Here is a 72,089-nt window from a genome sequence, read left to right as displayed (position 1 = left end):
GGAGATTTGTTAGGCTCAGTTCATGGAGTAACGGAAGACTGAGTCGATTTTGGTGGGCCGTAATGTTTACCAAGGTCATGGCTGAGACAGCGGGTTTCTTTCTTGAGCTTCCCAGTTGGTTAGTGTACTAAGTTCCATTTATTGATAGGCTGAGTAGGTTACAAGGTACGAACCGGATATTTCTTGTTTAAGCCCAAGGTCGTCGACTATAGTCACTTTGGCATCGTTGATGATAAGGGTACCATGATCTATTGTGGTAACCGGATCTAAATGCCCAGGTAGGGTGGAGCACTGTGGAGTGACCCCAGAAACCATTTGCTGTGCGCAGGTGTCGCCTTGCAGTTCCTTGCAGAAAGTAGCGCCTACTGTGGCCATACAGCTTCCGATGTTGACGATTCGTGTTGCGCATTCGGCGACCAAGTCCCCATTTTCGAAGTTCAGAATTTTGTTGTTGTGCTGAACTGGGTAGACTGTAATTTTTCTACATACTAACATAGACTTAGGAAATTTAATAAGGAAATGGATTATTTCAGAATTTTGAAAAACGCTTATGCTAGATACTTCTAAAATTTCTACTAAACTGATGTTAGTGGGCTGTTTGTTCTTGAATTCGCTAATGTCGCTGTTATCTAGGATGGCTGGGCTTACAATGTTAAGCTTTGCTAGGGTTAGGCCCATCAAAACATTTTCTAGGTCTGTGATAACTATTCTGTTTTTTGCCAAGATGATTTCTAAAAGATGTGCTTCTTTGTCTCTGTCTACGTTTTGAATTTGATTCAGGAATTTATGAGTGCATTTAATCTTTCTTGAAATTTAATATTTAATTCAGTTTGCCCTTCCTCGGCGTTAAATAATTGCTCCTGATTGAATTTAATTTTTTCCCAGTCATCAAAGTCGGGGGTTCCCGCAATAACCTTGAGTGCTGTTCCGACAAGGTTAATGCTTCTAGTATCCCTGTGATGGATTTTCAGGGTAGCGACCAGTTTGCGAATATGTCTTAGGTCCGTAATTATTACCTACGTCCTATGGTCGTCTTTAAGAGTTTCTGTCATTGTTTCTGTTTGGTCCGCATAGTCTTCGTAGGATGTCAAGTTTGTAGCGTGTTGTAGGTATCCGTAACTGTCCCAGATTACAATGTCACCGTCTACTATTGGAATGTAGTCCGCGTTCGTGTAGTTGTTGAGTTTAACCGTCGCGTTTGTCGTTACAGTCGTAAGTGTAAGTAGTAAGAAATATTTCGTAAACCTAAAAGAAAATTTGAAAGTGATAAATTTAATTTAGATTGTTTTATATATATATCTCTTTATTTTTCATACTCAGATTGAATATGTCCTTTAGCAAGTCAGAAGAAGTGGACGGAAGCCATAACATGAGTTACAGATCGTTGGTAAAGAATGGATTTTTTAATTATTTGCGCGACTTCTGACAACGCAATAGTGCCCTGAGCTGGCCGGAAATCGCAAGGGAGGGGGCCCGGTCCTGGAAACATCTGAGCGAGGAGGAAAAGAGTCGCTACCAAATCATGTCCAGCACTGACACGGACATCGTTGCCTTGCAAATGAACAATGAGATGTGCAACCATCCAATGGGCAGAATGGGCGGCGGCATGAAGGGGAAATCTTGCGCCAAGCCCAGAAAAGCCTCTGCTCGGCAAAAGAAGTCCTGTGCCATGCAACGAAGAAAGATGGCCTGTGCCAAGCCCAAAATAAGGGCGGTCTGTGTCAAGCCCTGAAAGGCGGCCTGTGCTAAGCCCAGGAGGTCGGTTTGTGCCAGGCCAAGGAAGCCGAAATGCGAGAGCAACTGCACCAAGCCGGGTCCAGTCATCAACAACGGGTATCTGAACTTTGTGCGTGAGTTCCGCAAGAGGAACTGTGACCTCAGTCCACAGAAACTGATCGCGAAGGCCGCCCGAGCTTGGCAGTGTTTGCCCGAGGAGGAAAAGGATCGCTTTCGCCGCATGGTAAGTCGTTTTCGTAAGCTTGGACTTGAATATAGGTTTTATTTCGCTCCCTTACAGGCCTGCAGGGTGGCCACCAGTCCGCGTCATAAGCGTCGCCGTGTTTGCAATATGCACTGAAATTCCCTCGATCGATCGAGTGCCATAAGATCCATTGAAGTCCACGTATCCTGTTTGATGAGTTGATCATGCGACTTCTGCCTGCAGGTCGAGATAATTTTTAAAAATATATTATTTCGATAATAAATGCCTTAAATCCATCTTATAACTACAAGATACACTGGTTTCTAAGATTTATACTATTCTGACTATTCTGTTTTGTTTAACTTAAATAATCGTTTTATTAAACAATTTGATTATTTTTTGTGGTATTGAACAGAAAGCAGTTAGGGTTGAGGCATTTGAAGTATGCTTTAATAAAATATACTTTTGATGGCTTCAGAATATGTAGAATGGTTCAAAGGCATGTAATAGAAAATAAATCAGTGAAAACTAACAATCCAACGATCAAAGTTAATTGAGGAATGTAAGATGAAATTTAATAGAATTAAATGTACGGGAGGCTGAGAACATCTTGGTTGGCAGTGATGTTGGAGTTCTCTTCTGGGCGTTAGCGTGATTGATGAACAGGGTTTCATTTATCATGGCCTGTTTATCGAAGGTGATAAGGTGAGTACCATGTATCCAGACTTCTGTCCCATTGTCCACTCGAACATTGGCAGACCTGTCGTTGATAATTACGATCCCTTCGTCCACGTATGTGATTGGGTGCAGGTCGCTCTGTTGTGTTCGACAATGCGTCATCCCCCCAGCATACAGTTCTTTGGCGCATGAACTCTCTGCCAAACGGCAGAATGTGGCTCCCGGTGACACGGAGCAGTTTTTAATGGCGTGAATTTCTCCGCCGCATTCCGCTATAATGTTGTCTGTTATCTGCAGCATTGTCTCACTATGAGCGACTGGAAAAATAGTTATCTTCTTGCATGCTAGTTTTAATTTAGGAAATTTTATGATAAAATGTAAAACGTTAACGGACTGCAGAACCTTCACGGACGAAACGGACAAAAGATCCCCTATGGGAGTGTCGGTGGGTTCCTCAAGCCAAATTGATTTTAAGTCTTCGTGGTCTAAAATGTTCGGACTAACAATATTAATTTTGGCAAGGGTTATTCCGGCCTCCGGTTCCTCGCTGATTAAGTGACTTTTCGACAGGACACAACTCTGCAGTCTCTGGGGCAGGCACTCACTTTGCAGGACAAACTAATTTTATTGCACTTAATAGTGGGCATAATGGACAAAAACGGGCAGTTGAGAGGGGAGCGCCAATAACGATCTACTTTTATATATATAACTCTTTATTTTTTATACTCAGATTGAATATGTCCTTTAGCAAGTCAGAAGAAGTGGACGGAAGCCATAACATGAGTGACAGATCGTTGGTAAAGAATGGATTTTTTAATTATTTGCGCGACTTCTGTCAACGCAATAGTGCCCTGAGCTGGCCGGAAATCGCAAGGGAGGGGGCCCGGTCCTGGAAACATCTGAGCGAGGAGGAAAAGAGTCGCTACCAAATCATGTCCAGCACTGACACGGACATCGTTGCCTTGCAAATGAACAATGAGATGTGCAACCATCCAATGGGCAGAATGGGCGGCGGCATGAAGGGGAAATCTTGGCAACCCCCAATAAAATTCAAAAGCTCATTTTCTCCTTGGATGGTAAGTAAACAAAATAAAATCTAACTAATTCAATTTTTATATTAATACAATTTGTATTTCTTAGAATAGAAAATTTTTGATTTTGAAAGTTGTACTGCTACTTTCATGGACATGGCGGAAAAGTCGTCATCCGCAGCAGCCGAACGCGAAGGTCTGGAGCGGAAGGGCCGGCAGAACGACGACGCTGCCGCTGAGAAATATACGGACGGGGTCGCCTCGATGACAGGCGGTCGACCGATATTTGCAATCGATGGGTACTAGAAAATACTGGATTTCTTAATGAACGGTCACACCGATGCAGTCCTGGCAACTTATGACAACGATATCGATAACGGCAACGATAATGACAATTCTGAACCACACTATCGATAAACGCGAACGCGCATTTACCCTGAAAAAATACGATACGTCAATAGCTTTTACACTGTGCGAAATATCTTCAGTTCCTGCAAATTATATATGATTTTTTCTATGGGAGAAATGAATGCTAGTACCATTTTTTATTACATTCTCAATTGAGAAATGCTACCAAAATAAAATATCGTCAGATTTTTCAAAAGTAATGCCAATATTTAAATATTTTATATCACAAGTTTTGGGAAATCTAATGAAATATCCTTTTAGTAGGCTTAGCGTATGCTAACCTGCTGCCGAAATTGTTCTTCCCACTATGCCCACTGACGCTAATTCGATGGTGAAGCATTGCCTTGATGCTGCTTCGAGGGTCGCGAGCGAGCTTTCCTAAATAAGGGAATTGCTGATTCAAGGGCTACCCGTCGGAGCATCATATGCTGTCGCCGGGTTGCCCTGTGTAAATTAATGGATTGTGTTCTTTATATTTTTATATTTCCTTTATTTCCATACACCCGTTAGGGCATAGGTTAATTATTCGGATTTATAACGAAGGTTAAGCCCCGGAGTACAATTTTAGACTGATTGATAAATTACCGCGGCTGCAACTCCAGGCCTCCCTTGGGCGACGGCGCAATCGCGTTAGTGCAGGGTCAGCACTTTGTGTCTGCCCAGCAACGATCACTCGTCGCAGGCGTGCTGGAGTTGGGCAGGCAGCGTTAGCCCCGGAATGCGCTGTCAGCTAATTTGGCCTTGCGCATTTGTGGGCTATTGTATCCGGTGCGCAATTCGGCAGATTTTCTGCATTTCGGTTGCGCGTGTTAAGTCCTCCCGCCTTTAAGTGGTCGCCGTCCCGGTGACCTGTCGCCTCCACGTCGCAGTTGTTTCTAGTTTTGAGGCTGTGCTTGGCTGTCCGATGATGATGTTAGTGGGCTGTTTGTTCTTGAATTCGCTAATGTCGCTGTTATCTAGGATGGCTGGGCTTACAATGTTAAGCTTTGCTAGGGTTAGGCCCATCAAAACATTTTCTAGGTCTGTGATAACTATTCTGTTTTTTGCCAAGATGATTTCTAAAAGATGTGCTTCTTCGTCTCTGTCTACGTTTTGAATTTGATTCATGGAATTTATGAGTGCATTTAATCTTTCTTGAAATTTAATATTTAATTCAGTTTGCCCTTCCTCGGCGTTAAATAATTGCTCCTGATTGAATTTAATTTTTTCCCAGTCATCAAAGTCGGGGGTTCCCGCAATAACCTTGAGAGCTGTTCCGACAAGGTTAATGCTTCTAGTATCCCTGTGATGGACCAGTTTGCGAATATGTCTTAGGTCCGTAATTATTACCTGCGTCCTATGTCAGTCTTTAAGTGTTTCTGCCATTGTTTCTGTTTGGTCCGCATAGTCTTGGTAGGATGTCAAGTTTGTAGCGTGTTGTAGGTATCCGTAACTGTCCCAGATTACAATGTCACCGTCTACTATTGGAATGTAGTCCGCGTTCGTGTAGTTGTTGAGTTTAACCGTCGCGTTTGTCGGTTCAGCCGTTAGTGTAAGTAGTAAGAAATATTTCGTAAACCTAAAAGAAAATTTGAAAGTGATATACTTAATTTAGATTGTTAGCGCAAATTGCCCTTATGGACCACCCTCCCTTAAATAAGGACCGTGGTCCCCAGGTCCGCTTCGATAGTCTCTTCGGAGCATAATGGTGACAATTTATTTCCCAAGCGTTTGTTTGCTTTTAGGAACACCTTGTCCCCGACTTGGTATTTTTTATGGGTTCTATTCTTGTTAACGTACTCGAGGGACCTTTCCTGTGCCTCCTGGATTTTTTCGTGAATTTTTTTCTCGACTTCCGTGGGTGTCGAATGTACTATTTCTATTGGTTTTTTTGTCTGTTACTGAGTGAATTGTTCTATTGTATTAACTAGTTGCTAGTAAAATTGTTTCTGTCGTGTCGTTAAGTTTATTTTCAAGTTTCAGGCATCTCGCTATTTCTGCAAGAGTGCTGTGAAACCTTTCTACCTGGCCGTTTGAAGTGTTGTGTAAGGGGGGTGCGTTTTGGATGGAAATGTCAAAATTGTTAAGCGGTATTGATTTAATTGTTTTAGGAATTAATTGACTTCTCGTTGTCACAATAAATAGTTTTTGTTTTAGGGAAAAAATTTATTATATTAAGTATTGGGGCTTTGATATCTACGTTGGCCCTAGAAGTAATTTTTTGAACTGCGGCGAATTTAGAAAACTTATCAATGCAGGTGAGAAACAAGTTTCCGTCTGTTGAAAAAATGTCAATGTGAAGTACTTCCCCTACGTAAGAGGGAACTAGTGTTTGTCCGACCGTCTGCTTGGTGGGGTGGCGATTGTATTTTGCCATAGAGCAATTTAGAGCAATTTTACAATTTGAAGTTACTTCTGTTGATAACCTGAGCATTTTCGGGAAGAAATAGTCTCGTAGGATTTGCTTTACATTTTCTTGAGCAGCGCGATGTGCTCTATTGTGCTCAGCAATTATGATTTATTTCTGTTCTGTTTTGTCAGTTATGTCCTGTACGAAAGTTTTTGAATATTTGAAAGTAGTGCTCGGGAATCGTTCGATCAACGGATGTTGAATAAAAGCTAAGATTGGGAGGGAACAATGTATTGCATTAACTACCTCAGAATTTACTGCATCCCCTGCTGTGTTTATTAAATCACTGCGGTCAGAGAATTTTATTACGTGTCTAGTTTTACTTTTGAATAGGATGAAATGGTCAATCGACGAACTGTTTCCTTCTTCGATAATTATCTGGTTTCTGAAACAGTTGACCGGGTTGTCTGTCGTGTCGATGGTATATGTTAATGACTGCTTGCTATGTATGGTTGCGGCGTCAGATTCTGGGATATCTTCTAAAGCATTTATATTTTGCCGTGACAACGCGTCCGCTACAAAATTTTCCTTTTCTGGTTTATAAATGACCTGTGCTCCATGGTCATCAATAATTCCTTTCCAACGTTTAAGTTTCGCGTTAGGATTTTTATCCGAAACGGCGAACGTTAATGGTTGGTGGTCTGTATAAATGCGTAAACCTTTTACTCCATATAAATAATTACGGAGGTTTTTAAGGGACCAGACAATGGCAAGTAGTTCTCCCTCGTTTGTCCCTCCGCCTTGCGACAGTACCGCCCCTAGACCTAAACCTGAGGCGTCTGTTGTCAAATCGAATGGCTTTGTAAAGTCAGGATATGACAATAAAACATCTTCCGATGCTAGGATCTCCTTTAATTTTTGGAAAGCCTCTTTTTGTTCTTTATTTAGATCAATATCAATTTTTCTTGATTGATATTTGCTCACTTTTCCATTTTCCCCTTTTAGGATTCCAGTAAGGGGCCCTGCGATAGATGCAAAACCTTTAATAAAGCATCTATAGTAAATCGCTAACCCAAGAAAAGATCTGAGGTCGAAGAGGGTTTTTGGTTGTGGGAATTCTTTGATAGCCCTGACCTTTTCGGGTGAGGTTCGTAGACCCCCTTCTGACACTATGAATCCCAAGTATTCAACGCTTTTTTTAAAAAACTTTGACTCTTCTTGGGATACCCTCATGCCTGCTTCTAGAAGTTCCTCGAGAACCCAGTGAATGTCTCTTACGTGGTCCTCTTTTGTTTTTGAAAAAATAATGACGTCATCGACATAAACGTAGCATGTCTTTGAAATTTGTTCCCTTAGGACGTCGTCGATGGCCCTCTGAAAAATGCTTGGAGCGTTTTTCAGGCCGAACGGCAGTCTACAAAACTCGTATTTACCGTTATTTGGAAGCCTGATTCTGGTGGAAGCCTGATTTCAGATCAAGAGTTGTGAAAAATTTTGACTTGCCCATATTTGACAGTATGGTTGATATTGTCGGAATGGGGTATCTGTCATCCACCGTTTTCTGATTTAATTTTCTAAAATCGATAACTAATCGTTTCTTTTTTAAACCATTTTGGTCGGTTCCTTTTTTGTCTACGACCCAGATTGGATTATTATAGGGTGATCTAGATGGCCTTATAATGCCGTCCTCTAGAAGTTGTTTAACCTCTGAGTTTACGAATTCTGTCACACCCATGGGATGTGGGTACGTTTTTGAGTACACCGGCTCCCCATCTGTTTTTATTGTTGCAATAGTATTTATGTTGTAGGGTAAAGCCTCGTCTGGATCAGCGAAAGCTTTACAGTTTTTTTAATCATATTTTTATTGCTTGATTTTGTTTGAAATATTGAAATCAAACATTTTTTTGTAATTTGTGTGTGGCCATGAATTGACCTTACATTGAACGGGTTGTCCACTTCCAAGATGCCTTTAAGCGTCGGGAGATGCGCAATATAATTTTTTGATGTTCCTGTATCGAGTAATAGTTTTATTTTTTGCCCTGCTAACCTACGAGTAATATAAGGGAGCAGGGAATTTATTCTAAAAAATTGCAGATATCATCTGCGTCTAAATCATCTTCAGTCTCTGTTCAGACGGTTTTTCTTCTGGCATGAAGTTTATTTTTTGTTGGCTTCGTGCCGACTGGTCCTTTCGCCAGTTTGTATTCTGTCTAAATTTAGAGGAAGTATCTACCTCCATGGGCTCCGGTTTTGGCCGGGCCTGAGTGTTTTCTACGTAAGGATGAGTGTTTTGTTTGGACGAGGGCGTTTGATTATTTCCCCAGTTTTTACCTCTGGTAAAGTAAGGGTTTTTTTTAATTGCCCCTGTGTTTTGGTTCGGCTCATAGATAGGTGAGCTTGACTGTTGTGGTGGGTTTTTCCACGAGGTTGGTCGGTAATTACTGGCCTTATTTATTTTTTTCTTCGCTATGCCGAGCGAAGCTGGCCGCGAATATGCTCCTATCATTGCTTGATTCTGCCTCTTGTGCAAGAGCTAGTGCCGTTGGCAGGTCCCGTGGTTGCGCCGGGAAAACGGCAATTTTTAATGACTTCTTTAAGCCAGAAACGAACGCATGAAGTGCGTCTTCTCTAAATTTGTTATTAAGTACGGCTACAGCGGCAGCGTCGTGCGTCATTACTATCTTATTTGTCAGAAGTGTTAACCTTTTTTCGACTTCATCATAATATTTAAGTAGCGGTAAATCTCCTTGCCTTGAAAGGCTTAACTCCTGTTGAATTACATGAGCTGGAGTTTTGTCCGCATATGTAAAATCGAGGCGGGCTAATATAGCGTGAAAGTTAAGTACTGTATTAAATGAAGCTAACACGGCCGCTGTCGGGCCTCTAACTTTATTTCTAAGGATGGCCACGGCTTGATAATGCCGACTGCTGCCCAAGTAAGGCTCAAAGACCTTATAAGCTGCGATGGCGGCCTGTCTCCAGGATACGTAATTTTCCTGTTTCCCATCAAATTCGGGGACTGATTTTATAATGTCTAGGGGCTCGTTGCACTCGGCTCCTGGTATAATACTTATTTCTTTAAAGATTTCTATTTTTGGGGTCTCTTTTTTTAAAATGTTTAGTTCCCCCATGATTACACTTAATTTTTCGTCAAACAGCCTTTGCTGTCCTTCTAGGGCCTCACTTATGGCCGCTTCCATGCTTGCGATTTGTTCGGGCTGCATGGTTTGTGGTTCTTGTGAGGGGGTATTTAATGGAATAAAATTATCCAAAGTACTTTTCCTTAAGGATATATTGGCCCTACTGGATGAGGACTCACAGTCCTCACTTTCGCTATTTTCTGCTTGTATTCCCCCACTTTTTTGTGCTAAAAGTTGCTTATATTCCTCTATGAGTTCATCGCCCGATGAGTCTGTGTCGTTGTTTCTGAACATTAGCTTTTTTATGAGCGAGCGAGAATTTTTTTCATAAAGATGGAATATATTTATTCTATTCCATTTATTTATTTTAAACTTTCATTTATAATTTTTATTAATATGCTTAAGTTGAATTCTTAAATGCACTTACAAAAGATTTTTGGGGAACTTGTAATTTTTAATTTTTAATTATTATATAGAAAAAGAATACAGTGTAGGCAGGCACGAAGTGCGAACTGAATTTTTCTTTGTATAAAAATATATTTGTTGCAATATGCAGAATTGTGCTACAGCCACTTTATTGAAATTTAATTTATTTTTCGTTGCGAACAAGAACAAGAACAACAAGAAAGAAAGCAAACTTCGGCAAGCCGAAGTTCATATACCCTTGCAGCAATTTCAACTTAATACTCTTAAAAACGTTAAAATTGTGATTTACTTGCGAGTATGTTTAAAAACATTGAAGCTATAATGATTTGCAGCTTAATTATTCGATAGTTCCTATGGCAGCTATACGATTGTTCCTATGGGAGCTTTATGCTATAGTCGTCCGATTTTGATGAAATTTAAACCGTATTTCTGAAATATTTAACCATTACTGTATCTCGAAGATCTAACAAAAAAATTAAAAAACAACAAAGTTATAATTTTTTTTTATTTTTTTTTATGATTGTTCCTATGGGAGCTATATGCTATAGTCGTCCGATTTTGATGAAATTTAAACCGTATTTCTGAAATATTTAACCATTACTGTATCTCGAAGATCTAACAAAAAAATTAAAAAACAACAAAGTTATAATTTTTTTTCATTTATTTTTCCTGCTGTTCCTATGGGAGCTATATGCTATAGTCGTCCGATCCGGCTCGTTCCGACTTATATACTACCTGCAATAGAAAGACAACTTTTGGGAAAGTTTCATGCAGATAGCTTTAAAACTGAGAGACTAGTTTGCATATAAACGGACGGTCAGACGGACATGGCTAGATCGACTCTACTAGTGATGATGATCAAGAATATATATACTTTATAGGGTCGGAAACGTCTCCTTCACTGCGTTGCAAACTTCTGACTGAAATTATAATACCCTCTGCAAGGGTATAACAAGAAGCCCACTTACATGTTTATTTTATTGGCTGCTTCTTCGGTGAGTTTCTGTTCTTCGTGCGGGCCGCGGGGCCGGTCGGTGGCAACGGCTTCCGTTGACGGTTGTCGTACCCTCGAGCGGGACGAGGGGTTTGGTTGATGAAGGCGGCTACTGCTGGCGGTTGTCGTATCCTCGAGCGGGGCGAGGGGTTTGGCTTCGTTGACTTCTGTCGTACCCTCGAGCGGGGCGAGGGGTTTGGTTGGCAGCGGCGCCTAGTCGGTTGTTTTTAAACAAAAAAAAAAATTTTTCCAGTAGCAGCAGTATGACTTGTAACTACTTTTTACTTCTCACGGTTGCTCCGTTTTCTAAGTGTGTGTTTTTTATTTCATTCGTTTTGTTCACTTTATGATTTTTGAACTATGATAATTTTTTTTTTTTTTTAAAAAAACCTTTTTATTTTTTTACACTTGCAATTTAGTGTTATTTATTTTTAACTCCGGCTTTTCGTGGTTGTTTAACTTTTTTGGGTGTGAATTGTGTTGTTCACTTTATTATTTTTTGAACTAATATTTTTTACTCTTGCAGTGTGATTTGTAAGTTTAAATTCTGGCGTTTGCCAGTTGTTTTATTCACTTTTTTGGGTGTGATTTTTATGGTTCACTTTATTACTTTTTTGTTTGTTGGGTTCTTTAGTTTAGTTGGGTGCCAATTAATGAATTGTGTTCTTTATATTTTTATATTTCCTTTATTTCCATACACCCGTTAGGGCATAGGTTAATTTTTCGGATTTATAACGAAGCTTAAGCCCCGGAGTACAATTTTAGAATGACTGATAAATTACCGCGGCTGCAACTCCAGGCCTCCCTTGGGCGACGGCGCAGTCGCGTTAGTGCAGGGTCAGCACTTTGTGTCTGCCCAGCAACGATCACTCGTCGCAGGCGTGCTGGAGTTGGGCAGGCAGCGTTAGCCCCGGAATGCGCTGTCAGCTAATTTGGCCTTGCGCATTTGTGGGCTATTGTATCCGGTGCGCAATTCGGCAGATTTTCTGCATTTCGGTTGCGCGTGTTAACTTGTACTTATGTCCATAATATATATTTGTATATTGTATATATTTATATAATATTGTACATAATATATATTTGTATATAGTATATATTTATATACTATTTTCGTTGTAATTTGTGTTGGATATTTGTGTTGAAGCCACCCAAGTAAACAGAACGCATCAACATACACAAAACTATTCATTCGCCATCACAATTGTTTGAGAACCATGTATTTCTAGATATTTTCCATCCTCACACACACACACAGCCACAATCCTATGTGTGTGGTTAAGTGAGTGAGTGAGTCAAGTGCACGGACGTTTTTCAAATCAGCTCTTCCGGAAATCTTGTCCAGCTCCGAAATTCCAGCTGCAAAAAAGGAAAGCTGTGAATTTTTTTCGCGATCTGACAACTTACGCAACCAGCACAGGGTGAGATCCACTAAGTCACAGCCGCAAACACCCCTTGTGGCAAAGACGCTTTATATTTCTATCGCACCCCAAGCACACCTCTGCTGGGTGGAGGAGGCAGGGCCAGGGGGGAAATCCCGCGTATTCCACAACAAAGCTATTTGATATTTGTTGTTGTTTTTCCACCGTCGATTGTTTTTCCCTTCCTGCTTTCCCAAACCAGCAAACGATCGAAGCAAATCAGCTGATAGTGCTGAAAAACTCCGAGCAGAGCCCAGCTGATCGCGGCCAGTGCTGCCATTGAGTCAGTGCTGTCATTGGGTCAGTGCTGCCATTTGGAAGCACCTGTAGCGCCTTCGATTAGTCTCGCAGCTCCGAGATTCTGTCAGCGCATCTGCTGATTTAAAAAAAAAAAAAAAACTAGAGTAAAAGGCAAGGACCGCATTGCCTCCCAACCCCACCGCGCAGCGGCCTCTGGCAAAAAGGGGCTCTGGGGACCGATCAGGGGCGGTGAAACCCCCATCGGGCGCCGGAAGGAAATTTCTCGGCCACCGGGGGAGCTATACCGATTCGTATTACTAGTTAAGGGGTCGAAGGCAGGGTTAGCGGGAAGAGGCGCAACAAACGAGGCCTTCCGATGGACGCCACGGCGGAAATCGGCTGCCTCCAGGCGTTCGATAAGCGACCCAAGGTTGGTCGAACGCCCCCACCACCAGCGCCGCCGGTTTTGGCGGGGGACATGTTTCCATTTGAGCGGGCTGGCGAAAGCGAGACGCCAAAAAGGGGCAGGGATGCTATGAGCCCTTCAAGCCCCGAGAAGCATGCAAAAAAATCAAAGTGCCAGAAGCCCCCCCGTCGAGCTAGTGTTCGATCTGGGAAATCTGATAGACGGACTGATTTCAACGTGCATAGAAAAGAAGCCGGCAGTTCGCCACATAAACCAGAGCATGAAGGATACCCTAATGAGCATCAAGGAGATCCAGCTAGAGCTTAGCGAAAGATTGGAGGAGGTAGAGGCTACAAAAGGGCGCGCGGCCACGCAAACAACGCCGGGTTTGGCGTCATACAGCCAAGTGGTTAGGAAGGCGAACCTACCAGGACCAGAGGCAACAAAGCCACCCGTGCCGGAAAATAGGGCGCGACCGAAAATGTCCGGGCAGACGACGCAGCGCAATGCGGATAAGCCTATCAGGAGAGTTCGCCCTGACGCCCTTGTTATAGTTGGGGCAGAAGGCCACTCATTCAGCGAAATCCTAAATATGGTAACGAGGAGAGACGACAACGAGCTGGAGGAAGTCCGTAAGAATGTGCGCAGGATAAAACGCACGGCCAAGGGAGAGCTGCTTCTGGAACTGGACGGGTCCGCAAGGAGCGACACGCAAGCCATCAAGGAAGACATTGGCCGAGTCCTTGGCGACCATGCCTGCGTACGAGCAATTGTGGAGGAAATCCACTTGGAAATACGCGACCTAGACGACCTGTCCACCAAAGAGGAGGTAGCAGAAGCCGTATCTGCGGCAACAGGCCACCAAGTGGATGCCTCACGGGTCAAAGCGCTTCGCTCAGCCTACGCGGGCACAAAAGTGGCCGTTCTCGGACTGGTGCCACAAATAGCAGCAAAACTTCTCGCAGAGGGGAAAGTAAAGGTAGGCTGGTCCAACTGCCGGGTTCGGGAAAGATCGGCCGAACGGCGCTGTTATAAGTGTCTGGAGTTCGGGCATATAGCGGCCCGGTGCAAGAGCGGAGTAGATCGCAGCGCCTGTTGTCTAAAGTGCGGCAAACCGGGGCATAAGGTAGCAAACTGCTCGCAAGAAGCAAACTGCTTTCTATGCGTTGGCGCTAGGAAGACAGCGGTTAACCACATAGCAGGTAGCAGGAGATGCCCTATGAGCAAAAAACCGTCAGAAAAGTGAAGATCCTGCAAGTCAACATCAACCACTGCGAAGCCGCGCATGATCTACTAAAGCAGACTGTGCGGGAAATCCAAGCCGATGTGGCGATAATCAGCGAGCCGTACAAAAAGATCCCCGGGCTGGACTATGTACTGGATACTACGAAGTCTGCGGCGATCTTGACGATTGGGTCATCCCGGCCACAGCACTTGCGAGCCGGTTCGTTTTTCATTCGAGCTACGGTGAACGAGGTCACAATCTACAGCTGCTATCTGCCACCACGCCTCTCTCTCCAGGAGTTCGCGACAGTTCTGGATGAACTGGTGGACGACGCAAGGGGAAGGCGAAACGTTATCATTGCTGGCGACTTTAACGCGTGGGCCGTGGAATGGGGGTCAGTCTGCACGAACAGCAGAGGGAGAACACTGCTTGAAGCCATTGCGTCACTTGACGTAGCTCTACTAAATTCCGGATCGGAGCACACATTTAGCAGAGCAGGAGCCGGCTCCGTTGTGGACCTTACATTCATCAGCAGCTCACTTTTCTCGCAAGCCCGCTGGCGCCTCAGTGAAATCTACACTGCAAGCGACCACAAGGCCATCATTTGCGACATAGCATGCGGTCGGCCAGCTACTACGGTCCCAACAAACAGACGCTTTAACCCAAAGACGTTCCAGGAGGACGCGTTTCTCAGAGGATGGAGAGATCCCGAAACTGGTGAACACGCGGAGAGCAGCTCGGCGAGGCTTATGGGAGCCATGGTGACGGCATGCAAAGCCAGCATGAGGGAAACAAGGAGCCACCATCGGAACCTAGAACCAGTCTTCTGGTGGACTGGGGAAATCGCGGAAGCGCGCAGCGACTGCCTGAGGGCCAGAAGGCGGCAGCAGAGGGCGAGAGGTCGCCCAAATATCGAGCTTAGGAGGCTGGAGTACGCCGAGAGCCGCAGGACTCTAAAAAGGCTCATTAAGCAATCCAAGAAGAAGTGTTTCCTGGAACTTTGCGACTCAGCTGAGCAGGACCCATGGGGTGCAGCCTACAAAGTTGTAGTCAAAAAGATGGGCCAGGTAAAGCCCCTCGGCGCCGGAGAAGCTTCCCACATGAAGACGATCGTAGAGCACCTATTTCCAACAGTAACCTCAGTTCCTCAGCGCGCGTACGCAGAACCTGCAGAGACATCACCGATCAGAATCCATCCGGATGAAATCAAAAAAGTTGCCAGGGATATGCCCGCAGGGAAAGCACCGGGTCCGGACGGAATCCCAGATACTGCTGTGAAGCTAGCCATGACCGAGCACCCAGAAGCTTTCGCAAACGTCTTCAACCAGTGTCTGGCGGAAAACCTCTTCCCGGAGCGGTGGAAGATTCAAAAGCTGGTTCTGCTACCTAAGCCGAACAAAGCACCGGAGGACCCGTCTTCATACAGGCCAATATGCCTGATTGACCACGCAGGCAAGGCACTGGAACGATGCATCAGTCACAGACTGCAGGCGGCAATCTCAGCATCCGGGGATCTGTCACCCATGCAGTTCGGCTTCAGAAAGGCGAAATCAACCATTGACGCGATATCTGCACTTAAGTGCACTGCGGCGAAGGCGATAGAAGGAACGAGATGGCGGGGAGGCAGCAAGGAGTACTGCCTAGTTGTGACCCTGGACATCAAAAACGCCTTCAATTCGGCACGCTGGGACATTACCCTGGAAGCACTCCACCAACTTGGCGTACCGGAGAGCTTGGTAGGCATTGTACAGTCCTACTTTAGCGATCGCACCCTACTCTATGACACAAATAGAGGGATGATGGAACACAAGATCACCTGTGGAGTTCCCCAAGGGTCTGTACTGGGACCGCTGCTCTGGAACGCCATGTATGACGGCGTCTTAAGACTGGCGTTACCAGGAAGATCGAAGGTGATAGGCTTTGCGGACGATATAGCCATCGTCATTGTGGCCAAAACACTCCAAGACGCAGAGCGTCTTGGAAACGATGCAGTGGCAATCATCGAGGAGTGGCTCTTAGCGGTAGGGCTCAATATAGCGCACCACAAAACGGAGGCAGTGCTCATATCCAGCCGTAAGGAAGTAGAGACAGCGAAAATTCAAGTCGGTGGCTGCACGATAGGATCAACCAGAGCTATACGGTACCTGGGAGTCATGATTGACACAAGACTGTCCTTCAGAGAACACCTCGCGGAAGCAAACAAAAAGGCCGCAAACATCGCTAGGGCACTATCAAGAATAATGCTGAACACGAGGGGGCCAAAACAAGGGCGTAGACAACTTCTCCAATCGGTTACCCGGTCGACAATGTTGTATGCCGCCCCAATATGGGCCGAAGCTCTCGAAACGCAGTCGTACAGGAAAGACCTCGAATCTACCTATAGACTCTGTGCCCTGAGAGTCTGCTCCGGATTCCGCACAGTATCCGATGACGCAGCTCTAGTTATCTCGGGAATGATCCCCATCGACTTGTTGGCAGTCGAGGCTAAGGAGATCCACGAGGATATCGCCAACCTGGGAAGGCAGTGCACTCCTTCACAGAGGCGGGAAATTAAGGCGAAGGCAAGAGGAAAAAGCCTAGATGCGTGGCAAACTCGTTGGCAGCAATCAACCAAGGGACGCTGGACCCATAGAGTAATACCAGATATCAAAAAGTGGATGCAAAGACCGAAAGGAGAGGTAAACTTCTGGCTGACCCAGATACTCAGCGGGCATGGTTGCTTTAGGAGCTACCTTACCAGGTTTGGCCACGACGATGACCCTAGCTGCCCGCAATGCGGTGTTGAGGAAACGGCGGAGCACATCATCTTCACCTGTCCACGGTTTGACCGCGACAGGGATGTATTCATGGGCGAGACCAGGGACCCGACAGCGCTGGGAGACCGTATGATCTCGGATGAGGTGTTCTGGGGCCAAATGAGTAACTTCGCTGCGGTAGCGATGAAAGCTCTACGGACCCTAGAGAGGCAGCGCGACCGAGTGCGACGAGGGACATCAAGCTGAACAACGCCACAGAGCAAATCCTGATCCTGCGAAGCAAAGCCAAGAGGTAGTACCGCAGGGTTATAAGGAATAAACCAACTCACAGCTATATCTATTTACCCTACTTTATCTTTATTACTTCTTCCCTAATCTTTGTAAATACCATATTCTGACAATAAAACCAACTGATAAAAAAAAAAAAAAAAACAATCCTATGTGTTTCTTGAATGTATACAACTCTCCCCTAGCCTATTCCCCAAACAGATATAGTTTAAAAAGAGTCTTAGTTCAATTATATCAACTAGGTAAAAGTTAGTTCTTTGGATCTAAGGAACGAATAGACATCGTCGGTTTCCTGCGTTCTGCTTAAAACTCTATTTTCGTTTTTAATTTTTGTGCGTTTAATAACAAAGTATAAACAAAAAATATTAAGCAATGGCTTCAGTTCAGTGCGATATTTGTAATATTAAAATTAATCTGTCGGAGTTCGAAGTTCATTACGAGAAGTGCTCAAAACCTCGTAATGCTATGGCAATAAAAAATAAGATTTGTTGTGATTAATGTTCAATTGATGTAGATTGTGAAAAATTTAGTGAGCATTATAAAAGGTGTCTCGGACCAAAATATGCTTTCAATGCGCTAATGCAAGCCCGTGCTAAAAACACAAAAAAGATAGATATCAACGAATATGATATTATTGACCAGCAACCATCTACTTCGAGTGCTGGAATTAAGCGAAGTAGAAATGATGGAAATTCCGCTCTTGAGAGTAATCCAAAAAGGATTAAGTCTCAAATCGAAATTATCTGCGACCTATGTGGAGAAAGGTACCCCCAAACCGGAAAAATCAAACATTTAAAATCGGGAAAGCATAAGAATGCAATTGCTAGAAGAGCAACAGATGTTGAAATAATTAATCTGGCGTCGGATACAGAATTCCCAATCAAATCCTATCGGGTTCAATCCACCAGCACATCCAATTTTATTGATATAAAAGAAATCTATAATCAATGTCAAAATAATGTTTAACAAATTCTTACTAGATGGCTAGAGGAATACATATCAATAAAATTCAGTTTACAAGTATATGGACTATATGTAAAATACACAGTGGAGGGAGAGTGTATTGACCCCCATAAACATTTTGGAACGGCCTACATATCTGTGTATGATGTTCATAACTTATCTACTAGAATTGATGAAGGTATCGATTATTTATCAAATGCTAGTAGTGAGTTCCAGGAAAGAGATTCTGGATGGGCAATAAAAGCATTTAAATATTTTAACATTACAATAATAAAATTGGAGCACATTCCAGTAAGAGGATATAGTCCAGCACCTCCTACTATTAAGGCTAGAAACGTTTTAATTAATGTTACAACCAATGATAATTATTGTTTTAAGTGGAGTTTACTAGCTTCTATAGCTTATATAAGTCGTTCTATGGAATCATTTTCTAACCCCAGACAATGGAGGTTTGCTAGAGAACAATTACAATTCCCCATAAAATATATAAATGCTAACATTTCATGTGGAACCTAATTTTTCAGGAATAGAGTTTCCTATTCCGAAATAAGGGATAAAAAAAATTTGAAAAATTGAACCCAAACTTTAGTGTTAACGTCTACGAACTCGGTTCTAAAGGAATACAAATTGTTAAGCCCGTAGTAAGAACCGATTTAAAGGGGAGACCATCCCATATCAATTTGCTGGCAATTTCAAACAACAATTTGATGCATTATGCCTACATAACCTGTATGAGAACGTTACTCACAGCATTCAAAATCTAGAACCCCTGCCTATTTTTGTGAAAACTGTTTACAGTTTAAAGTGTCAACAAATTTAACACATGATACCAAGGAATGCGGTAAAGTGGCTGCGAAATATCCAAAACCGAATACCATAACAAAATTTAAAAATTTTTATAAAAAACTATCACCCCCGGTAGTTATATATGCAGACATTGAAGCGGTATTAAAAAAAGTTCACACAACACAAAATGATCCATCAATTTCATCTTCAACGACATCTCAAGAGCATATTGCTTGCGCTGTATCATTTTTTGTGGTACATAAATATAACCCAAGTCTTAATAGACAATGGACCTATGAAAGTAAAAACAATATTACAATCTAAAGTGATTTAATATTAATAAATATATTTTCTTTTTAAAGGAGTTGATTGCATTAAAAAGTTTTGTCAAGCTCTCAAGGATACTACCAAGAGTTTATACCACAAATATTGGACCACCCAAACAAGGCCCCAATATGAATGCGAACCGATCTCCTTCGACAACGATAATTGCTGTGCCTGTAAGTTACCGATACGGGATAACGCAGAAATGTTTTATGATCAATTCTCTGGTAGCTATATCCAGTAGTTTTTCATTACCTTTCTAGGAAATAATTTAAAACCGATTCTTGTAATAAGGAATTATATATTGCTTTAACCCAAACCATTAGATTTGATGAAAAAGATTATTACAAAATTCAATTCATAGATTCCAACAGGTTTTTAGATCCTAGTCTAGAAAAACTAACTAGCTACATGGATAAATCTAATTTTAAACTTTTAAAAACTAAATTTCAAGGGGAGAAATTTAATCAAATGAGACAAAAAGGGGTATTCCCACATGACTTTTTAGATAGTTTTGAAAAAATGGAAGAAAAAGAGCTCCCGCCAATTGAATATTTTTATAATTCACTAACTGACCAAGCTTGTTCTTTTGAGGCTTACCAATTTGCTCAAAAGATTTGGTCAACATTTAATTGTAAGAGTGTTAGGGATTATTTAAAATTGTATTTGGAAAGTGATGTTATGATTTTAGCAGATGTTTTTGAGAATTTTAGAATAATATGCCTACAAATATATAAGCTTGACTCAGTTAATTATGTAACAGCTCCATCAATTTCCTGGAATGATATGTTAAAGTTCACGCGAACCGAATTACTTTAATAAGCAATCCTGATATGTACAATTTTATTAAAAGACCTATACGAGGGGGATTGACTCAATGCACCCAAAGAATTTCGTGTGCTAATAAGTACAATAAGTACATGAACTATTTTGATAGAAACAAACCTATTAACTTTTTAGCTTACATAGATGCTAATAATTTATATGGATGGGCTATGAGTCAACCTCTTCCTATATCAGAATTTAAATTTTTGAACAATCTGGAAATTAATCAATTCGATATTAAAAATATATCAACAGAACAGAGATTACAGATTTATGTTAGATGCTCATAATTCGCTGCCTTTTTTTCCCTTAAGCATTCATGGATGAAAGCGATTTCGGCGACGGTAGGCTGCTATTTGGGAGGAACTTGAAACTGTATCTATTTAAACATTTTCCGATACCGCTGAAGGAATGCAGGGGCTTATCTTCCCTTTTCCATTTTTTTTCTTTTTTTTTTGTTACTTTAAGCCACACATTCCTTATTTTCAGTCACTCACTAGATCACTCACTCCATTCGCACACCAAAGATTAATAATTAATTTAATTCCATTGATTTTTTTACATTGCTGCAGCTTTTGCTGCTTAATTTCTGTTCGGGGCTGAGGATTAAAGTAAAGGCATATTTAATACCCCTTCCCGTGGTGCAACTCCACTGTTGACTTTGGCGAAACGCTCGATCTCGCGCCGGACACTGCTTTGATCGCCGGTTTCTTGTGCGCTTCTGCTGCCCGACCGTCCGTGGTCTTCTCTTTCTCCTTTTGGAGCGATTTTTGTGGCTTTTGCGCTGTGGTAGCTTCACAGCACTGCAAAAAAAATTCTGGTGCGCCTGCTCTCGCCGATTTTACGGGTTGCGCTTTCCTTCGCCGATTTTGAGTTTTACTTCTTGGGACTTGGGGCGGCACCTTTTGGCCTACACCTATGAAATAAAATAGAAAATCTAACAGACCTCACAGCTTCTCACTCACCCCTGGACTTGGCCGTAATCCCACTAATGCTGGGCTATTCCTTTTGGGCTGCTTTGCCGTGATACTTCCTGCTGCTGTTGGCGGTTGCCTCGCCTGATTGAGCACTTTTGTACGAATTTTATATTAAACACCACCAGCCAAACAATCACTTTGGATGCCAAACTAGGAATGGCGGCTAATGACGCTGCAATAAAGGCGGCAACCTATCTCCCCACCTAATTGGAGAAATTCTCTCACTCAGACTTGACTAACCTGGTTGTTCTGTTTGTAATTTAGCCATCCCCTGGCTTCTTCTTAATTTTTTAAAAGGAAATGATAATTTGAAATATTTGTTTGTCAGCGGGACTGACTTCGTCAGGAGAGATTCGGAAGGTTGTCGCAAGCAAGAGGTTCGGCGAAGTTGGCCTGGAGGTGCAACAGAACCCTGCGCAGCGACCTAAAGTAGTGGTGAGCAATTTAGACACGGCTACGCCGCCAGCCGAGTTTATGAAGGAGCTCTTTAAGAACAACTTCGCTGAAGTGATGGATTTGGCTGCTTTTGAAAAAGCGGTAAAGTCCGATAGATGGCGTCGGTGCCCCCTCCAGAGGGGCAAACTGTGGTCGTGCCGAAGTTGCGATGTCCGACGCTTTAGACAGAATGTGATAGTCAAAATGCCTGTTCGCACTGCTACAGGAGCCGTACCTCGGAGCCGAGTTTTTGGAAAGGCTGCCCGCAGGGCAAAGCCTCTTTTCTGATCCGAGTGGAAACGCACCCATTGCTGTGGACCATCACGATGTCATCTGCGTGCCAGTGGAGCCCCTCACCACTGATTTTGGACTATGCGTGAAGCTGCAAGGGAGTTTTGGCTCAATCTTCCTTTGCTCCGCATACTGTCGGGTCGGTTTTCCGCTAGAGCCGTACCTCAGATACATGGATGCCTTCCTGCTGCAAGTCAGCAGAACTCCCGCAATCCTTGGACTGGATGCGAATTCAGCATTCCCCATGTGGTTTAGCAAACTCTCGTTTTGCTGAGAGACACGTAAACTACTCCCGGGATGAGCTGCTGTCTGAATGGATACTGGAGAAGGGAGTCATTGCCCTTAAATAGCCTAGCGAGGTTTACACGTTCAATAACATGAGAGGATTCCACAGCGATATTGATATCAAGTTATCAGTACACAAAACTAAATTTTAACTTTCCATAAATTTTCTTTTGCAGGAATTTGCCGTTAAATATTAAAACACAAGAGGCAAATTTAATTCTCTTACAAATAATTAACGGCGATTTCCTGCAAAAGAAAATTTTCGAAAAGTTTAAGTTAATGGGGGTGTACTGCTTAGCTTGATATCAAGTTAAAATAATTTACGGATAATTAACGGCAATTCCGTGTAAATAAAATAAAATGTTGAAAAAGTTAAAGTTTAGTTTTGTGTATATATCAAGTTAGAACATTGGATAACTTTTAAAACAATTGAGCGGAAAATTTTTTTCCCTTACAAATTACAGAAAATTAACGGCAAATTATGGTTAAAACAAATTTTTGATTTTGAAAGTTGTACTGCTACTTTCATGGACATGGCGGAAAAGTCGTCATCCGCAGCAGCCGAACGTGAAGGGCTGGAGCGGAAGGGCCGGCAGAAGGACGACGCTGCCGCTGAGAAATATAGGGACGGGGTCGCCTCGATGACAGGCGGTCGACCGATATTTGCAATCGATGGGTACTAGAAAATACTGGATTTCTTAATGAACGGTCACACCGATGCAGTCCTGGCAACTTATGACAACGATATCGATAATAGCAACGACAATGACAATGCTGAACCACACTATCGATAAACGCGAACGGGACCTGTTGAGTAGAGTGGCCAGATTATGGGAATCGAACTAGTGATTTCACAACGGGGAACTGTCTGGGCGGGAAATTCAAATTCCACCCTGGGAACTCTCTAGGGAACGAGATGCAGTTTTAGGTAAGTTAAAGTCTTCCGGGGAACTGTCTGGGTAACTGAGAAAGGGCTAACGCAGCGCAGCCGTGAGAAAGTTAAAGGACTTTCAGGGCGCTTGCTAAGGGAAGTCTTACGGAGAACAGTCTGGGAAAGTTTTGGGGAACTGTCTGGGGATCACAGGGAGAACGAGTTTGGCGGGGAATTTGACAGAACGAACTACAGGGGCGGGGAAATCACGTTTCCGAAGAAAGGGGGAAATGTGAGGAATTTTGATTTTATAAAAATGTTCTTGATAATAAAATATTTTTCTGTTGGTGTTTTAGTTAGTGAACAAAATTTGTATGTTACGCCGCCCAGAGTAGAAGGTTCATCATTTTAGTTGATTTTCCGAATGAGTTCGATGGTTTTAGGCTTATAGGTGTGCATGGTGATTTCACCGTATTGTTCCCATGGGAGCTATGGGATATAGATGTCCGATCGGCATGCGCATTTACCCTGAAAAAATACGATACGTCAATAGCTTTTACACTGTGCGAAATATCTTCAGGTTCTGCAAATTATATATGATTTTTTCTATAGGAGTAATGAATGCTAGTACCATTTTTTATTACATTCTCAATTGAGAAATGCTAAAATAAAATATTGTCAGATTTTTCAAAAGTAATGCCAACATTTAAATATTTTATATCACAAGTTTTGGAAAATCTAATGAAATATCATTTTAGTAGGCTAAGCGTATGCTAACCCATTGATTGAAGAAAAAGCATTTTGTAATTATTAGTTCCATTTCCTTTTATAGGGATTTTAGTTGTACAATTTGATGCAATGGTAGAGTTGCTTGTGTTTACAATAAGGACGTGTCCTGGTTCTATTTCTGTTATTATCTCTTGGTTTCCTATCACCTTGACTTTACAATTGGCAGTATTTAGCGTGAATATGCCATTGGGGCACTCGGTTTCAGGATTGTCTTTGATTGATAACAAATTTTCGCAGATATAGTGTTTGTCTACCCCATTACACTTGTTTATAAAATAATGTACATCATTGGCATTATGGTATGCCATATAACTGGGTAGGATTAAAAATTTAGATTCATTAATAGGCATAGGGACAATATGTGAGAATCGGTAGACCTTCTGTTTAAACGTAGGTATCTTAATTCTATTATTGATCTTAATTCCGATCCTAAAAGTGTCTAATTCTAGTATGTCGAGAATATGTCCATTAGACAAGTTACATAATTCTGGGTCGTTTTACTCCTGTCTGAGTATCCTCTGTGTTGGAAATTTGCCACACAGGGCGAGCAATCTCTTCGACATTTCACAGATGACATGAAGCTGAACAAATGGTCAAATGGATCGGAGTGATATTGTGTTAGAGGTTAATTAAGGGTAGGATTTGCTAGGGTGTGCTATTTGCTCCTATATTATGTGCTAATTATTTGTTGCTCCCTATTTATGTGCTCCGTAATATTATCAAATCTCGCTTTTGGACATTATTTGGATTGCGACATAGTTGCATCCATATGTAGAAGGTACACTTACCAAGTCAGCGTATCAATTCCAGGGTAGCTCTGGGTGCCTTGGCCGGAGGCTCGTTCCTACCGATTGGTCGGTAACTCTGGCACACACAACTGGTCATAGATTTTTGACGGTTCACTAACAAAGAAAACATCTTATAAAGAGCTAAAGGTACTTGTGAAATGCGTTGGTAGTAGGCGTTTACCAAGCTTAGGCCAAGAGAGTTAAAGTCATTTTGTACACTTTGTTCTCGGATCATGTTGCTGTTTAGATCTCCAGCCAGGATTACGTTTTCGTACGCCAGAGATATGTCTGATACGGACTCTAAAAGATCAGTATATTCGGTTATTCGATAGGGTCTATAAATACAACAGACTAACATTTTTGACTTGAAACTAGGATCTACGGCTTCCAGAAACAAATATTGAACTCTACCTTCGATCGGGTTTGATTTAATAAGCTGCGTATTCTAATCTGTCTGACCTATGCAACACGTAGCCATCACATTCAAAAGGGACGTCACTGTATCCACTTACAAACCATGTTTCTGAAACACACACTATATCAACATTTGATCCTACCAAAAGTTCCCTGAACTCATCCATTTTTCTGACCAAACTTTGAGCAATTATGTGGACAATCTTCAGACCAACTTTCTGTTTACACAGAATTCTCAGCAGACTGCTCGCTGTTGCATTATTGGTATAAGGTAAATTGGGAAACTCAGTTGCTGTTTTGTTGTTCGTCGGAAATCAACCAGTGCGCGAAGAAGTGAAACTTTTTTCCTTCGTAGTTTCCAATTTTATCAGAATTGTCGGGTCCACCAGTGAGTTTTGCGATTTTCAGACCCTAAAAATGTCGCGGACACTCGGAGCCGGAACAAGGTTTGTCGCGAATCAGAGCTTTTTAAACAGCGGCATTAGTTTCTCTCCTTCCACAAAAGGAATGCCATGCGTCAAGCTTACCTTGCACCGTGCCAATTTGGGATTTTAGGGAGCGCAGCTCCTCAACCTCCTGCTCCAGTTGCAACATGCGTTCGGCCATCTGCTTCATCTCCGTGGTGACGCCCAAGAGTCGTTCCTGCAGCACCTCAAGCATCCTCTCCTCGACCTCACGGATGGTAGACTTGATCAGCTCGGCTTGTTCATCGAAACGGCTATTCATTGCCGCGATAAACATTGGTGGGGCAGTGTCATAGGCAGAGCCAGAGGTTTCTTTCAACCGTTTTCCCTCTGCACTAAACGAAATTTCGCTTAAAATAACATTTCCAATTTTAACTCTGCATTATTTTATTCTAACAACTTTGCCTCCATTTATTTTTGATATCGCCATTTAATTCTTGACAATTTTGTTCGCTTGTATTGTCAATTAGATTTCATGTTAGTATACTATTTGGTTCAACGTATTAAATCATTTCTTTTGAAAGAGTTGGTATAACATTACAAATTGAATTTTTGCGCCTTATTATATTTTAAATACATTCATTATTACCGTCTTTATTGTCTTGATTATAAATTTTATTCTCATCTTCAAATAATGATTGTTGATCTGAATGGTCTAACTGATACACATTATGGTCGGGATAAGGAACTATTTTAATGGTGTTAATGATTTTGTGGTCAATACACGTTTTGATCAAAAGTATATTTTGGCTGTCCATGCATTTTAGTTTGTCGTAATAACTTTGGGTTAAAAAGTCCAAGACGAGAAAGCTGTATTTCTATGTTTTCAATTTACTCAATATTTTTTTTGTTAATTCTTAGCCTAGCTTCGTCTTCGGGTAAGTTTTGTAATACTTTCATGAATCATACCCTAATGTAATAATAATTATGTTACCATTCAGTTTTTTCTGATAACCAGTTACCAGCTGCAATTGATGAGACCCTCCAGGCTCCATATTCTTTTGGTAAGCCTGATGCTATTGATGGGAAAAATAGTGTCCAAGAGGATCAAAATTCGGTTCTAGCTTCGACCTCGGGTAAGATTTATAAATTTATTTTTACTATCTTGCATTTTTTATATCGTTATGGTGTTAATTGACCAATAGTCACTTAATTCTGTCTGCAGCTTTTTGATAGCGCACGGTCAGACTAAACTGTTGAAGTCTAATAATCATGATTGCATTTAAATGTAGACGTATTTTATTAGATCGCACTTACAATCCCTGTAGTTGTTGCTTGTTACAAAAATATTTGAACTTAAAAATGTTACAAATTCCTTTTTCTGGGGATATTCATATGTACGAATCGAAAAATTCCCAATGATTTCCAGGCTGATGTGAAGTGTCGGTATTCTTAATAATTAGAGCAGGATATGGATATGGATTTGGGAAGCTGGTCTGAAGGGAAAGCTCCTTTAAAAATTGATCGTGTTTAATTGTCGAATTTGTAAAGTATAAATTTTAAAAATGCGTCCGAATATTTCTATGTTTATCAATATCAATCGTGGAATCATTAACACAGTATACCAGACAAGTAACTGCTTCACTTAGGGGTTCTTAAAATGAAAAGTGTCTTGTAACATGAAATTTGAGCATTTGAATGATCTGTAGTTAGGTCAAAGGCTAATATAAAAGTTGTCAGAATCAAACATTTCCTTGGTTATTTTAAAAACCCCCCGCTCCCGTATACTCTAAGTTTAAGGCCTGGGAAAAGGCCCATGGTTGCATGGCAACATCCTAAGCAAATGTTGACCCTAACCTAAGGACAAGGTTGATACATCATCAATATTTCCATACAACCTGAACCCTCCTACACCACGTTCACCACCCGGTAACTTGTTATCTATCCTTTTATTGATTTGACCTCTGATAACCATTATACAGGTGTCTGAGGCGGGTTTCTATATTCAAGAACCAATCGAATTAGTTCTAGGAGTAAGACATACCTGTATGCACTACCTGTACATGTCAAACTGCTAAGTGAACATTCTAGACTATAAAAATGAGACCACTAAAATTGCTCAGGATCAGTTCTTCCAATGCCTCGGTACTGCATTCTGAAAGTATAATTGGTGTCCTATTTGATAGCCATATTTCTGTCATCATTGGTAAAGCTATGGGTGTTTTAGCCTTCTTTGAACGTTGGGCCAAGGAGTTTGACGACCCGTATACAACAAAGAATCTTTACATTTCCATGGTTCGCCCTATTTTGGAATACTGCGTATGTGTATGGAGAAATCAATATATTGATCAACAAATATTAAACGAGTCAGTCCAAAAGCAATTTTTATTACTTGCTCTTCGACAGTTGAATTTGGACCCGGTGAGGCGTTTGCCACCTTACTCTTCAAGGTTAATGTTAATTGAATGTAGAATGTGCAGCGGAGTAATTTTTTTGCATAAGCTTCTCATAGGTAAGGTGAACTAGCTATATTAACATCGCTGTTCCCTCAAGATTTACTCGTACTTTGGCAGGTGAATGCCAATTTGTAGATACAACTTTGCCTTTCATGAGTCCTTTCGGGTGCTTTGTTCAAACTATAATGCAATATATCCTGTAATATCTTTGGAAAATTCTATTGAATGAATATTATCAAAAATTTATGCTTTTCTTGAATCATATAAAATTTATTTAGTTTAAGTTAGTCTTATTTTAGCATATATGTGTAAGTATGCATGTGTAAGTTAGCAGTTCATTGTTAACTATAAATCAATAAAATAAAATAAAATAAACACCTAATGAAGACAAAGATGCATTCGAGGCGAAAACATTTTACATTTATGTATGGTCCATTCTTCTTAGAATAATTAATATCAATGGCCGTCCCATTTTGGCCATTGGAGTTTTTATTGGCCATAATAAGCAAATGCAAATAAGAGCCATCGTTTGCGATGCTCCTGCTCGATCATTTATTACTGGCACGCCTGGACATACGTCTAGCCATGACTGTAGCAAATGCACTCAAGTAAGACAGAAAGTAGATTCTGTATTGACATTTAGTACTGAACTTGGTGAATTAATTACAGATGAAAACTTCTGTGACAGGACATACTGTCACTATCATAAAGTCGAATATTTAACTGTTCATTCCGCTATAGAAAAACTTGGGGTTCTGTTGGTGACTCAAGTCCCGCTGCATGCAACTTATGGAATTGGGTGTCATGAGAAAAGAGTTTGCTCGAAAGCCAAAAACATTGGAATTGGAATTTAGGCGATTTTTATTATACACTGGCATTGTAGTTCTTTAAGATACAATTAATCACAGTGCCACTGTGCTTACAGGCTGCTGTCCTCTGACTTACAACGAGAGTCAAACATAAACAATGCCCAAATATTGTTGGATTTATTCGTAAAGAATTTTCCCAATTATTTATGAAGAAAGTAGTGTTTCATATTATGTTCATGGCTTACTTCTTGTTTAAGAGATGATTAAGCAAATCGGAGATCCGGTTTCAGGCGCTTTTTACTCCTTCGAGAACTATTCGTCCGGAAGTCTTCACAAGTTTTACAACAAATTAATAGAAAGATTGTTGAGGATAATCACATTCGGGTGGAAGATGATTCTATTAAGTGAGTAGGTAGAGTTTTGAAATTTAAGGGACGTACGCTTAGGAATAAAAGGCCAGATAGTTTTTTTATGTAGGAGAACACATTCCAATCGAGGTAGAATCGTTTGAAGCGGATAGGAAGTCATTTTTATAATTGGTATTTGTTTAGCAAGTGGGACAATGGCACTCGATTTATAAATATTTTGTGTTACAGATATTTGTATTTCTTAGAAGACGACTTTGTGACGGAAACCCCGCAAAGGGCCCGGTCCTGGAAACACCTGAGAAAGGAGGAAAAGAGTCGCTACCAAATGATGTCCAGCACTGACACGGACATCGTTGCCTTGCAAATGAACAATGAGATGTGCAACCATCCAATGGGCAGAATGGGCGGGGGCATGAAGGGAAATCTTGGCAACCCCCAATAAAATTCAAAAGCTCATTTTCTCCTTGGATGGTAAGTAAACAAAATAAAATCTAACTAATTCAGTTTTTATATTAATACAATTTGTATTTCTTAGAAGACGACTTTGTGATGGAAACCCCGTAAAACAGCGGGGATCCCATAGCAGGAAACCCACCGAAAGACCAAATCGAAGAGCTTAAGGTCTGGGTTCGAGACTTGCAGGGAAAACTGGATGCTAATACGAAGACCCTAGAAGCTAATACAAACCAGTTAGCTGAGTGCACCCAGCAGATTGCAAAGCTGACGGCACTGCTGCAGATTTTCCTTAAGGGAAAGGCTAGGATGCCGAGGTACCCGATTCCTTTCCGATTGGAAGTGAGGAGGACCTGGTGGCGTTAGAAGGTAAAATATGCTCGTCTTCTAAAACCGCCTATGTAAGTAAAATATTTATGAAGAAGATGAGTGTGCAATAAATTATTTGTTTTTTCTACAGATTGAGACCATCACAGCAATTATTAGGCGAACTAATTTACCTAAGTCTATTAAAGGAGTTTTGGCAGAGCACCTTCTTTGCGACTTTAATATAGACGGCGAGAATGGAAAAAAGGCCCTTAAGGGCTTTCCAGGATTTTTTTCCGTTATAGTCATTATGTATATTTGAGCAAAATATATCCGATTTTGTATTCTAATATATGTCGGGTTATCGTGAGGATTTTCCATATTTAATAGCGCAGATTGCATACGGCGAATACACTTGATCACACCACTGCCAACTTGAGACTGCCTGCCAGTTTGTTAGCATACCGAAAATGCTCTCCAGAAAATGCTGCAACGAACATACTTGTATCTCTGTCTCTCGCAGTAGCTCAAGCATACGAGCACAACAATCGTAGTGCGCATCTCTCTCTTAAACCTCTAACCTCACGCAACATCTCTCTCTCATGTTCGCATCGAACTATCCTGACCATCTGGCGAATAGACGGAACAAAGCGTACTAACAAACAACCGTTAGAGTGCAGAGACGAGAATTGTCACTTGGTACACGCATTTGATTTAATCCTTTTACACTGACTACCATAATTTAAGATCCGACACGGCCATTCTGACAATTACACGTCCTCGTGTACTGTAATCTTAATATTTCAAATGACTTATGAATCCCAGATTATAGCTTGTGTTTTCTTTAACTCATCAATTTCAAATACCATTTATTTATTCGATATATTATCTTACGCTTAATATTTTTCTCTTATTTCATAATCTTTCATTTTTTTACATTCTACACAACATTATACACAAATTTCAATTCTTATTCTCATTGCATAATCGAATTCATTTTAACATTTAATTCATTCCATTTGCTTCTGCTATTGAATAACCCTATTCTATTACCAAAAAAAACATAACACAACACTGAATTTAGTATTTTGATCAGACCTATAGTCTGGTCACATTTGAATTTGCCTCTTTCCTTTTTTCACGATTCCTGTGCATGTGACGTGTGTTATCAAAAGCTCATAAAATATAACTATATAATTTAATTGTTTCGAAAAACCCGATATAAGTAAAGAAGAGGGCGACTCCTATTTACATATCGGATTATCGAAACAATTAAATAAATTATCAGTGTTTCCCAAATTGCCGGATGTACGGAGCATCGATTTAAACATTGACGGACTTCCCATTTTTAAAAGTTCCAGGGCACAGTTATGGCCCGTTCTACTAAGAAATAATATCAATGCTCGCCCAGTTTTGCCCATTGGAGTTTTTATTGGCCATGATAAGCCATTTAAATGCGACGAGTTTTTGTCGAAATTTACGTCCGAGATGTCCGAAATAATTAAAAACGGTTTAACCATTAATAAAAAAAAAATTGGTTTGGAAATAAGAGCCATCGTTTGCGATGCACCTGCTCGATCATTTATTACTGGCACGCCTGGACATACGTCTAGCCATGGCTGTAGCAAATGCACTCAAGTGGGACAAAAAGAATCTCGCATTTGCCGCTCACATTGCCAGGATCATATGACGGGGTAATTACAGCAATAGAGACACTTTCAGAGGAAAATATAACGCTCGCGTTAACTATAAAAACAATTATATAAACAATAATAGCTCTAAATTTAAACAAAAAAATTGTAATACAAATTATAATACACGCAAACCGTATAATATGAAACAAAAAGAAAATTACATAAAATGCCATCATTGTGGAAAGTTAGGATCTCTGCCCGGGCGGACCATATACTTCTCCGCAACTCGTGGGACCCCATGAAAAAAAAACAAAAGTATAAAAATGCCGCAGGATATCCCCTTCTGGTTCCGGCCTCCGGTTCCTCGCTGATTAAGTGACTTTTCGACAGGACACAACTCTGCGGTCTCTGGGGCAGGCACTCACTACATCAGTTTCCCTTCATGCAGGACAAACTAATTTTATTGCACTTAATAGTGGGCATAATGGACAAAAATGGGCAGTTGAGAGGGGAGCGCCAATAACGATCTACTTTTATATATATCTCTTTATTTTTCATACTCAGATTGAACAAGTCCTTTAGCAAGTCAGAAGTTACAGATCGTTGGTAAAGAATGGATTTTTTAATTATTTGGGCGACTTCTGTCAACGCAATAGTGCCCTGAGCTGGCCGGAAATTCGCAAGGGAGGGGGCCCGGAAACATCTGAGCGAGGAGGAAAAGAGTCGCTACCAAATCATGTCCAGCACTGACACGGACATCGTTGCCTTGCAAATGAACAATGAGATGTGCAACCATCCAATGGGCAGAATGGGCGGCGGCATGAAGGGGAAATCTTGGCAACCCCCAATAAAATTCAAAAGCTCATTTTCTCCTTGGATGGTAAGTAAACAAAATAAAATCTAACTAATTCAATTCTTATATTAATACAATTTGTATTTCTTAGAATAGAAAATTTTTTGATTTTGAAAGTTGTACTGCTACTTTCATGGACATGGCGGAAAAGTCGTCATCCGCAGCAGCCGAACGCGAAGGTCTGGAGCGGAAGGGCCGGCAGAACGACGACGCTGCCGCTGAGAAATATACGGACGGGGTCGCCTCGATGACAGGCGGTCGACCGATATTTGCAATCGATGGGTACTAGAAAATACTGGATTTCTTAATGAACGGTCACACCGATGCAGTCCTGGCAACTTATGACAACGATATCGATAACGGCAACGATAATGACAATTCTGAACCACACTATCGATAAACGCGAACGCGCATTTACCCTGAAAAAATACGATACGTCAATAGCTTTTACACTGTGCGAAATATCTTCAGTTCCTGCAAATTCTATATGATTTTTTCTATGGGAGAAATGAATGCTAGTACCATTTTTTATTACATTCTCAATTGAGAAATGCTACCAAAATAAAATATCGTCAGATTTTTCAAAAGTAATGCCAATATTTAAATATTTTATATCACAAGTTTTGGGAAATCTAATGAAATATCCTTTTAGTAGGCTTAGCGTATGCTAACCTGCTGCCGGAATTGTTCTTCCCACTATGCCCACTGACGCTAATTCGATGGTGAAGCATTGCCTTGATGCTGCTTCGAGGGTCGCGAGCGAGCTTTCCTAAATAAGGGAATTGCTGATTCAAGGGCTACCCGTCGGAGCATCATATGCTGTCGCCGGGTTGCCCTGTGTAAATTAATGGATTGTGTTCTTTATATTTTTATATTTCCTTTATTTCCATACACCCGTTAGGGCATAGGTTAATTATTCGGATTTATAACGAAGGTTAAGCCCCGGAGTACAATTTTAGACTGATTGATAAATTACCGCGGCTGCAACTCCAGGCCTCCCTTGGGCGACGGCGCAATCGCGTTAGTGCAGGGTCAGCACTTTGTGTCTGCCCAGCAACGATCACTCGTCGCAGGCGTGCTGGAGTTGGGCAGGCAGCGTTAGCCCCGGAATGCGCTGTCAGCTAATTTGGCCTTGCGCATTTGTGGGCTATTGTATCCGGTGCGCAATTCGGCAGATTTTCTGCATTTCGGTTGCGCGTGTTAACTCCTCCCGCCTTTAAGTGGTCGCCGTCCCGGTGACCTGTCGCCTCCACGTCGCAGTTGTTTCTAGTTTTGAGGCTGTGCTTGGCTGTCCGATGATGATGGATGAGCCAGGCCGCAAAGCATAGAGAGATAGCGGCGAAGAAAATTACGGCATTGGTGGTAAACGATCCGGTTGTCATTCTTTCTCTCAGAGCGCCGATGTGGTGGAGATTTGTTAGGCTCAGTTCATGGAGTAACGGAAGACTGAGTCGATTTTGGTGGGCCGTACTGTTTACCAAGGTCATGGCTGAGACAGCGGGTTTCTTTCTTGAGCTTCCCAGTTGGTAAGTGTACCAAGTTTCATTTATTGATAGGCTGTTAGAGTAGGTTACAAGGTACGAACCGGATATTTCTTGTTTAAGCCCAAGGTCGTCGACTATAGTCACTTTGGCATCGTTGATGATAAGGGTACCATGATCTATTGTGGTAACCGGATCTAAATGCCCAGGTAGGGTGGAGCACTGTGGAGTGACCCCAGAAACCATTTGCTGTGCGCAGGTGTCGCCTTGCAGTTTCTTGCAGAAAGTAGCGCCTACTGTGGCCATACAGCTTCCGATGTTGACGATTCGTGTTGCGCATTCGGCGACCAAGTCCCCATTTTCGAAGTTCAGAATTTTGTTGTTGTGCTGAACTGGGTAGACTGTAATTTTTCTACATACTAACTTAGAGTTAGGAAATTTAATAAGGAAATGGATTATTTCAGAATTTTGAAAAACGCTTATGCTAGATACTTCTAAAATTTCTACTAAACTGATGTTAGTGGGCTGTTTGTTCTTGAATTCGCTAATGTCGCTGTTATCTAGGATGGCTGGGCTTACAATGTTAAGCTTTGCTAGGGTTAGGCCCATCAAAACATTTTCTAGGTCTGTGATAACTATTCTGTTTTTTGCCAAGATGATTTCTAAAAGATGTGCTTCTTCGTCTCTGTCTACGTTTTGACTTTGATTCATGGAATTTATAAGTGCATTTAATCTTTCTTGAAATTTAATATTTAATTCAGTTTGCCCTTCCTCGGCGTTAAATAATTGCTCCTGATTGAATTTAATTTTTTCCCAGTCATCAAAGTCGGGGGTTCCCGCAATAACCTTGAGAGCTGTTCCGACAAGGTTAATGCTTCTAGTATCCCTGTGATGGACCAGTTTGCGAATATGTCTTAGGTCCGTAATTATTACCTGCGTCCTATGTCAGTCTTTAAGTGTTTCTGTCATTGTTTCTGTTTGGTCCGCATAGTCTTCGTAGGATGTCAAGTTTGTAGCGTGTTGTAGGTATCCGTAACTGTCCCAGATTACAATGTCACCGTCTACTATTGGAATGTAGTCCGCGTTCGTGTAGTTGTTGAGTTTAACCGTCGCGTTTGTCGGTTCAGCCGTTAGTGTAAGTAGTAAGAAATATTTCGTAAACCTAAAAGAAAATTTGAAAGTGATATACTTAATTTAGATTGTTAGCGCAAATTGTCCTTATGGACCACCCTCCCTTAAATAAGGACCGTGGTCCCCAGGTCCGCTTCGATAGTCTCTTCGGAGCATAATGGTGACAATTTATTTCCCAAGCGTTTGTTTGCTTTTAGGAACACCTTGTCCCCGACTTGGTATTTTTTATGGGTTCTATTCTTGTTAACGTACTCGAGGGACCTTTCCTGTGCCTCCTGGATTTTTTCGTGAATTTTTTCTCGACTTCCGTGGGTGTCGAATGTACTATTTCTATTGGTTTTTTTGTCTGTTACTGAGTGAATTGTTCTATTGTATTAACTAGTTGCTAGTAAAATTGTTTCTGTCGTGTCGTTAGGTTTATTTTCAAGTTTCAGGCATCTCGCTATTTCTGCAAGAGTGCTGTGAAACCTTTCTACCTGGCCGTTTGAAGTGTTGTGTAAGGGGGGTGCGTTTTGGATGGAAATGTCAAAATTGTTAAGCGGTATTGATTTAATTGTTTCGGAATTAATTGACTTCTCGTTGTCACAATAAATAGTTTTTGTTTTAGGGAAAACATTTATTATATTAAGTATTGGGGCTTTGACATATACGATGGCCCTAGAAGTAATTTTTTGAACTACGGCGAATTTAGAAAACTTATCAATGCAGGTGAGAAACAAGTTTCCGTCTGTTGAAAAAATGTCAATGTGAAGTACTTCCCCTACGTAAGAGGGAACTAGTGTTTGTCCGACCGTCTGCTTGGTGGGGTGGCGATTGTATTTTGCCATTGAGCAGATTTTACAATTTGAAGTTACTTCTGTTGATAACCTGAGCATTTTCGGGAAGAAATAGTCTCGTAGGATTTGCTTTACATTTTCTTGAGCAGCGCGATGTGTTCTATTGTGCTCAGCAATTATGATTTATTTCTGTTCTGTTTTGTCAGTTATGTCCTGTACGAAAGTTTTTGAATATTTGAAAGTAGTGCTCGGGAATCGTTCGATTAACGGATGTTGAATAAAAGCTAAGATTGGGAGGAAACAATGTATTGCATTAACTACCTCGGAATTTACTGCATCCCCTACTGTGTTTATTAATTCACTGCGGTCAGAGAATTTTATTACGTGTCTAGTTTTACTTTTGAATAGGATGAAATGGTCAATCGACGAACTGTTTCCTTCTTCGATAATTATCTGGTTTCTGAAACAGTTGACCGGGTTGTCTGTCGTGTCGATGGTATATGTTAATGACTGCTCGCTATGTATGGTTGCGGCGTCAGATTCTGGGATATCTTCTAAAGCATTTATATTTTGCCGTGACAACGCGTCCGCTACAAAATTTTCCTTTCCTGGTTTATAAATGACCTGTGCTCCATGGTCATCAATAATTCCTTTCCAACGTTTAAGTTTCGCGTTAGGATTTTTATCCGAAACGGCGAACGTTAATGGTTGGTGGTCTGTATAAATGCGTAAACCTTTTACTCCATATAAATAATTACGGAGGTTTTTAAGGGACCAGACAATGGCAAGTAGTTCTCTCTCGTTTGTTGCGAAGTTTTTTTCAGGATCGCGTAACGTGCGAGAAATCATTGTAATGGGGCGTCCTCCTTGCGACAGTACCGCCCCTAGACCTAAACCTGTGGCGTCTGTTGTCAAATCGAATGGCTTTGTAAAGTCAGGATATGACAATAAAACATCTTCCGATGCTAGGATCTCCTTTAATTTTTGGAAAGCCTCTTTTTGTTATTTATTTAGATCAATATTAATTTTTCTTGATTGATATTTGCTCACTTTTCCCCTTTTAGGATTCCAGTAAGGGGCCCTGCGATAGATGCAAAACCTTTAATAAAGCATCTATAGTAAATCGCTAACCCAAGAAAAGATCTGAGGTCGAAGAGGGTTTTTGGTTGTGGGAATTCTTTGATAGCCCTGACCTTTTCGGGTGAGGTTCGTAGACCCCCTTCTGACACTATGAATCCCATGTATTCAACGCTTTTTTTAAAAAACTTTGACTTTTCTTGGGATACCCTCATGCCTGCTTCTAGAAGTTCCTCGAGAACCCAGTGAATGTCTCTCACGTGGTCCTCTTTTGTTTTTGAAAAAATAATGACGTCATCGACATAAACGTAGCACGTCTTTGAAATTTGTTCCCTTAGGACGTCGTCGATGGCCCTCTGAAAAATGCTTGGAGCGTTTTTCAGGCCGAACGGCAGTCTACAAAACTCGTATTTACCGTTATTTATGGAGAAGGCCGTTTTCTCTCTGTCCTTCTCCGCTAATTCTATCTGGTGGAAGCCTGATTTCAGATCAAGAGTTGTGAAAAATTTTGACTTGCCCATATTTGACAGTATGGTTGATATTGTCGGAATGGGGTATCTGTCATCCACCGTTTTCTGATTTAATTTTCTAAAATCGATAACTAATCGTTTCTTTTTTAAACCATTTTGGTCGGTTCCTTTTTTGTCTACGACCCAGCTTGGATTATTATAGGGTGATCTAGATGGCCTTATAATGCCGTCCTCTAGAAGTTGTTTAACCTCTGAGTTTACGAATTCTGTCACACCCATGGGATGTGGGTACGTTTTTGAGTACACCGGCTCCCCATCTGTTTTTATTGTTGCAATAGTATTTATGTTGTAGGGTAAAGCCTCGTCTGGATCAGCGAAAGCTTTACAGTTTTTTTTAATCATATTTTTATTGCTTGATTTTGTTTGAAATATTGAAATCAAACATTTTTTTGTAATTTGTGTGTGGCCATGAATTGACCTTACATTGAACGGGTTGTCCACTTCCAAGATGCCTTTAAGCGTCGGGAGATGCGCAATATAATTTTTTGATGTTCCTGTATCGATTAATAGTTTTATTTTTTGCCCTGCTAACCTACGAGTAATATAAGGGAGCAGGGAATTTATTCTAAAAATTGCAGATATCATCTGCGTCTAAATCATCTTCAGTCTCTGTTCAGACGGTTTTTCTTCTGGCATGAAGTTTATTTTTTGTTGGCTTCGTGCCGACTGGTCCTTTCGCCAGTTTGTATTCTGTCTAAATTTAGAGGAAGTATCTACCTCCATGGGCTCCGGCTTTGGCCGGGCCTGAATGTTTTCTACGTAAGGATGAGTGTTTTGTTTGGACGAGGGCGTTTGATTATTTCCCCAGTTTTTACCTCTGGTAAAGTAAGGGTTTTTTTTAATTGCCCCTGTGTTTTGGTTCGGCTCATAGATAGGTGAGCTTGACTGTTGTGGTGGGTTTTTCCACGAGGTTGGTCGGTAATTACTGGCCTTATTTATTTTTTCTTCGCTATGCCGAGCGAAGCTGGCCGCGAATATGCTCCTATCATTGCTTGATTCTGCCTCTTGTGCAAGAGCTAGTGCCGTTGGCAGGTCCCGTGGTTGCGCCGGGAAACGGCAATTTTTAATGACTTCTTTAAGCCAGAAACGAACGCATGAAGTGCGTCTTCTCTAAATTTGTTATTAAGTACGGCTACAGCGGCAGCGTCGTGCGTCATTACTATCTTATTTGTCAGAAGTGTTAACCTTTTTTCGACTTCATCATAATATTTAAGTAGCGGTAAATCTCCTTGCCTTGAAAGGCTTAACTCCTGTTGAATTACATGAGCTGGAGTTTTGTCCGCATATGTAAAATCGAGGCGGGCTAATATAGCGTGAAAGTTAAGTACTGTATTAAATGAAGCTAACACGGCCGCTGTCGGGCCTCTAACTTTATTTCTAAGGATGGCCACGGCTTGATAATGCCGACTGCTGCCCAAGTAAGGCTCAAAGACCTTATAAGCTGCGATGGCGGCCTGTCTCCAGGATACGTAATTTTCCTGTTTCCCATCAAATTCGGGGACTGATTTTATAATGTCTAGGGGCTCGTTGCACTCGGCTCCTGGTATAATACTTATTTCTTTAAAGATTTCTATTTTTGGGGTCTCTTTTTTTAAAATGTTTAGTTCCCCCATGATTACACTTAATTTTTCGTCAAACAGCCTTTGCTGTCCTTCTAGGGCCTCACTTATGGCCGCTTCCATGCTTGCGATTTGTTCGGGCTGCATGGTTTGTGGTTCTTGTGAGGGGGTATTTAATGGAATAAAATTATCCAAAGTACTTTTCCTTAAGGATATATTGGCCCTACTGGATGAGGGCTCACAGTCCTCACTTTCGCTATTTTCTGCTTGTATTCCCCCACTTTTTTGTGCTAAAAGTTGCTTATATTCGTCTATGAGTTCATCGCCCGATGAGTCTGTGTCGTTGTTTCTGAACATTAGCTTTTTTATGAGCGAGCGAGAATTTTTTCATAAAGATGGAATATATTTATTCTATTCCATTTATTTATTTTAAACTTTCATTTATAATTTTTATTAATATGCTTAAGTTGAATTCTTAAATGCACTTACAAAAGATTTTTGGGGAAAAAATAACTTGTAATTTTTAATTTTTAATTATTATATAGAAAAAGAATACAGTGTAGGCAGGCACGAAGTGCGAACTGAATTTTTCTTTGTATAAAAATATATTTGTTGCAATATGCAGAATTGTGCTACAGCCACTTTATTGAAATTTAATTTATTTTTCGTTGCGAACAAGAACAAGAACAAAAACAAGAAAGCAAGCAAACTTCGGCAAGCCGAAGTTCATATACCCTTGCAGCAATTTCAACTTAATACTCTTGAAAACGTTAAAATTGTGATTTACTTGCGAGTATGTTTAAAAACATTGAAGCTATAATGATTTGCAGCTTAATTATTCGATAGTTCCTATGGCAGCTATACGATTGTTCCTATGGGAGCTATATGCTATAGTCGTCCGATTTTGATGAAATTTAAACCGTATTTCTGAAATATTTAACCATTACTGTATCTCGAAGATCTAACAAAAAAATTAAAAAACAACAAAGTTATAATTTTTTTTTATTTTTTTTTATGATTGTTCCTTTGGGAGCTATATGATATAGACGTCCGATTTTGATAAAATCTAAACCATAATTCTGAAATATGTAACCATTGCTTTATGTCGAAGAACTGAACAAAAAATAAAAAACAGCAAAGTTATAATTTTTTTCATTTATTTTTCCGATTGTTCCTATGGGAGCTATATGCTATAGTCGTCCGATTTTGATATAATTTAAACCGTAAATCGGAAATATTTAACCGTTACTAAATGTCGAAGGACTAAACAAAAAATTAAAAAACAGAAAAGTTATAATTTTTTTCATTTATTTTTCCTACTGTTCCTATGGGAGCTATATGCTATAGTCGTCCGATCCGGCTCGTTCCGACTTATATACTACCTGCAATAGAAAGACAACTTTTGGGAAAGTTTCATGCAGATAGCTTTAAAACTGAGAGACTAGTTTGCATATAAACGGACGGACAGACGGACGGACAGACGGACATGGCTAGATCGACTCTACTAGTGATGATGATCAAGAATATATATACTTTATAGGGTCGGAAACGTCTCCTTCACTGCGTTGCAAACTTCTGACTGAAATTATAATACCCTCTGCAAGGGTATAACAAGAAGCCCACTTACATGTTTATTTTATTGGCTGCTTCTTCGGTGAGTTTCTGTTCTTCGTGCGGGCCGCGGGGCCGGTCGGTGGCAACGGCTTCCGTTGACGGTTGTCGTACCCTCGAGCGGGACGAGGGGTTTGGTTGATGAAGGCGGCTACTGCTGGCGGTTGTCGTATCCTCGAGCGGGGCGAGGGGTTTGGCTTCGTTGACTTCTGTCGTACCCTCGAGCGGGGCGAGGGGTTTGGTTGGCAGCGGCGCCTAGTCGGTTGTTTTTAAACAAAAAAAAAAACATTTTTTCCAGTAGCAGCAGTATGACTTGTAACTACTTTTTACTTCTCACGGTTGCTCCGTTTTCTAAGTGTGTGTTTTTTATTTCATTCGTTTTGTTCACTTTATGATTTTTGAACTATGATAATTTTTTTTTTTTTTAAAAAAACCTTTTTATTTTTTTACACTTGCAATTTAGTGTTATTTATTTTTAACTCCGGCTTTTCGTGGTTGTTTAACTTTTTTGGGTGTGAATTGTGTTGTTCACTTTATTATTTTTTGAAATATTATTTTTTACTCTTGCAGTGTGATTTGTAAGTTTAAATTCTGGCGTTTGCCAGTTGTTTTATTCACTTTTTTGGGTGTGATTTTTATGGTTCACTTTATTACTTTTTTGTTTGTTGGGTTCTTTAGTTTAGTTGGGTGCCAATTAATGAATTGTGTTCTTTATATTTTTATATTTCCTTTATTTCCATACACCCGTTAGGGCATAGGTTAATTTTTCGGATTTATAACGAAGCTTAAGCCCCGGAGTACAATTTTAGAATGACTGATAAATTACCGCGGCTGCAACTCCAGGGCTCCCTTGGGCGACGGCGCAGTCGCGTTAGTGCAGGGTCAGCACTTTGTGTCTGCCCAGCAACGATCACTCGTCGCAGGCGTGCTGGAGTTGGGCAGGCAGCGTTAGCCCCGGAATGCGCTGTCAGCTAATTTGGCCTTGCGCATTTGTGGGCTATTGTATCCGGTGCGCAATTCGGCAGATTTTCTGCATTTCGGTTGCGCGTGTTAACTTGTACTTATGTCCATAATATATATTTGTATATTGTATATATTTATATAATATTGTACATAATATATATTTGTATATAGTATATATTTATATACTATTTTCGTTGTAATTTGTGTTGGATATTTGTGTTGAAGCCACCCAAGTAAACAGAACGCATCAACATACACAAAACTATTCATTCGCCATCACAATTGTTTGAGAACCATGTATTTCTAGATATTTTCCATCCTCACACACACACACAGCCACAATCCTATGTGTTTCTTGAATGTATACAACTCTCCCCTAGCCTATTCCCCAACAGATATAGTTTAAAAAGAGTCTTCGTTCAATTATATCAACTAGGTAAAAGTTAGTTCTTTGGATCTAAGGAACGAATAGACATCGTCGGTTTCCTGCGTACTGCTTAAAACTCTATTTTCGTTTTTAATTTTTGTGCGTTTAATAACAAAGTATAAACAAAAAATATAAAGCAATGGCTTCAGTTCAGTGCGATATTTGTAATATTAAAATTAATCTGTCGGAGTTCGAAGTTCATTACGAGAAGTGCTATGGCAATAAAAAATAAGATTTGTTGTGATTAATGTTCAATTGATGTAGATTGTGAAAAATTTAGTGAGCATTATAAAAGGTGTCTCGGACCAAATATTGCTTTCAATGCGCTAATGCAAGCCCGTGCTAAAAACACAAAAAAGATAGATATCAACGAATATGATATTATTGGCCAGCAACCATCTACTTCGAGTGCTGGAATTAAGCGAAGTAGAAATGATGGAAATTCCGCTCTTGAGAGTAATCCAAAAGGATTAAGTCTCAAATCGAAATTATCTGCGACCTATGTGGAGAAAGGTACCCCCAAACCGGAAAAATCAAACATTTAAAATCGGGAAAGCATAAGAATGCAATTGCTAGAAGAGCAACAGATGTTGAAATAATTTATCTGGCGTCGGATACAGAATTCCCAATCAAATCCTATCGGGTTCAATCCACCAGCACATCCAATTTTATTGATATAAAAGAAATCTATAATCAATGTCAAAATAATGTTTAACAAATTCTTACTAGATGGCTAGAGGAATACATATCAATTAAATTCAGTTTACAAGTATATGGACTATATGTAAAATACACAGTGGAGGGAGAGTGTATTGACCCCTATAAACATTTTGGAACGGCCTACATATCTGTGTATGATGTTCATAGCTTATCTACTAGAATTGATGAAGGTATCGATTATTTATCAAATGCTAGTAGTGAGTTCCAGGAAAGAGATTCTGGATGGACAATAAAAGCATTTAAATATTTTAACATCACAATAATAAAATTGGAGCACATTACAGTAAGAGGATATAGTCCAGCACCTCCTACTATTAAGGCTAAGAACGTTTTAATTAATGTTACAACCAATGATAATTATTGTTTTAAGTGGAGTTTACTAGCTTCTATAGCTTATATAAGTAGTTCTATGGAATCATTTTCTAACCCCAGACAACGGAGGTTTGCTAGAGAACAATTACAATTCCCCATAAAATATATAAATGCTAACATTTCATGTGGAACCTAATTTTTCAGGAATAGAGTTTCCTATTCCGAAATAAGGGATAAAAAAATTTGAAAAATTGAACCCCAACTTTAGTGTTAACGTCTACGAACTCGGTTCTAAAGGAATACAAATTGTTAAGCCCGTAGTAAGAACCGATTTAAAGGGGAGACCATCCCATATCAATTTGCTGGCAATTTCAAACAACAATTAGAGCATTATGCCTATATAACCTGTATGAGAACACTATGCTACTCACAGCATTCAAAATCTAGAACCCCTGCCTATTTTTGTGAAAACTGTTTACAGTTTAAAGCGTCAACAAATTTAACACATGATACCAGGGAATGCGGTAAAGTGGCTGCGGAATATCCAAAACCGAATACCATAACAAAATTTAAAAATTGTTATAAAAACTATCACCACCGGTAGTTATATATGCAGACATTGAAGCGGTATTAAAAAAAGTTCACACAACACAAAATGATCCATCAATTTCATCTTCAACGACATCTCAAGAGCATATTGCTTGCGCTGTATCATTTTTTGTGGTACATAAATATAACCCAAGTCTTAATAGACAATGGACCTATGAAGGTAAAAACAATATTACAATCTAAAGTGATTTAATATTAATAAATATATTTTCTTTTTAAAGGAGATGATTGCATTAAAAAGTTTTGTCAAGCTCTCAAGGATACTACCAAGAGTTTATACCACAAATATTGGACCACCCAAACAAGGCCCCAAGATGAATGCGAACCGATCTCCTTCGACAACGATAATTGCTGTGCCTGTAAGTTACCGATACGGTATGTTTTATGATCAATATGTTTTATGATCAATTCTCTGGTAGCTATATCCAGTAGTTTTTCATTACCTTTCTAGGAAATAATTTAAAACCGATTCTTGTAATAAGGAATTATATATTGCTTTAACCCAAACCATTAGATTTGATGAAAAAGATTATTACAAAATTCAATTCATAGATTCCAATTTTTAAATCCTAGTCTAGAAAAACTAACTAGCTACATGGATAAATCTAATTTTAAACTTTTAAAAACTAAATTTCAAGGGGAGAAATAATATGTTAAAGTTCACGCGAACCGAATTACTTTAATAAGCAATCCTGATATGTACAATTTTATTAAAAGACCTATTCGAGGGGGATTGACTCAATGCACCCAAAGAATTTCGTGTGCTAATAAGTACAATAAGTACATGAACTATTTCGATAGAAACAAACCTATTAACTTTTTAGCTTACATAGATGCTAATAATTTATATGGATGGGCTATGAGTCAACCTCTTCCTATATCAGAATTTAAATTTTTGAACAATCTGGAAATTAATCAATTCGATATTAAAAATATATCAACAGAACAGAGATTACAGATTTATGTTAGATGCTCATAATTCGCTGCCTTTTCGTCCCTTAAGCATTCATGGATGATAGCGATTTCGGCGACGGTAGGCTGCTATTTGGGAGGAACTTGAAACTGTATCTATTTAAACATTTTCCGATACCGCTGAAGGAATGCAGGGGCTTATCTTCCCTTTTCCATTTTTTTTCTTTTTTTTTTTGTTACTTTAAGCCACACATTCCTTATTTTCAGTCACTCACTAGATCACTCACTCCATTCGCACACCAAAGATTAATAATTAATTTAATTCCATTGATTTTTCCACATTGCTGCAGCTTTTGCTGCTTAATTTCTGTTCGGGGCTGAGGATTAAAGTAAAGGCATATTTAATACCCCTTCCCGTGGTGCAACTCCACTGTTGACTTTGGCGAAACGCTCGATCTCGCGCCGGACACTGCTTTGATCGCCGGTTTCTTGTGCGCTTCTGCTGCCCGACCGTCCGTGGTCTTCTCCTTCTCCTTTTGGAGCGATTTTTGTGGCTTTTGCGCTGTGGTAGCTTCACAGCACTGCAAAAAAATTCTGGTGCGCCTGCTCTCGCCGATTTTACGGGTTGCGCTTTCCTTCGCCGATTTTGAGTTTTACTTCTTGGGACTTGGGGCGGCACCTTTTGGCCTACACCTATGAAATAAAATGAGCCCCCTTAGAAAATCTAACAGACCTCACAGCTTCTCACTCACCCCTGGACTTGGCCGTAATCCCACTAATGCTGGGCTATTCCTTTTGGGCTCCTTTGCCGTGATACTTCCTGCTCGCCTGATTGAGCACTTTTGTACGAATTTTATATTAAACACCACCAGCCAAACAATCACTTTGGATGCCAAACTAGGAATGGCGGCTAATGACGCTGCAATAAAGGCGGCAACCTATCTCCCCACCTAATTGGAGAAATTCTCTCACTCAGACTTGACTAACCTGGTTGTTCTGTTTGTAATTTAGCCATCCCCTGGCTTCTTCTTAATTTTTTAAAAGGAAATGATAATTTGAAATATTTGTTTGTCAGCGGGACTGACTTCGTCAGGAGAGATTCGGAAGGTTGTCGCAAGCAAGAGGTTCGGCGAAGTTGGCCTGGAGGTGCAACAGAACCCTGCGCAGCGACCTAAAGTAGTGGTGAGCAATTTAGACACGGCTACGCCGCCAGCCGAGTTTATGAAGGAGCTCTTTAAGAACAATTTCGCCGAAGTGATGGACTTGGCTGCCTTTGAGAAAGCGGTGCACCTGGAGAAGCCGTGGACTGCAGCTGATGGCGCCACAGTAAATGTGACGCTTGAAGTGAATTCCACTGCTTTGGAGATACTGGACGGAGGCAAGGCGTATATCGGCTGGTTTGCTTATAACTGCCGAGCGCTGGTGCGCACATATGCGTTGGCTTTGACCACAAAGTCGCGCAGTGCCGGTATAAGGAGAACGTGTGCCGCCAGCGCGGACAGGCCGGCCACAGTGCGCGAGGCTGCACAAATCCGACGGACTGCCGGAATTGCCGATTCAAGGGCTACCCGTTGCTGTCGCCGGGTTGTCCTGTGTATGCGGCGGTGCTGGCAAGGGTGAATGCCAGACATTAATGTTTAGCTTCATCCAAGCAAACTGTGGTCGTGGCGAAGTTGCGATGTCCGACGCTTTAGACAGAATGTGATAGTCAAAATGCCTGTTCGCACTGCTACAGGAGCCGTACCTCGGAGCCGAGTTTTTGGAAAGGCTGCCCGCAGGGCAAAGCCTCTTTTCTGATCCGAGTGGAAACGCACCCATTGCTGTGGACCATCACGATGTCATCTGCGTGCCAGTGGAGCCCCTCACCACTGATTTTGGACTATGCGTGAAGCTGCAAGGGAGTTTTGGCTCAATCTTCCTTTGCTCCGCATACTGTCGGGTCGGTTTTCCGCTAGAGCCGTACCTCAGATACATGGATGCCTTCCTGCTGCAAGTCAGCAGAACTCCCGCAATCCTTGGACTGGATGCGAATTCAGCATTCCCCATGTGGTTAAGCAAACTCTCGCTTTGCTGAGAGACACGCAAACTACTCCCGGGGTGAGCTGCTGTCTGAGTGGATACTGGAGAAGGGAGCCATTGCCCTTAACTAGCCTAGCGAGGTTTACACGTTCAATAACATAAGAGGATTCCACAGCGATATTGATATCAAGTTATCAGTACACAAAACTAAATTTTAACTTTCCATAAATTTTCTTTTGCAAGAATTTGCCGTTAAATATTAAAACACAAGAGGCAAATTTAATTCTCTTACAAATAATTAACGGCGATTTCCTGCAAAAGAAAATTTTCGAAAAGTTTAAGTTAATGGGGGTGTACTGCTTAGCTTGATATCAAGTTAAAATAATTTACGGATAATTAACGGCAATTCCGTGTAAATAAAATAAAATGTTGAAAAAGTTAAAGTTTAGTTTTGTGTATATATCAAGTTAGAACATTGGATAACTTTTAAAACAATTGAGCGGAAATTTTTTTTCCCTTACAAATTACAGATAATTAACGGCAAATTATGGTTAAAACAAATTTTTGATTTTGAAAGTTGTACTGCTACTTTCATGGACATGGCGGAAAAGTCGTCATCCGCAGCAGCCGAACGTGAAGGGCTGGAGCGGAAGGGCCGGCAGAAGGACGACGCTGCCGCTGAGAAATATAGGGACGGGGTCGCCTCGATGACAGGCGGTCGACCGATATTTGCAATCGATGGGTACTAGAAAATACTGGATTTCTTAATGAACGGTCACACCGATGCAGTCCTGGCAACTTATGACAACGATATCGATAATAGCAACGACAATGACAATGCTGAACCACACTATCGATAAACGCGAACGGGACGTGTTGAGTAGAGTGGCCAGATTACGGGAATCGAACTAGTGATTTCACAACGGGGAACTGTCTGGGCGGGAAATTCAAATTCCACCCTGGGAACTCTCTAGGGAACGAGATGCAGTTTTAGGTAAGTTAAAGTCTTCCGGGGAACTGTCTGGGTAACTGAGAAAGGGCTAACGCAGCGCAGCCGTGAGAAAGTTAAAGGACTTTCAGGGCGCTTGCTAAGGGAAGTCTTACGGAGAACAGTCTGGGAAAGTTTTGGGGAACTGTCTGGGGATCACAAGGAGAACGAGTTTGGCGGGGAATTTGACAGAACGAAGAAAGGGGGAAATGTGAGGAATTTTGATTTTATAAAAATGTTCTTGATAATAAAATATTTTTCTGTTGGTGTTTTAGTTAGTGAACAAAATTTGTATGTTACGCCGCCCAGAGTAGAAGGTTCATCATTTTAGTTGATTTTCCGAATGAGTTCGATGGTTTTAGGTTTATAGGTGTGCATGGTGATTTCACCGTATTGTTCCCATGGGAGCTATGGGATATAAATGTCCGATCAGCACGCGCATTTACCCTGGAAAAAATACGATACGTCAATAGCTTTTACACTGTGCGAAATATCTTCAGTTCCTGCAAATTATATATGATTTTTTCTATGGGAGAAATGAATGCTAGTACCATTTTTTATTACATTCTCAATTGAGAAATGCTACCAAAATAAAATATCGTCAGATTTTTCATTACTTTTAAACAACATTTAAATATTTTATATCACAAGTTTTGGGAAATCTAATGAAATATCCTTTTAGTAGGCTTAGCGTATGCTAACCTGCTGCCGGACTTGTTGTTCCCACTATGCCCACTGACGCTAATTCGATGGTGAAGCATTGCCTTGATGCTGCTTCGAGGGTCGCGAGCGAGCTTTCCTAAATAAGGGAATTGCCGATTCAAGGGCTACCCGTCGGAGCATCATATGCTGTCGCCGGGTTGCCCTGTGTAAATTAATGGATTGTGTTCTTTATATTTGTATATTTCCTTTATTTCCATACACCCGTTAGGGCATAGGTTAATTATTCGGATTACAATTTTAGAATGACTGATAAATTACCGCGGCTGCAACTCCAGGCCTCCCTTGGGCGACGACGCAGTCGCGTTAGTGCAGGGTCAGCACTTTGTGTCTGCCCAGAAACGATCACTCGTCGCAGGCGTGCTGGAGTTGGGCAGGCAGCGTTAGCCCCGGAATGCGCTGTCAGCTAATTTGGCCTTGCGCGTGTGGGCTATTGTATCCGGTGCGCAATTCGGCAGATTTTCTGCATTTCGGTTGCGCGTGTTAACTCCTCCCGCCTTTAAGTGGTCGCCGTCCCGGTGACCTGTCGCCTCCACGTCGCAGTTGTTTCTAGTTTTGAGGCTGTGCTTGGCTGTCCGATGATGATGGATGAGCCAGGCCGCAAAGCATAGAGAGATAGCGGCGAAGAAAATTACGGCATTGGTGGTAAACGATCCGGTTGTCATCCTTTCTCTCAGAGCGCCGATGTGGTGGAGATTTGTTAGGCTCAGTTCATGGAGTAACGGAAGACTGAGTCGATTTTGGTGGGCCGTACTGTTTACCAAGGTCATGGCTGAGACAGCGGGTTTCTTTCTTGAGCTTCCCAGTTGGTAAGTGTACCAAGTTCCATTTATTGATAGGCTGTTAGAGTAGGTTACAAGGTACGAACCGGATATTTCTTGTTTAAGCCCAAGGTCGTCGACTATAGTCACTTTGGCATCGTTGATGATAAGGGTACCATGATCTATTGTGGTAACCGGATCTAAATGCCCAGGTAGGGTGGAGCACTGTGGAGTGACCCCAGAAACCATTTGCTGTGCGCAGGTGTCGCCTTGCAGTTTCTTGCAGAAAGTAGCGCCTACTGTGGCCATACAGCTTCCGATGTTGACGATTCGTGTTGCGCATTCGGCGACCAAGTCCCCATTTTCGAAGTTCAGAATTTTGTTGTTGTGCTGAACTGGGTAGACTGTAATTTTTCTACATACTAACTTAGAGTTAGGAAATTTAATAAGGAAATGGATTATTTCAGAATTTTGAAAAACGCTTATGCTAGATACTTCTAAAATTTCTACTAAACTGATGTTAGCGGGCTGTTTGTTCTTGAATTCGCTAATGTCGCTGTTATCTAGGATGGCTGGGCTTACAATGTTAAGCTTTGCTAGGGTTAGGCCCATCAAAACATTTTCTAGGTCTGTGATAACTATTCTGTTTTTTGCCAAGATGATTTCTAAAAGATGTGCTTCTTCGTCTCTGTCTACGTTTTGACTTTGATTCATGGAATTTATAAGTGCATTTAATCTTTCTTGAAATTTAATATTTAATTCAGTTTGCCCTTCCTCGGTGTTAAATAATTGCTCCTGATTGAATTTAATTTTTTCCCAGTCATCAAAGTCGGGGGTTCCCGCAATAACCTTGAGTGCTGTTCCGACAAGGTTAATGCTTCTAGTATCCCTGTGATGGGTTTTCAGGGTAGCGACCAGTTTGCGAATATGTCTTAGGTCCGTAATTATTACCTGCGTCCTATGGTCGTCTTTAAGAGTTTCTGTCATTGTTTCTGTTTGGTCCGCATAGTCTTGGTAGGATGTCAAGTTTGTAGCGTGTTGTAGGTATCCGTAACTGTCCCAGATTACAATGTCACCGTCTACTATTGGAATGTAGTCCGCGTTCGTGTAGTTGCTGAGTTTAACCGTCGCGTTTGTCGTTACATCCGTAAGTGTAAGTAGTAAGAAATATTTCGTAAACCTAAAAGAAAAGTTGAAAGTGATAAATTTAATTTAGATTGTTTTATATATATATCTCTTTATTTTTCATACTCAGAAGAAGTGGACGGAAGCCATAACATGAGTTACAGATCGTTGGTAAAGAATGGATTTTTTAATTATTTGCGCGACTTCTGTCAACGCAATAATGCCCTGAGCTGGCCGGAAATCGCAAGGGAGGGGGCCCGGTCCTGGAAACATCTGAGCGAGGAGGAAAAGAGTCGCTACCAAATCATGTCCAGCACTGACACGGACATCGTTGCCTTGCAAATGAACAATGAGATGTGCAACCATCCAATGGGCAGAATGGGCGGCGGCATGAAGGGGAAATCTTGCGCCAAGCCCAGAAAAGCCTCTGCTCGGCAAAAGAAGTCCTGTGCCATGCAGCGAAGAAAGATGGCCTGTGCCAAGCCCAAAATAAGGGCGGTCTGTGTCAAGCCCTGAAAGGCGGCCTGTGCTAAGCCCAGGAGGTCGGTTTGTGCCAGGCCAAGGAAGCCGAAATGCGAGAGCAACTGCACCAAGCCGGGTCCAGTCATCAACAACGGGTATCTGAACTTTGTGCGTGAGTTCCGCAAGAGGAACTGTGACCTCAGTCCACAGAAACTGATCGCGAAGGCCGCCCGAGCTTGGCAGTGTTTGCCCGAGGAGGAAAAGGATCGCTTTCGCCGCATGGTAAGTCGTTTTCGTAAGCTTGGACTTGAATATAGGAATTATTTCGCTCCCTTACAGGCCTGCAGGGTGGCCACCAGTCCGCGTCATAAGCGTCGCCGTGTTTGCAATATGCACTGAAATTCCCTCGATCGATCGAGTCATGCCATAAAATCCATTGAAGTCCACGTATCCTGTTTGATGAGTTGATCATGCGACTTCTGCCTGCAGGTCGAGATAATTTTTAAAAATATATTATTTCGATAATAAATGCCTTAAATCCATCTTATAACTACAAGATACCCTGGTTTCTAAGATTTATAGCCATGGGATATGCCAATTATGTGACTATTCTGTTTTGTTTAACTTAAATAATCGTTTTATTAAACAATTTGATTATTTTTTGTGGTATTGAACAGAAAGCAGTTAGGGTTGAGGCATTTGAAGTATGCTTTAATAAAATATACTTTTGATGGCTTCAGAATATGAAGAATGGTTCAAAGGCATGTAAAAGAAAATAAATCAGTGAAAGCAAACAATCCAACGATCAAAGTTCCAATTTTGGTTTAATGCAGTGTAATTAAGGAATGTAAGATGAAATTTAATAGAATTAAATGTACGGGAGGCTGAGAACATCTTGGTTGGCAGTGATGTTGGAGTTCTCTTCTGGGCGTTAGTGTGATTGATGAACAGGGTTTCATTTATCATGGCCTGTTTATCGAAGGTGATAAGGTGAGTACCATGTATCCAGACTTCTGTCCCATTGTCCACTCGAACATTGGCAGACCTGTCGTTGATAATTACGATCCCTTCGTCCACGTATGTGATTGGGTGCAGGTCGCTCTGTTGTGTTCGACAATGCGCCATCCCCCCAGCATGCAGTTCTTTGGCGCATGAACCCTCTGCCAAACGGCAGAATGTGGCTCCCGGTGACACGGAGCAGTTTTTAATGGCGTGAATTTCTCCGCCGCATTCCGCTATAATGTTGTCTGTTATCTGCAGCATTATCTCACTATGAGCGACTGGAAAAATAGTTAGCTTCTTGCATGCTAGTTTTAATTTAGGAAATTTTATGATAAAATGTAAAACGTTAACGGACTGCAGAACCTTCACGGACGAAACGGACAAAAGATCCCCTATGGGAGTGTCGGTGGGTTCCTCAAGCCAAACTGATTTTAAGTCTTCGTGGTCTAAAATGTCCGGACGAACAATATTAATTGGTTATTCCGGCCTCCGGTTCCTCGCTGATTAAGTGACTTTTCGACAGGACACAACTCTGCGGTCTCTGGGGCAGGCACTCACTACATCAGTTTCCCTTCATGCAGGACAAACTAATTTTATTGCACTTAATAGTGGGCATAGTGGACAAAAATGGGCAGTTGAGAGGGGAGCGCCAATAACGATCTACTTATATATATATATCTCTTTATTTTTCATACTCAGATTGAATATGTCCTTTAGCAAGTCAGAAGAAGTGGACGGAAGCCATAACATGAGTGACAGATCGTTGGTAAAGAATGGATTTTTTAATTAGTTGCGCGACTTCTGTCAACGCAATAGTGCCCTGAGCTGGCCGGAAATCGCAAGGGAGGGGGCCCGGTCCTGGAAACATCTGAGCGAGGAGGAAAAGAGTCGCTACCAAATTATGTCCAGCACTGACACGGACATCGTTGCCTTGCAAATGAACAATGAGATGTGCAACCATCCAATGGGCAGAATGGGCGGCGGAATGAAGGGGAAATCTTGGCAACCCCTATAAAATTCAAAAGCTCATTTTCTCCTTGGATGGTAAGTAAACAAAATAAAATCTAACTAATTCAATTCTTATATTAATACAATTTGTATTTCTTAGAAGACGACTTTGTGATGGAAACCCCGCAAAACAGCGGGGACCCATAGCAGGAAACCCGCCAAAGGACCAAATCGAAGAGCTCAAGGTTTGGGTTCGAGATTGGCAGGGAAAAGTGGATGCCAATACAAAGACCCTAGAAGCTAATACGAACCAGTTAGCTGAGTGCACCCAGCAGATTGAAAGTCCAAGGATGCAGAGGTACACGATTCGTTCCCGATCCAAAGTGAGCAGCAGCTGGTGACGTTCGATAATTAACGGCAATTCCGTGTAAATAAAATAAAATTTTAAAAAAGTTAAAGTTTAGTTTTGTGTATATATCAAGTTAGAACACTGGATAACTTTTAAAACAATTGAGCGGAAAATTTTTTTCCCTTACAAATTACGGATAATTAACGGCAAATTATGGTTAAAAAAAATTTTTGATTTTTAAAGTTGTACTGCTACTTTCATGGACATGGCGGAAAAGTCGTCATCCGCAGCAGCCGAACGCGAAGGACTGGAGCGGAAGGGTCGGCAGAACGACGACGCTGCCGCTGAGAATTATAGGGACGGAGTCGCCTCGATGACAGGCGGTCGACCGATATTTGCAATCGATGGGTACTAGAAAATACTGGATTTCTTAATGAACGGTAGTCCTGGCAACTTATGACAACGATATCGATAACGGCAACGACAATGACAATGCTGAACTACACTATCGATAAACGCGAACGGGACGTGTTGAGTAGAGTGGCCAGACTACGGGAATCGAACTAGTGATTTCACAACGGGGAACTGTCTGGGCGGGAAATTCAAATTCCACCCTGGGAACTCTCTAGGGAACGAGATGCAGTTTTAGGTAAGTTAAAGTCTTCCGGGGAACTGTCTGGGTAACTGAGAAAGGGCTAACGCAGCGCAGCCGTGAGAAAGTTAAAGGACTTTCAGGGCGCTTGCTGAGGGAAGTCTTACGGAGAACAGTCTGGGAAAGTTTTGGGGAACTGTCTGGGGATCACAAGGAGAACGAGTTTGGCGAGGAATTTGACAGAACGAACTACAGGGGCGGGGAAATCACGTTTCCGAAGAAAGGGGGAAATGTGAGGAATTTTAATTTTATAAAAATGTTCTTGATAATAAAATATTATATTATATTTTCGGGAAGAAATAGTCTCGGATTTGCTTTACATTTTCTTGAGCAGCGCGATGTGCTCTATTGTGCTCAGCAATTATGATTTATTTCTGTTCTGTTTTGTCAGTTATGTCCTGTACGAAAGTTTTTGAATATTTGAAAGTAGTGCTCGGGAATCGTTCGATTAACGGATGTTGAATAAAAGCTAAGATTGGGAGGGAACAATGTATTGCATTAACTACCTCGGAATTTACTGCATCCCCTACTGTGTTTATTAATTCACTGCGGTCAGAGAATTTTATTACGTGTCTAGTTTTACTTTTGAATAGAATGAAATGGTCAACCGACGAACTGTTTCCTTCTTCGATAATTATCTGGTTTCTGAAACAGTTGACCGGGTTGTCTGTCGTGTCGATGGTATATGTTAATGACTGCTCGCTATGTATGGTTGCGGCGTCAGATTCTGGGATATCTTCTAAAGCATTTATATTTTGCCGTGACAACGCGTCCGCTACAAAATTTTCCTTTCCTGGTTTATAAATGACCTGTGCTCCATGGTCATCAATAATTCCTTTCCAACGTTTAAGTTTCGCGTTAGGATTTTTATCCGAAACGGCGAACGTTAATGGTTGGTGGTCTGTATAAATGCGTAAACCTTTTACTCCATATAAATAATTACGGAGGTTTTTAAGGGACCAGACAATGGCAAGTAGTTCTCCCTCGTTTGTCCCTCCGCCTTGCGACAGTACCGCCCCTAGACCTAAACCTGAGGCGTCTGTTGTCAAATCGAATGGCTTTGTAAAGTCAGGATATGACAATAAAACATCTTCCGATGCTAGGATCTCCTTTAATTTTTGGAAAGCCTCTTTTTGTTCTTTATTTAGATCAATATCAATTTTTCTTGATTGATATTTGCTCACTTTTCCATTTTCCTCTTTTAGGATTCCAGTAAGGGGCCCTGCGATAGATGCAAAACCTTTAATAAAGCATCTATAGTAACTCGCTAACCCCAGAAAAGATCCGAGGTCGAAGATGGTTTTTGGTTGTGGGAATTCTTTGATAGCCCTGACCTTTTTGGGTGAGGTTCGTAGACCCCCTTCTGACACTATGAATCCCAAGTATTCAACGCTTTTTTTAAAAAACTTTGACTTTTCTTGGGATACCCTCATGCCTGCTTCTAGAAGTTCCTCGAGAACCCAGTGAATGTCTGTCACGTGGTCCTCTTTTGTTTTTGAAAAAATAATGACGTCATCGACATAAACGTAGCACGTCTTTGAAATTTGTTCCCCTAGGACGTCGTCGATGGCCCTCTGAAAAATGCTTGGAGCGTTTTTCAGGCCGAACGGCAGTCTACAAAACTCGTATTTACCGTTATTTATGGAGAAGGCCGTTTTCTCTCTGTCCTTCTCCGCTAATTCTATCTGGTGGAAGCCTGATTTCAGATCAAGAGTTGTGAAAAATTTTGACAGTATGGTTGATATTGTCGGAATGGGGTATCTGTCATCCACCGTTTTCTGATTTAATTTTCTAAAATCGATAACTAATCGTTTCTTTTTTAAACCATTTTGGTCGGTTCCTTTTTTGTCTACGACCCAGCTTGGATTATTATAGGGTGATCTAGATGGCCTTATGATGCCGTCCTCTAGAAGTTGTTTAACCTCTGAGTTTACGAATTCTGTCACACCCATGGGATGTGGGTACGTTTTTGAGTACACCGGCTCCCCATCTGTTTTTATTGTTGCAATAGTATTTATGTTGTAGGGTAAAGCCTCGTCTGGATCAGCGAAAGCTTTACAGTTTTTTTTAATCATATTATCAAAAGCGTTTTTTATTGCTTGATTTTGTTTGAAATATTGAAATCAAACATTTTTTTGTAATTTGTGTGTGGCCATGAATTAACCTTACATTGAACGGGTTGTCCACTTCCACGATGCCTTTAAGCGTCGGGAGATGCGCAATATAATTTTTTGATGTTCCTGTATCGATTAATAGTTTTATTTTTTGCCCTGCTAACCTACGAGTAATATAAGGGAGCAGGGAATTTATTCTAAAAAATTGCAGATATCATCTGCGTCTAAATCATCTTCAGTCTCTGTTCAGACGGTTTTTCTTCTGGCATGAAGTTTATTTTTTGTTGGCTTCGTGCCGACTGGTCCTTTCGCCAGTTTGTATTCTGTCTAAATTTAGAGGAAGTATCTACCTCCATGGGCTCCGGCTTTGGCCGGGCCTGAATGTTTTCTACGTAAGGATGAGTGTTTTGTTTGGACGAGGGCGTTTGATTATTTCCCCAGTTTTTACCTCTGGTAAAGTAAGGGTTTTTTTTAATTGCCCCTGTGTTTTGGTTCGGCTCATAGATAGGTGAGCTTGACTGTTGTGGTGGGTTTTTCCACGAGGTTGGTCGGTAATTACTGGCCTTATTTATTTTTTCTTCGCTATGCCGAGCGAAGCTGGCCGCGAATATGCTCCTATCATTGCTTGATTCTGCCTCTTGTGCAAGAGCTAGTGCCGTTGGCAGGTCCCGTGGTTGCGCCGGGAAAACGGCAATTTTTAATGACTTCTTTAAGCCAGAAACGAACGCATGAAGTGCGTCTTCTCTAAATTTGTTATTAAGTACGGCTGCAGCGGCAGCGTCGTGCGTCATTACTATCTTATTTGTCAGAAGTGTTAACCTTTTTTCGACTTCATCATAATATTTAAGTAGCGGTAAATCTCCTTGCCTTGAAAGGCTTAACTCCTGTTGAATTACATGAGCTGGAGTTTTGTCCGCATATGTAAAATCGAGGCGGGCTAATATAGCGTGAAAGTTAAGTACTGTATTAAATGAAGCTAACACGGCCGCTGTCGGGCCTCTAACTTTATTTCTAAGGATGGCCACGGCTTGATAATGCCGACTGCTGCCCAAGTAAGGCTCAAAGACCTTATAAGCTGCGATGGCGGCCTGTCTCCAGGATACGTAATTTTCCTGTTTCCCATCAAATTCGGGGACTGATTTTATAATGTCTAGGGGCTCGTTGCACTCGGCTCCTGGTATAATACTTATTTCTTTAAAGATTTCTATTTTTGGGGTCTCTTTTTTTAAAATGTTTAGTTCCCCCATGATTACACTTAATTTTTCGTCAAACAGCCTTTGCTGTCCTTCTAGGGCCTCACTTATGGCCGCTTCCATGCTTGCGATTTGTTCGGGCTGCATGGTTTGTGGTTCTTGTGAGGGGGTATTTAATGGAATAAAATTATCCAAAGTACTTTTCCTTAAGGATATATTGGCCCTACTGGATGAGGGCTCACAGTCCTCACTTTCGCTATTTTCTGCTTGTATTCCCCCACTTTTTTGTGCTAAAAGTTGCTTATATTCCTCTATGAGTTCATCGCCCGATGAGTCTGTGTCGTTGTTTCTGAACATTAGCTTTTTTATGAGCGAGCGAGAATTTTTTTCATAAAGATGGAATATATTTATTCTATTCCATTTATTTATTTTAAACTTTCATTTATAATTTTTATTAATATGCTTAAGTTGAATTCTTAAATGCACTTACAAAAGATTTTTGGGGAAAAAAATAACTTGTAATTTTTAATTTTTAATTATTATATAGAAAAAGAATACAGTGTAGGCAGGCACGAAGTGCGAACTGAATTTTTCTTTGTATAAAAATATATTTGTTGCAATATGCAGAATTGTGCTACAGCCACTTTATTGAAATTTAATTTATTTTTCGTTGGGAACAAGAACAAGAACAACAAGAAAGAAAGCAAACTTCGGCAAGCCGAAGTTCATATACCCTTGCAGCTATTGCAAGAATTTAACATTTTTGAAAACATTAAAATTATGATTTACTTCGTGTATGTTTAAAAACATTGAAGCTATGATGATTAGCAGCTCAATTATTTGATAGTTATTTTATATATTTTCTATTATTTCTATGGGAGCTATATGATATAGACGTCCGATTTTGATATAATCTAAACCATAATTCTGAAATATGTAACCATTGCTTTATGTCGAAGAACTGAACAAAAAATAAAAAAACAGAAAAGTTATAATTTTTTTCATTTATTTTTCCGATTGTTCCTATGGGAGCTTTATGCTATAGTGGTCCGATTTTGATATAATTTAAACCGTAAATCGAAAATATTTAACCATTACTAAGTGTCGAAGGACTAAACAAAAAATTAAAAAACAGCAAAGTTATAATTTTTTTCATTTATTTTTCCGATTGTTCCTATGGGAGCTATATGCTATAGTCGTCCGATTTTGATATAATTTAAACCGTAAATCGAAAATATTTAACCATTACTAAGTGTCGAAGGACTAAACAAAAAATTAAAAAACAGCAAAGTTATAATTTTTTTCATTTATTTTTCCGATTGTTCCTATGGGAGCTATATGCTATAGTCGTCCGATTTTGATATAATTTAAACCGTAAATCGGAAATATTTAACCGTTACTAAATGTCGAAGGACTAAACAAAAAATTAAAAAACAACAAAGTTATAATTTTTTTTCATTTATTCTTCCTACTGTTCCTATGGGAGCTATATGCTATAGTCGTCCGACCCGGCTCGTTTCGACTTATATACTACCTGCAATAGGAAGACAACTTTTGGGAAAGTTTCATGCAGATAGCTTTAAAACTGAGAGACTAGTTTGCATATAAACGGACGGACAGACGGACGGACAGACGGACATGGCTAGATCGACTCTACTAGTGATGATGATCAAGAATATATATACTTTATAGGGTCGGAAACGTCTCCTTCACTGCGTTGCAAACTTCTGACTGAAATTATAATACCCTCTGCAAGGGTATAACAAGAAGCCCACTTACATGTTTATTTTATTGGCTGCTTCTTCGGTGAGTTTCTGTTCTTCGTGCGGGCCGCGGGGCCGGTCGGTGGCAACGGCTTCCGTTGACGGTTGTCGTACCCTCGAGCGGGACGAGGGGTTTGGTTGATGAAGGCGGCTACTGCTGGCGGTTGTCGTACCCTCGAGCGGGGCGAGGGGTTTGGCTGGCGGCAGTGGCTTCGTTGACTTCTGTCGTACCCTCGCGCGGGGCGAGGGGTTTGGTTGGCAGCGGCGCCTAGTCGGTGGTTTTTAAACAAAAAAAAAAAAATTTTCCAGTAGCAGCAGTATGACTTGTAACTACTTTTTACTTCTCACGGTTGCTCCGTTTTCTAAGTGTGTGTTTTTTATTTTATTCGTTTTGTTCACTTTATGATTTTTGAACTATGATGATTTTTTTTTTTTTTAAAAACCTTTTTATTTTTTTACACTTGCAATTTAGTGTTATTTATTTTTAACTCCGGCTTTTCGTGGTTGTTTAACTTTTTTGGGTGTGAATTGTGTTGTTCACTTTATTATTTTTTGAAATATTATTTTTTACTCTTGCAGTGTGATTTGTAAGTTTAAATTCTGGCGTTTGCAGTTGTTTTATTCACTTTTTTGGGTGTGATTTTTGTTGTTCACTTTATTACTTTTTTGTTTGTTGGGTTCTTTAGTTTAGTTGGGTGCCAATTAATGAATTGTGTTCTTTATATTTTTATATTTCCTTTATTTCCATACACCCGTTAGGGCATAGGTTAATTTTTCGGATTTATAACGAAGCTTAAGCCCCGGAGTACAATTTTAGACTGACTGATAAATTACCGCGACTGCAACTCCAGGCCTCCCTTGGGCGACGGCGCAGTCGCGTTAGTGCAGGGTCAGCACTTTGTGTCTGCCCAGCAACGATCACTCGTCGCAGGCGTGCTGGAGTTGGGCAGGCAGCGTTAGCCCCGGAATGCGCTGTCAGCTAATTTGGCCTTGCGCATTTGTGGGCTATTGTATCCGGTGCGCAATTCGGCAGATTTTCTGCATTTCGGTTGCGCGTGTTAACTTGTACTTATGTCCATAATATATATTTGTATATTGTATATATTTATATAATATTGTACATAATGTATATTTGTATATAGTATATATTTATATACTATTTTCGTTGTAATTTGTGTTGGATATTTGTGTTGAAGCCACCCAAGTAAACAGAACGCATAAACATACACAAAACTATTCATTCGCCATCACAATTGTTTGAGAACCATGTATTTCTAGATATTTTCCACCCTCACACACACACACAGCCACAATCCTATGTGGGAATAGGCCACATCTCTGCCAGATGCCCAGCGTCGGAGGCAATAGCCAAAAACACGCAGGAATCCTGCTTCAGATGTGGCAAGGATGGGCACAAGTACAGAACTTGTACCCAGGACAAGCCGAAATGTATCATCTGCACAAGACGAGGAATAACTGGAGGAGATGCCGAACACTCGACCCTCAGTAGGATGTGTCCTGAGTACCGGAAAGCTCTGAATTGTATACAGCATGGTTAAGGTTTTACAGATTAACCTAAACCATTGCAGAGCGGCGCAGGACCTACTAACCCAGACGGCAATCGAACAGCAGGCTGATGTGGCAATACTCAGCGAACCCTACAAGGCCAAACACGAAGGCGTATGGCAGCATAGCGCGGACGGTAGGGCAGCTATTTGGAGCTGCGGGCAGCCTTCTGGACACCTTTCGCAAAGGGCATCCAGGGCGGGATATACCAGAGCGATGTTCAGAGGACTAACAATATACAGCTGTTACATTGCCCCGAGCGTACGCATTAGCGAGTTCAGAACAATAATGCAGGAGATAGCTGACGACGCACGCGGCAGATCACCAATCCTAATCGCAGGTGATTTCAACGCATGGTCCACAACATGGGGCAGCGCTAGTACGACACAGAGGGGAACCATCCTCCTTGAGGCGTTGGCTTCGCTAAATGTTTGCCTACTCAACGAAGGGAACAGACCAACCTTTAGCAAGTCAGGTCGGGAATCGATTATCGATTTGACCTTCGCTAGCCCAGAACTGGCACGGAACTGCGCATGGAGGGTGTCAGGGTGTCACTCACAGCGACCACGCGCTGATCATCACCCAGACAAGCCCCAGATTGGCCTCCCCCAGCAGTCGCCTAACGTCCTACAAAGCGCATACCCTTAACACAGTGGCCCTCCTAGCACACATGGAAGGCGTCTGCGTTACAGGAGACGCTAACACCTGCGCGAATAACTTAGCCGATAGAGTTATGGCGGCGTGCGATGCCTCCATGGAAAAAGCCACGAAAGGTGGTAATGGGCGTAGACCAGTTCCGTGGTGGAACGAGGAGATAGACGGAGCGAGGAGAGACTGCCTAGCGGCCCGACGCAGGTGTCAGAGAAGCAGAGGACGCGTAAACCATGAGCTGTGCGAAGCAACCTATAGGGCCAAGAGAAAGGCGCTGAAAAACGCGATCAAAGCCAGCAAGGCCAGATGCTTCCAGGAGCTGTGCGAAGCTGCGGATGCAGAACCATTCGGGTCAGCATACAAGATGGTCATGGGTAAGCTCAACAGGCAGCCGACCCCTACTGACCACCTGCAGCTTGGCAACATAGTGGCTACTTTGTTCCCCACACAGCCGCCCCATACCTGGCAAGCTACCGGATTAGGCGATACCGTACTCACTAGCGAAGCTGAAGTACTGGCAGCACTAAGGAAAACCAAGGTTGGAAAAGCCCCTGGTCCCGATGGCATTCCCAATGCTGCGCTGCACACAATAGTGGCATCTTACCCGGCTATATTCACGGAAATGTATAACAAGTGTCTCATCCAACGAACCTTCCCCACAGTATGGAAGCGGCAGAGATTAGTGCTCATCGCAAAACCGGGCAAGACGAACGAGGACGCTTCCTCATACAGACCCCTGTGTATGCTAAATACGATGGGTAAGATATTCGAGCGCATAATATGCACCCACCTCGAAAAGGAGCTCGACGAACTCGGAGCTTTTTCGGACCACCAGTTTGGTTTCCGGAAGAAAAGAAGCACCATTGACGCGATCCGAGCGGTCACCCTACTGGCTGCTAAGGCAATCGAAGGAGAAAGGTGGATAGGCGGCTCAAAAGAGTACTGCCTCGTCTGCACTCTGGATGTCAAGAATGCATTTAACTCTGCCAACTGGAACCTTGTCCTGCGAGCGCTTCGTCTCATGGGAATCTCCGACTACCTTACCGACCTCGTAGCGGATTACTTCAAGGACAGAGTGCTCACATACTCCTCTGACGTCGGTGAGCATGAGTACCAGGTGACAGGTGGAGTACCTCAAGGCTCAGTCCTGGGCCCGATTCTGTGGAACGCCATGTACGACGGGATCCTAAGGCAGCCACTACCCGAAGGATGCACCGTAGTGGGCTTTGCGGACGACATAGCGCTGGTAACAGTAGCGAAAACCCTCGAAGAGGCCACGGCAAGGTGCAGCCTCTCCATAGACACCCTTATGAGCTGGCTCGCAGACAACGGGCTATCGCTTGCCGAGCACAAAACGGAGGCAGTGCTCATTAGCAGCAGGAAGATTGTTGAGAAGGCAACAATTCGAGTCGGTACAACTCTAATAGCATCAAGCGACGCAATCAAGTACCTAGGGGTAATGATCGATCACAGGTTATCGTTCAAGACCCACCTAGCGTATGCAGCAGCCAAAGCATCCAGATCGACGGCATCCATCTCAAGGATGATGGCCAACACACGAGGACCAAAGCAGCACAGCAGAAGGATCATAGCCTCAGTGGTGACCTCGACCATCCTGTACGCCGCGCCCATATGGGCCGAAGCCATGAAGACCGCAACATATAGTCGCCAGTGCAAAGCTGTCTACAGACGCTGCGCACTGCGCATCACAAGCAGCTTCTGCACGGTGTCAGAGGAAGCCGCGCTAGTGATAGCCGGTACAATACCGATAGACCTCCTGGCGGCAGAACGAAGGACAGGAAGCACAGGAAGTAGGACCCAGCGCAGCAGCACGATAGAGGCTTGGCAAAGGAGGTGGAACAGTGCGAGCACAGGACGGTGGACGCACAGGCTAATCCCCAGTCTAATCCCTTGGCTGCAGAGAAGACACGGGCAGGTAGATTTCTACCTCACACAGATGATCTCCGGGCACGGATGCTACAAAGAATACCTGTACAGGCTCAAGCACGAGCCGAACCCCTGCTGCGACCACTGCGGCACAGCAAGCATTGAAGACGCGGAGCACGCATTCTTCATCTGCCCCCTATACGCGAGGAACCGAGCCGAAGCTGAAGCAAGAACCGAGCGTTTCCTGACAGTGGATAACGTTATCAATTGCATGCTGGAAAACCAGAGGAATTGGGATGCGGTAGCCAACCTGGCTGCTGGCATCCTGAAGGACTTAAGGCGTCGAGAGCAGAGTCGACGCAACTAGCAATAAGGACGAGCGGCAACCTGACCGCCATCCGTCCCGCGAAGTATAGCTTTGCGGCGGTCCCGCGGGAACGGATCTTTTCAACCTCTTCCTCTTATGCCCTTTGTATATTCTGTATATATTTAAGCTTTTCTTAATAAAAAAAAAAAAAAAAAAAAAAAAACAATCCTATGTGTTTCTTGAATGTATACAACTCTCCCCTACCATATTCCCCAAACAGATATAGTTTAAAAAGAGTCTTCGTTCAATTATATCAACTAGGTAAAAGTTAGTTCTTTGGATCTAAGGAACGAATAGACATCGTCGGTTTCCTGCGTTCTGCTTAAAACTCTATTTTCGTTTTTAATTTTTGTGCGTTTAATAACAAAGTATAAACAAAAAATATTAAGCAATGGCTTCAGTTCAGTGCGATATTTGTAATATTAAAATTAATCTGTCGGAGTTCGAAGTTCATTACGAGAAGTGCTCAAAACCTCGTAATGCTATGGCAATAAAAAATAAGATTTGTTGTGATTAATGTTCAATTGATGTAGATTGTGAAAAATTTAGTGAGCATTATAAAAGGTGTCTCGGACCAAATATTGCTTTCAATGCGCTAATGCAAGCCCGTGCTAAAAACACAAAAAAGATAGATATCAACGAATATGATATTATTGGCCAGCAACCATCTACTTCGAGTGCTGGAATTAAGCGAAGTAGAAATGATGGAAATTCCGCTCTTGAGAGTAATCCAAAAAGGATTAAGTCTCAAATCGAAATTATCTGCGACCTATGTGGAGAAAGGTACCCCCAAACCGGAAAAATCAAACATTTAAAATCGGGAAAGCATAAGAATGCAATTGCTAGAAGAGCAACAGATGTTGAAATAATTTATCTGGCGTCGGATACAGAATTCCCAATCAAATCCTATCGGGTTCAATCCACCAGCACATCCAGTTTTATTGATATAAAAAAAATCTATAATCAATGTCAAAATAATGTTTAACAAATTCTTACTAGATGGCTAGAGGAATACATATCAATAAAATTCAGTTTACAAGTATATGGACTATATGTAAAATACACAGTGGAGGGAGAGTGTATTGACTCCTATAAACATTTTGGAACGGCCTACATATCTGTGTATGATGTTCATAACTTATCTACTAGAATTGATGAAGGTATCGATTATTTATCAAATGCTAGTAGTGAGTTCCAGGAAAGAGATTCTGGATGGGCAATAAAAGCATTTAAATATTTTAACATCACAATAATAAAATTGGAGCACATTCCAGTAAGAGTATATATTCCAGCACCTCCTACTATTAAGGCTAAGAACGTTTTAATTAATGTTACAACCAATGATAATTATTGTTTTAAGTGGAGTTTACTAGCTTCTATAGCTTATATAAGTCGTTCTATGGAATCATTTTCTAACCCCAGTAAACGGAGGTTTGCTAGAGAACAATTACAATTCCCCATAAAATATATAAATGTTAACATTTCAAGTGGAACCTAATTTTTCAGGAATAGAGTTTCCTATTCCAAAAAAAAGGGATAAAAAAAATTTGAAAAATTGAACCCCAACTTTAGTGTTAACGTCTACGAACTCGGTTCTAAAGGAATACAAATTGTTAAGCCCGTAGTAAGAACCGATTTAAAGGGGAGACCATCCCATATCAATTTGCTGGCAATTTCAAACAACAATTAGAGCATTATGCCTATATAACCTGTATGAGAACACTATGCTACTCACAGCATTCAAAATCTAGAACCCCTGCCTATTTTTGTGAAAACTGTTTACAGTTTAAAGCGTCAACAAATTTAACACATGATACCAGGGAATGCGGTAAAGTGGCTGCGGAATATCCAAAACCGAATACCATAACAAAATTTAAAAATTGTTATAAAAACTATCACCACCGGTAGTTATATATGCAGACATTGAAGCGGTATTAAAAAAAGTTCACACAACACAAAATGATCCATCAATTTCATCTTCAACGACATCTCAAGAGCATATTGCTTGCGCTGTATCATTTTTTGTGGTACATAAATATAACCCAAGTCTTAATAGACAATGGACCTATGAAGGTAAAAACAATATTACAATCTAAAGTGATTTAATATTAATAAATATATTTTCTTTTTAAAGGAGATGATTGCATTAAAAAGTTTTGTCAAGCTCTCAAGGATACTACCAAGAGTTTATACCACAAATATTGGACCACCCAAACAAGGCCCCAAGATGAATGCGAACCGATCTCCTTCGACAACGATAATTGCTGTGCCTGTAAGTTACCGATACGGGATAACGCAGAAATGTTTTATGATCAATTCTCTGGTAGCTATATCCAGTAGTTTTTCATTACCTTTCTAGGAAATAATTTAAAACCGATTCTTGTAATAAGGAATTATATATTGCTTTAACCCAAACCATTAGATTTGATGAAAAAGATTATTACAAAATTCAATTCATAGATTCCAACAGGTTTTTAAATCCTAGTCTACAAAAACTAACTAGCTACATGGATAAATCTAATTTTAAACTTTTAAAAACTAAATTTCAAGGGGAGAAATTTAATCAAATGAGACAAAAAGGGGTATTCCCACATGACTTTTTAGATAGTTTTGAAAAAATGGAAGAAAAAGAGCTCCCGCCAATTGAATATTTTTATAATTCACTAACTGACCAAGCTTGTTCTTTTGAGGCTTACCAATTTGCTCAAAAGGTTTGGTCAACATTTAATTGTAAGAGTGTTAGGGATTATTTAAAATTGTATTTGGAAAGTGATGTTATGATTTTAGCAGATGTTTTTGAGAATTTTAGAATAATATGCCTACAAATATATAAGCTTGACCCAGTTAATTATGTAACAGCTCCATCAATTTCCTGGAATGATATGTTAAAGTTCACGCGAACCGAATTACTTTAATAAGCAATCCTGATATGTACAATTTTATTAAAAGACCTATTCGAGGGGGATTGACTCAATGCACCCAAAGAATTTCGTGTGCTAATAAGTACAATAAGTACATGAACTATTTTGATAGAAACAAACCTATTAACTTTTTAGCTTACATAGATGCTAATAATTTATATGGATGGGCTATGAGTCAACCTCTTCCTATATCAGAATTTAAATTTTTGAACAATCTGGAAATTAATCAATTCGATATTAAAAATATATCAACAGAACAGAGATTACAGATTTATGTTAGATGCTCATAATTCGCTGCCTTTTCGTCCCTTAAGCATTCATGGATGATAGCGATTTCGGCGACGGTAGGCTGCTATTTGGGAGGAACTTGAAACTGTATCTATTTAAACATTTTCCGATACCGCTGAAGGAATGCAGGGGCTTATCTTCCCTTTTCCATTTTTTTTCTTTTTTTTTTGTTACTTTAAGCCACACATTCCTTATTTTCAGTCACTCACTAGATCACTCACTCCATTCGCACACCAAAGATTAATAATTAATTTAATTCCATTGATTTTTTTACATTGCTGCAGCTTTTGCTGCTTAATTTCTGTTCGGGGCTGAGGATTAAAGTAAAGGCATATTTAATACCCCTTCCCGTGGTGCAACTCCACTGTTGACTTTGGCGAAACGCTCGATCTCGCGCCGGACACTGCTTTGATCGCCGGTTTCTTGTGCGCTTCTGCTGCCCGACCGTCCGTGGTCTTCTCTTTCTCCTTTTGGAGCGATTTTTGTGGCTTTTGCGCTGTGGTAGCTTCACAGCACTGCAAAAAAAAAAAAATCTGGTGCGCCTGCTCTCGCCGATTTTACGGGTTGCGCTTTCCTTCGCCGATTTTGAGTTTTACTTCTTGGGACTTGGGGCGGCACCTTTTGGCCTACACCTATGAAATAAAATAGAAAATCTAACAGACCTCACAGCTTCTCACTCACCCCTGGACTTGGCCGTAATCCCACTAATGCTGGGCTATTCCTTTTGGGCTCCTTTGCCGTGATACTTGCTGCTGCTGTTGGCGGTTGCCTCGCCTGATTGAGCACTTTTGTACGAATTTTATATTAAACACCACCAGCCAAACAATCACTTTGGATGCCAAACTAGGAATGGCGGCTAATGACGCTGCAATAAAGGCGGCAACCTATCTCCCCACCTAATTGGAGAAATTCTCTCACTCAGACTTGACTAACCTGGTTGTTCTGTTTGTAATTTAGCCATCCCCTGGCTTCTTCTTAATTTTTTAAAAGGAAATGATAATTTGAAATATTTGTTTGTCAGCGGGACTGACTTTATAAAATTTCGTCAGTAGAGATTCGGAAGGTTGTCGCAAGCAAGAGGTTCGGCGAAGTTGGCCTGGAGGTGCAACAGAACCCTGCGCAGCGACCTAAAGTAGTGGTGAGCAATTTAGACACGGCTACGCCGTCAGCCGAGTTTATGAAGGAGCTCTTTAAGAACAATTTCGCCGAAGTGATGGACTTGGCTGCCTTTGAGAAAGCGGTGCACCTGGAGAAGCCGTGGACTGCAGCTGATGGCGCCACAGTAAATGTGACGCTTGAAGTGAATTCCACTGCTTTGGAGATACTGGACGGAGGCAAGGCGTATATCGGCTGGTTTGCTTATAACTGCCGAGCGCTGGTGCGCACATATGCGTTGGCTTTGACCACAAAGTCGCGCAGTGCCGGTATAAGGAGAACGTGTGCCGCCAGCGCGGACAGGCCGGCCACAGTGCGCGAGGCTGCACAAATCCGACGGACTGCCGGAATTGCCGATTCAAGGGCTACCCGTTGCTGTCGCCGGGTTGTCCTGTGTATGCGGCGGTGCTGGCAAGGGTGAATGCCAGACATTAATGTTTAGCTTCATCCAAGCAAACTGTGGTCGTGGCGAAGTTGCGATGTCCGACGCTTTAGACAGAATGTGATAGTCAAAATGCCTGTTCGCACTGCTACAGGAGCCGTACCTCGGAGCCGAGTTTTTGGAAAGGCTGCCCGCAGGGCAAAGCCTCTTTTCTGATCCGAGTGGAAACGCACCCATTGCTGTGGACCATCACGATGTCATCTGCGTGCCAGTGGAGCCCCTCACCACTGATTTTGGACTATGCGTGAAGCTGCAAGGGAGTTTTGGCTCAATCTTCCTTTGCTCCGCATACTGTCGGGTCGGTTTTCCGCTAGAGCCGTACCTCAGATACATGGATGCCTTCCTGCTGCAAGTCAGCAGAACTCCCGCAATCCTTGGACTGGATGCGAATTCAGCATTCCCCATGTGGTTAAGCAAACTCTCGCTTTGCTGAGAGACACGCAAACTACTCCCGGGGTGAGCTGCTGTCTGAGTGGATACTGGAGAAGGGAGCCATTGCCCTTAACTAGCCTAGCGAGGTTTACACGTTCAATAACATAAGAGGATTCCACAGCGATATTGATATCAAGTTATCAGTACACAAAACTAAATTTTAACTTTCCATAAATTTTCTTTTGCAGGAATTTGCCGTTAAATATTAAAACACAAGAGGCAAATTTAATTCTCTTACAAATAATTAACGGCGATTTCCTGCAAAAGAAAATTTTCGAAAAGTTTAAGTTAATGGGGGTGTACTGCTTAGCTTGATATCAAGTTAAAATAATTTACGGATAATTTACGGCAATTCCGTGTAAATAAAATAAAATGTTGAAAAAGTTAAAGTTTAGTTTTGTGTATATAGAACATTGGATAACTTTTAAAACAATTGAGCGGAAAATTTTTTTCCCTTACAAATTACAGATAATTAACGGCAAATTATGGTTAAAACAAATTTTTGATTTTGAAAATTGTACTGCTACTTTCATGGACATGGCGGAAAAGTCGTCATCCGCAACAGCCGAACGTGAAGGGCTGGAGCGGAAGGGCCGGCAGAAGGACGACGCTGCCGCTGAGAAATATAGGGACGGGGTCGCCTCGATGACAGGCGGTCGACCGATATTTGCAATCGATGGGTACTAGAAAATACTGGATTTCTTAATGAACGGTCACACCGATGCAGTCCTGGCAACTTATGACAACGATATCGATAATAGCAACGACAATGACAATGCTGAACCACACTATCGATAAACGCGAACGGGACGTGTTGAGTAGAGTGGCCAGATTACGGGAATCGAACTAGTGATTTCACAACGGGGAACTGTCTGGGCGGGAAATTCAAATTCCACCCTGGGAACTCTCTAGGGAACGAGATGCAGTTTTAGGTAAGTTAAAGTCTTCCGGGGAACTGTCTGGGTAACTGAGAAAGGGCTAACGCAGCGCAGCCGTGAGAAAGTTAAAGGACTTTCAGGGCGCTTGCTAAGGGAAGTCTTACGGAGAACAGTCTGGGAAAGTTTTGGGGAACTGTCTGGGGATCACAAGGAGAACGAGTTTGGCGGGGAATTTGACAGAACGAAGAAAGGGGGAAATGTGAGGAATTTTGATTTTATAAAAATGTTCTTGATAATAAAATATTTTTCTGTTGGTGTTTTAGTTAGTGAACAAAATTTGTATGTTACGCCGCCCAGAGTAGAAGGTTCATCATTTTAGTTGATTTTCCGAATGAGTTCGATGGTTTTAGGTTTATAGGTGTGCATGGTGATTTCACCGTATTGTTCCCATGGGAGCTATGGGATATAAATGTCCGATCAGCACGCGCATTTACCCTGGAAAAAATACGATACGTCAATAGCTTTTACACTGTGCGAAATATCTTCAGTTCCTGCAAATTATATATAATTTTTTCTATGGGAGAAATGAATGCTAGTACCATTTTTTATTACATTCTCAATTGAGAAATGCTACCAAAATAAAATATCGTCAGATTTTTCAAAAGTAATGCCAACATTTAAATATTTTATATCACAAGTTTTGGGAAATCTAATGAAATATCCTTTTAGTAGGCTTAGCGTATGCTAACCTGCTGCCGGAATTGTTCTTCCCACTATGCCCACTGACGCTAATTCGATGGTGAAGCATTGCCTTGATGCTGCTTCGAGGGTCGCGAGCGAGCTTTCCTAAATAAGGGAATTGCCGATTCAAGGGCTACCCGTCGGAGCATCATATGCTGTCGCCGGGTTGCCCTGTGTAAATTAATGGATTGTGTTCTTTATATTTTTATATTTCCTTTATTTCCATACACCCGTTAGGGCATAGGTTAATTATTCGGATTTATAACGAAGCTTAAGCCCCAGAGTACAATTTTAGGCTGACTGATAAATTACCGCGGCTGCAACTCCAGGCCTCCCTTGGGCGACGACGCAGTCGCGTTAGTGCAGGGTCAGCACTTTGTGTCTGCCCAGAAACGATCACTCGTCGCAGGCGTGCTGGAGTTGGGCAGGCAGCGTTAGCCCCGGAATGCGCTGTCAGCTAATTTGGCCTTGCGCGTGTGGGCTATTGTATCCGGTGCGCAATTCGGCAGATTTTCTGCATTTCGGTTGCGCGTGTTAACTCCTCCCGCCTTTAAGTGGTCGCCGTCCCGGTGACCTGTCGCCTCCACGTCGCAGTTGTTTCTAGTTTTGAGGCTGTGCTTGGCTGTCCGATGATGATGGATGAGCCAGGCCGCAAAGCATAGAGAGATAGCGGCGAAGAAAATTACGGCATTGGTGGTAAACGATCCGGTTGTCATCCTTTCTCTCAGAGCGCCGATGTGGTGGAGATTTGTTAGGCTCAGTTCATGGAGTAACGGAAGACTGAGTCGATTTTGGTGGGCCGTACTGTTTACCAAGGTCATGGCTGAGACAGCGGGTTTCTTTCTTGAGCTTCCCAGTTGGTAAGTGTACCAAGTTCCATTTATTGATAGGCTGTTAGAGTACGTTACAAGGTACGAACCGGATATTTCTTGTTTAAGCCCAAGGTCGTCGACTATAGTCACTTTGGCATCGTTGATGATAAGGGTACCATGATCTATTGTGGTAACCGGATCTAAATGCCCAGGTAGGGTGGAGCACTGTGGAGTGACCCCAGAAACCATTTGCTGTGCGCAGGTGTCGCCTTGCAGTTTCTTGCAGAAAGTAGCGCCTACTGTGGCCATACAGCTTCCGATGTTGACGATTCGTGTTGCGCATTCGGCGACCAAGTCCCCATTTTCGAAGTTCAGAATTTTGTTGTTGTGCTGAACTGGGTAGACTGTAATTTTTCTACATACTAACTTAGAGTTAGGAAATTTAATAAGGAAATGGATTATTTCAGAATTTTGAAAAACGCTTATGCTAGATACTTCTAAAATTTCTACTAAACTGATGTTAGCGGGCTGTTTGTTCTTGAATTCGCTAATGTCGCTGTTATCTAGGATGGCTGGGCTTACAATGTTAAGCTTTGCTAGGGTTAGGCCCATCAAAACATTTTCTAGGTCTGTGATAACTATTCTGTTTTTTGCCAAGATGATTTCTAAAAGATGTGCTTCTTCGTCTCTGTCTACGTTTTGACTTTGATTCATGGAATTTATAAGTGCATTTAATCTTTCTTGAAATTTAATATTTAATTCAGTTTGCCCTTCCTCGGTGTTAAATAATTGCTCCTGATTGAATTTAATTTTTTCCCATTCATCAAAGTCGGGGGTTCCCGCAATAACCTTGAGTGCTGTTCCGACAAGGCTAATGCTTCTAGTATCCCTGTGATGGATTTTCAGGGTAGCGACCAGTTTGCGAATATGTCTTAGATCCGTAATTATTACCTGCGTCCTATGGTCGTCTTTAAGAGTTTCTGTCATTGTTTCTGTTTGGTCCGCATAGTCTTCGTAGGATGTCAAGTTTGTAACGTGTTGTAGCTATCCGTAACTGTCCCAGATTACCATGTCACCGTCTACTATTGGAATGTAGTCCGCGTTCGTGTAGGTGTTGAGTTCAACTGTCGCGTTTGTCGTTACAGCCGTAAGTGTAAGTAGTAAGAAATATTTCGTAAACCTACAAGAAAATTTGAAAGTGATAAATTTAATTTAGATTGTTTTATATATATATCTCTTTATTTTTCATACTCAGATTGAATATGTCCTTTAGCAAGTCAGAAGAAGTGGACGGAAGCCATAACCATGAGTTACAGATCGTTGGTAAAGAATGGATTTTTTAATTATTTGCGCGACTTCTGTCAACGCAATAGTGCCCTGAGCTGGCCGGAAATCGCAAGGGAGGGGGCCCGGTCCTGGAAACATCTGAGCGAGGAGGAAAAGAGTCGCTACCA

At 41.4% G+C, this 72,089-nt stretch overlaps 3 protein-coding genes across 3 annotated transcripts in view; 2 read left to right on the top strand and 1 right to left on the bottom strand.

The window, feature by feature from the left end:
- Positions 1-1,732: 1,732 nt before the first annotated feature.
- LOC108137362 (protamine-like) lies at positions 1,733-2,083 on the top strand (the record flags this gene model as incomplete). Its single annotated transcript, XM_041710812.1, has 2 exons — positions 1,733-1,960; positions 2,018-2,083. Coding segments are annotated over 2 exons (288 nt in total), but the record flags the coding sequence as incomplete, so codon positions are not given.
- A 39,249-nt stretch (positions 2,084-41,332) lies between these two features.
- On the bottom strand, positions 41,333-48,920 carry LOC121467569. Its single transcript, XM_041709222.1, has 2 exons — positions 48,596-48,920; positions 41,333-41,492 (listed from the first exon to the last, which is right to left on the bottom strand). The coding sequence occupies exons 1-2, from the start codon at positions 48,894-48,896 to the stop codon at positions 41,428-41,430; spliced, it is 366 nt and encodes a 121-aa protein (XP_041565156.1). The 5' UTR covers positions 48,897-48,920; the 3' UTR covers positions 41,333-41,427.
- Positions 48,921-71,897: 22,977 nt separating this feature from the next.
- Positions 71,898-72,089, top strand: part of LOC121467608 (protamine-like) — a 908-nt gene continuing 716 nt past the window's right edge. Inside the window, exon 1 of the mRNA XM_041709515.1 lies at positions 71,898-71,954. Within this exon, the coding sequence (XP_041565449.1) occupies positions 71,898-71,954 (57 nt within the window). The remainder of the gene's footprint in view (positions 71,955-72,089) is intronic.

Source organism: Drosophila elegans, unplaced genomic scaffold (assembly GCF_018152505.1).
Source record: "Drosophila elegans isolate 14027-0461.03 unplaced genomic scaffold, ASM1815250v1 contig_149, whole genome shotgun sequence".
Taxonomy (NCBI): domain Eukaryota; kingdom Metazoa; phylum Arthropoda; class Insecta; order Diptera; family Drosophilidae; genus Drosophila; species Drosophila elegans.
This window is presented reverse-complemented; position numbering and strand designations above follow the sequence as displayed.

Bases quoted from the DNA above. Each gene is read 5' to 3' on its own strand.
- LOC121467569 (XM_041709222.1), bottom strand. From the start codon at position 48,896: ATGACCTTGGTAAACAGTACGGCCCACCAAAATCGACTCAGTCTTCCG. The intron at 41,493-48,595 runs ATGCAGAAAATC...CGCGCAACCGAA, and splicing joins AGTTAACACGCGCAACCGAA to ATGCAGAAAATCTGCCGAAT.